The following is a 66,578-nucleotide window of genomic DNA, read 5'->3' as shown; positions in this document are numbered from 1 at the left end:
ATCTATGCATCTGCACACCAAGATCCCTCTGTTCCTCCACACTGCCAAGAATCCTATCCTTAATCCTGTACTCAGCTTTCAAATTCGACCTTCCAAAATGCATCACCTCACATTTATCCAGGTTGAACTCCATCTGCCACCTCTCAGCCCATCTCTGCATCCTGTCAATGTCCCGCTGCAGCCTACAACAGCCCTCTATACTGTCAAAAACACCTCCAACCTTCATGTCATCTACAAACTTGCTGACCCATCCTTCAATCCCCTCATCCAAGTCATTAATAAAAATTACAAACAGTGGAGGCCCAAGGACAGAGCCCTGTGGAACACCACTCACCACTGGCTTACAGGCAGAATATTTTCCTTCTACTACCAATCGCTGTCTTCTGTTGGCCAGTCAATTCTGTATCCAGACAGCTAAGTTCCCCTGTATCCCACTCCTCCTGACCTTCTGAATGAGCCTACCATGGGGAACCTTATCAAATGCCTTGCTGAAGTCCATATACACCACATCCACAGCTCGAACCTCATCAACTTTTCCAGTCACATCGTCAAAGAACTCGATAAGGTTTGTGAGGCATGACCTGCCCCTCACAAAGCCGTGTTGACTGCATTTAATCAAGCCATGCTCTTCCAGATGGTCATAAATCCTATCCCTCAGAATCCTTTCTAACACCTTGCAGACGACAGACGTGAGACTTACTGGTCTGTAATTGCCGGGGATTTCCCTATTTCCTTTCTTGAAGAGAGGAATTACATTTGCCTCTCTCTCGTCCTCAGGTACGACTCCAGTGGAGAGCGAGGATGCAAAGATCTTCGCAAGTGGCGAAGCAATTGCATTTCTCGTTTCCCAAAACAGCTGAGGACAAATCTGGTCCGGGCCTGGCGACTTGTCATTCTTAATGTTTGACAAAATTTTCAGCACATCAGCTTCCTCTATCTCTATCCATTCCAGCATGCACACCTGCTCTTCAAAGGTTTCATTCACTACAAAGTTTGTTTCTTTCTTAAAGACAGAAGCAAAAATCTCATTTAGGGCTTCCCCTACCTCCTCAGACTCCACACACAAGTTCCCTATGCTATCCCTGATCGGCCCTACTCTTTCTTTGACCATTCTCTTATTCCTCACATAAGTGTAAAATGCCTTTGTGTTCTTCCTAATCCGTTCTGCCAAGCCTTTCTCGTGCCCCCTCCTGGCTCTCCTCAGACCATTTTTGAGCTCCTTCCTCGCCTGCCTGTAATCCTCTAGAGCTGAGCTTGACCCTAGCTTCCTCCACCTTATGTAAGCTACCTTCTTCCTTTTGATGAGAAGCTCCACCGCTCTTGTCATCCAAGGTTCCTTTATCTTACCCCTTCTTGCCTGTCTCAGAGGGACATATTTATTCATCACTCGCAACAACTGTTCCTTAAACAGTCTCCACATGTCTATAGTGCCTTTACCATGGAACAATTGCTCCCTGTCCATGCTTCGTCACTCATGTCTAATCGCATCATAGTTTCCTCTTCCCCAATTAACTATCCTCCCATTTTGCCTAATCCTCTCCTTCTCCAAAGCTATGTAGAATGTGAGGCAGTTATGGTCACTATCACCAAAATGCTCTCCCACCACAAGATCTGATACCTGCTTTGTACACTCAGAATTAGATTAGGTTGCCTACAGTGTGGAAACAGGCCCTTCGGCCCAACAAGTCCACACTGCCTCTTTGACCTTCCCACCCAGACCCATCCCCCTGAACACTGCAGGCAATTTGGCATGGCCAATCCGCCTAGCCTGCACACCTTTGGACTGTGGGATGAAAATGGAGCACCCAGAGAAAACCCACACAGGCACAGGAAGAATGTGCAAACTCCGCACAGACAGTTACCCCAGTCAGGAATCGAACGCAGGTCCTTCGCGCTGTGAGGCTGCAGTGCTAACCACTGAGCCGCCATGCTGTCCCTGTCCTGTTAATTATCCAGCAAATGTTTGGCTGTTCACCTCAAACAAGGTACTGATATACCCAATCAGCCCACACTTGAAAACTCTTAATACACGACACAACGTTAGATGTGATTCCAGAAATGAACGACATTTGTTGGATAGTCCTGAGTGTGCAAATAATTACGTTGACAACCAATTTAAAATTGTTGGTTGCCATGTAGTGTCCTGCACATATATTAATGCACAGAATCCCATTAATTGCAGGCAGAAAAACACATGACCACATACACTGTTAACAAAGTGTGGAGCTGGATGAACACAGCAGGCCCAGCAGCATCTTAGGAGCACAAAAGCTGACGTTTCGGGCCTAGACCCTTCATCTCTAGGCCCAAAACATCAGCTTTTGTGCTCCTAAGATGCTGCTTGGCCTGCTGTGTTCATCCAGCTCCACACTTTGTTATCTTGAATTCTCCAGCATCTGCAGTTCCCATTATCTCTCCACACACATTATGCCTGTTTCAGATGACAGCCATTGTCTGGTTCATTTCTCAGGGCCATGCCTTGACCAATCAGAGTCAGCTGGCCTTGCTTAAAACTTGAACAAAACTTGGCAGTTAACTGTCAGTTGTCATTTACTGATGCCATGGCAAAGGCGCTCTCAATCTGAATCCACTTGTCAACCAATCAGCACTGTCCTTTCATCGAGTATAAATGTTATTTTCCCTTTGGTTTTTCTTGCAAATTGTTTGGAGGGGACAGTATACGAACTTCTGACAAGATGCGTCTATATTCAGCAATAAGAACAAAATACGAGAGTCTGAGCTATATTTGCTTTTATTCTTTCGCGCCCATTTGAGTGTCAGTAGTAAGGCGGCCCTTTGCTTTCCCTTTCCCTGAAAACCATTGTCGCAATTTACCATAGAAACCAGATGAAATTTGACATTTATTGCAAAAGGAGTGGAGTATGAAAGTAAGGAGGTGTTGCTACAGCTGTTCAAGGCCTCACTGAGACCGTATCTGGAGGATTGTGTATAAGTTTGGCCCCCTTACTTGAAGAGGGATGTAGTTGTTTTGGAGGCAGTTCAGAGGAAGTTCACAGACTGATTCCAAAGATGAGGGGTTTGTCTTGCAAGGAAAGATAGAACAGTTTAGGACGATACTGTCTGGAGTTCAGAAGAATGAGAGGAGATCTAACTGAGGTCTACAAGACATTACATAGGATGAGCTAAGTAGACTTCGAAAGAAAACAGAAATTGCTGGAAAATCTCAGTAGGCCTGGCAGTAGCCACAGGGGGAAATTAGACTTCAGCTTTCGTGTCCAGTGAGCCTTCTTCAGAACTGATGGTTGCTCTGAAAAGGTTGACTTTAATGCAGAAGATGGGGTGGGGGAAGAGAGTAAGGTGTAAATGATAGGTAGAGATAGAGCCCAAAGAGAGAGAAGAGCAGTTGCACAGACAACAGAGTGGGTAATGATCAATGTAGGAGAATGGATAGCTACTAGTGGGGAATATTAGTGGCTGACAATGGGCTGTGTGTTATAGCAGACCATGTGATAACAAAGTCTGGCATGTGGTGGAAGTGTGGGAGATGTGTCAGACCCAGAGGTGCTGGGGAATTCTTGGTTGAGGAGGAAGGTGGACATTTCAGAATCCCCCTTGTCAAAGCGGGCATCATCAAAGCAGATGCGAAAGAGATGGAGGAACTGGGACAATGGAATAGGGTCTTTACAGGAAGGACGGTGAGAGGATGTATAGTTGAGGTAACTGTGGGAGTCAGTGGATTTGTAGTGGATATTGGTGGGCAGTCTATTCCTAGAAATGGAAGCAGAGATGTTGAGGAAGGGAAGGGAGGAGTCAGAGATGGACCAAGCGAAGGGAGGTGGAAATTGGAAGTGAAATTGATAAACGTTTCCAATTCCTGACAAGAGAGGGAACCAGCACTGATGGTGTCATCTATATGTGGGTAGGCGCTGGAATAGGATTGGAAAAAGGAATGTTCATGTGCCCCACAAAATGACAGGCATAACTGGGGCACATGTGGGCACCCATAGCCACCCCTCTGACCAGAAGGAAGAGAGAGGAGATAAAGGAGAAGTTGTTCAGGGTGAGGACGAGCTTGGCCAATTGGAGGAGGGTGATGGTGGATGAGGATGGATCAGAGCCCTGAAGTGGAGGGCCCTGAGACAATCCTGGTGCAGGATGGAAGTCTAAAGTGATTGTGTGCCCATGTAAACAGAAGGCGGCTGGAGGCTGCAGACTGGAAATTGTGAAACTGAACTAAAGTGCCAGAGGAATTGTGGATGTATTTGGGAAGGGACTGGACAAGGGGAGAAAATCCGAGTCAAGATAGGAAGACAGGAGTTCTGTGGGGCAGGAGGAGGCAGAAAGAATGGGTCTGCCCTGGGAAGTCCTGTTTGTGGGCTTTGGGAAGGAGGTAGAAGGGGGCTGTGTGGGGCTGGGAGATTATGAGCTTGGAGGCAATGGTGTGTGGCGGGATTGAGGGGGCGATCGCCGGATGAAATGAGGTCAGTGACCGTGGTGGACTCAATGCCCTGATGTCCTGTGGTGGGGTCATGGTCCAAGGGGAGATAGCAGGAAGTGTCAGAGAGCTGGTGTTCAGCCTCTGCAATGTAGAGGTCAGTATGCCATACTACAACAGAATCAACCTTGTAAGCAAGTTTAACTACAGGGTTGGGTCTGAGAGCACAGAGTACAGTCAGTTCATGGGGAGACAGGTTGGAACGGGTGGAGGGGTCAGGGTGGAGAAATCAAGGCAACCGATGCCACACTGACATTTCTCAATGAACAGATCGAATGCAGAGAGAGGGATCCAGGTGGAGGGAGAGTGTTGGAGGCGGACAAAGAGATCTGTGAGATAGGGAGAGGACTCTTGTCCAAAGAAATAGCCATGGAGGTGAAGGTGATAGCAAAAGGGTTCAATGTCATATTGCGCCCGAAATTCATTTTCCTCAGCTGACTGTTATCCACTCCTTGGCCTGTCCAATTGTTCTTCTGTCTCTTTGGGATCTGTCTCCACCTGTCATTTACTCCTTATCACCCTCCCTCCCCTCCTTATCTTCTGTATAAAAAATAACTTCTTCCTACCTACCATCAGTTCTGAAGTAGGCTCACTGGATCTGAAATGTTAACTCTGATTTCTCTCCATGGATGCTGCCAGGCCCGCTGAGCTTTTACAACAACTTCTGTTCTTGTTTCTGATTTCCACTATCTGCAGTGCTTTTGCTCTTTTATTTTGAGAGTGTGTTACTTCATGCTGGGAGATCTACAATGAAAGGTCATAGTTTTGGGGTAAGGAGTAGCATATTTAGAACACAGGATAAATTACTTCTCTCAAAACATCTTGAATCTGTGAAGTTCACTATTCCAGAGTGTGGTGGATCGTGTGACATTGAATAAATTTAAGGAGAAGGTAGACAGACTTCTAATTGGTAACAGGTTGAAGGGTTACGGAGCGCAAGCAGGAAAGTGGAGTTGAAGCCAAGGTGAGATCAGCCACAAAGATATAAAATGACAAAGCAAGCTCGAGGGGCTGAATGGCCTACTCCTGCTCCTAGTTCTTATAAGAATAGAGGTTTGGTGAAAATGGAAGATTTTTAAGGAACGTGTTAAAGAACAAGAAGAGGTAGTGGCAGTTCGGGGAGTTTCAGAGAGGCATTCCAGGGTGCAGTCAATTGTCCCCTGTGACTTAATTTGTTATGATCAGGATGTAGTCACATGAGTCTGTGTGAGAGTGTGATGTTTGTGTAGGAGGCTCTGTGCATTTAATCACAGCAAGGCAGTTATTGTCCTTCAGAAGAGATTGACCAGAACATGGTTCTGGGTGTTATTAATATTAATATTAAAAATTAATATTCAAATATTAATTCTAGCTTTACTGTCCCATTATTGTTGTCAACCAGTACTCTTGAACAACAGTTATTCATGAACGTTATAAATCTTTTATTAACAAATTTTCTCCAAACAAAGAGCCTTGTAATGACAGGGTGTTCAATACAACACAGTGACACCAGCCACAGGATAACCATTACCCATGGCCAACAAAGTACTGATAAAATTATTACAAATACACATTCCTCTTAGGAAGGCACACACGTGAAATCCCTATTGCTGATTGCTTCAAGATTTTTTTAAAAGTTACGTTCAAAAATAGTTCTTTTTTTAAAAAAAGTTATGATAAAATCCTTTGCACAAGAGGTGTAACCCTTTACAAGCTGTGTTAAATCAATCTAAAGAGTTAAGACATTTAAAATGCAACTAAACATGCTAATGGCTTTGAACAAAATTCATTAAAGTATATTCCAGATGAGATAGGCCTGAGTGTTTCCAAAGTTACAGAATGAAAATGCCCAAAGCTCTTTGAATTTCCCCATAAAGGCAGCTCCTGATTGGAAGGCAGTTAAAGCAAGTTGAGGAAACTGCAAATTGTAACCCCCATTGCAAAAAAAGTTTTATTAAAGTTCTCCTCTTCTGCTTTTTCTTTTACAGTATTGGAATGTTTCATCAATTGGGCAGTGGATGTACAAAAAGGCCATAAATATAAGATAATCATTTAAAACCGACTGAATCTTCTGTAGAAACTCCCCTGCTCAGAATATGTGGATCACACTATGGCACGGTGACTTTGAGGGGAGTAGTATAGGTATGAGAGGGAATAAGAATCTGGGAGAAAATGAAAGAGAATTTGGATGAAGTGGAGGAAGCTCAAATGGAATAGAAAGGATGGGCTGAATGGCCTATTTCAATGCTGTTAAGTTCAATGCAATCTGGCGTTGTTCACCATCAGTGCAGCAGCGAAGGAGGCTCTGATATCTCCCAGGACAGCCTTCTGAGACTGAAAGTCAGATGAAAGAAAGACTTGCCACACCATCACTCCCTCTACCATCCCAGGTCGCCCCCACCAATAATCTGCAGTTCACTGACATTGCCTTGAACTAAACCAGGCGGTTCTGTGTGGGCAATGTAACACAGCATTATTGTAATGCAAGCCAAAATCAAGGAATCTGAAAGTTTACCCTGTGAATGTCTCTCACTTTTACAGTAGTGATTTAGTCCTTATGAATGTGTGTTGCAATACAATGGTGATGGCCTAGTGGTATTATTGTTGAGACAAATCCCTGCTAAGACTGAGATAGACAGGTTCTTGATTATCAAGGGGATCAAGGGTTAGGGGGAGAAAGCAGGAGAATGGAGTTGAGGAACTTATCAGCTGTGACTGAATGGTGGAGCAGACACGATGGACCAAATGGCCTAATTTCCCCTCTTACGTCTTATGGCCTTATGTGTAGATGGTGGAATTTGAATTCAATAAAAATCTGCAATGAAGAGTCTAATAATGGCATGAAACAGTTGTTGATTGTTGGGAAACCCATCTGGTTCACTAATGTCCTTCAGGGAAGGAAACTGCTCTCCTCACCTGGTCTGGCTGATATGTGACTCCAGACCCACAGCAATGAGGTTCTTCATTATCCATCCCTAATTGCGCAGAGGGCAATGTATGCTAGCCTAGGCAGGGACATTCATACTACGAGTGAAAACAAAGTGTTTGTTGTTAGTTAGTTATGAAAACAGGAAGGTGGACAGAACTAGGATACAGACCAACCACAAAGCTCTTGCTGTGTACTGGTAATGTCCCTACCTTGGGGTCGGGAGGCCTGGATGCAAATCCCACCAGCTCCAAAGGTGTGTAATGCATCCCCGTGGGAGAATCCAGGAGCCTAGGGCATCACCTCAGAGGGAAGGGTTCCCTCCTTTAAAACAGAGCTGAGGAGGAATTTATTCCCTCAGAGGGGAGTGAATCTGTGAAATTCTTTACTGGAGAGAGCTGTGAGGCTGTGTCATTAATAATAAGACAGATTTTTTTATTCAGGAAGGGAATCGGGGGCTAGAAAAGGCAGGAAAGTGGAGTTGAAGATTGTCAGATCAGTCATGATCTCATTGACTGGCGGAGCAGATGGGCTGAATGGCCTACCGTTGCTCCCCAATCTGAATAGGTTAGGTCAATTTTAAAAAAATGTACGTGGTCTAGTTGAACAGTAGAATGACCTAAATGACCTCCTCTTGTTCTGATGCTTTTGTGTTATACACACTAATGATCCAGTTAGTTTTCATAGCTTTGTTCCTCATCCCATTCGGTAAACTCCCCTACCCGAATAAAAACACAAATCACATCTCTCTCTCACTTGTTTCAATATTCTCCAGTCTTCCTATACGGATCTGATCCGTAAAGTTCGGCCAGCATTTGAAACCGGGGTCCCCAGTCATTGAGAAAGTCGTAATCCTGTTCAGAGTCGATGGAGGAGATGTCAAGGGAGCTCAGTGAATCGGCGACTGAGTCCGCACCTTCGTAGCCGTAGACGTGGAGCGTGTCGTAGGGCAGACCATCTCTGTCGCCGTCTGCTTCATCCTTCTTCATCCTGACCACTGAGCCCATGTCGTTGTTGGGCTTCCTGATGGGGGCATAAACGGGGCTGCAGTTCATGGTCTGGGCTGGCTGGGGGCCGTTTACACGCAGGGAGTTGAGCACCGTGATGTCGAAGCTGTGGGTGTCCATCTCTCCACCTCCTTCTTCATCGTACCTCACCAACTGCTCCCGGATTTCACCCGGAGGCTTCACCAGCCCGACAAAAGCATTCTTCTTCTGCATCTTGTGATAGACTATCGGCACTACCAGCACTGAAGGGAAAGGAGGAACAAAGTCAGTCATTTTCCAAGAGGAGGAAGTATGCTACAACTGTGCTGTATGTAACTGGGTGGTCTTGCCCCTTTAAGGGATTGGGAGCGGGGGATGCGGATCCAGCAGAGGCCCACTGTGAACCTGAGAGGACAGAAAATAAAGTATTTCCCGTACAAATTTACCCTCTCTCTGCCACGTGTTGTATTGCTTGCTCCCGTGAACCACAAACACAATAACAGGCCCTTGCATTTATATGGCACCTTTAGTAAGCTTACCTGCGTTGCAGCACTTAACTTGAGCTTTCATAAGTTAGCCAAAATAAACATCTGCCCTGATGAAAAGTTTGTGCTAAGATAACAAGCTGGTAATTAGAAAGCTCACTGGTTTTAATATGCATCTGTGCGCTAAAGAATGTGCATTTGGATTAAATGTTGTAACTTAATCCTAATAGACTAAACTGTCACAGTAAGTCCGAAAGGCTGGGGTCTTAGCTTAAAACAGATCAGGACATTATATGTTAATGGGACCATTTAGCAGCGAAGCAAAGAGTGCTTTGTCCACAGAACTGTGTTCTGTAAGTATTATATGGTTGACTGGATGATGTAAAACAGCAGAACAAGCTAAGGTTGAGGTCAAAGTTTGGTAAAACCAAGAGGGAAGCCTCTTTCCAGAGAAAACAAACAGGTCCAAGTGAGTCAATGATCAAACTGGCTGTGGTTTATAATGTTTTCCAGTGACCAAACTGCTGGAGACTGGACAGTGTGAGAGTATGACCACACAGCCTGTCTTTAAGGACAAAGGATATAAGACAGCCTGCCTCAGAGCAATTGTTAGCTCGGGGGCACGTGCTTAGTGACTGGAGATTGAGACAGAGCAGACCAATCACATGTTTTGGTCTAATCCTTGGATACATCCACATAAACCAGATCAATGTAAGTATTGAATGAGCAAACTCATTACTTTTGCAGTATTGACATGTAGTTTGCTTTAAGAAAGAACATTGGATGTATATAAAACAAATGTGTAATGTACACTGTTGTTAGAGCTGCTTTGAGTTATTGATATTTGGGGCCAATCTGAAAAGCCGGGAATTGAGGGAACAGAAGCATTCAAAGATTACCAAGTAAGATTAAGTAGGTATTGATGGACGGAGTATGGTAGCATAATGCTTATGACACTGGGGAGACTATTTCAAAGGTCTGGACAAACGCTCATGAGTTTTTAGACATGAGTTCAAATACCACCGCGAGGCTGGAGAATTTGAATTTAATTTACTTCAAGGGATGTGGAAGGAATGAATCAGGCCCAGTTATGTTGGATCACAAAGATACTGGGTGTCCCTGAATTATGAATGCTGGTGCTTACAAACATTGTCTCATACAGAGCTGACAGACAAATGTTTCCTATACTAACAAACGGCAGTAAAAAAATTCCACAGCTTTACTCAGAGAAGAAATTCCTCCTCATCTCTGTCTTAAACATGAGACCCCTTATTCTGAGATTATGCCCTCTGGTCTTAGACTTTCTTACAGGGGAAACAACCTTTCCATATCTTCCCTGTCAAGTACCCTATCAATCCTGTATGTTTGAATAAGGTGGCCTCTCATTCCTTTAAACTCCAATGAATTCAGGCCCAACTTGGGTGGCAGGGTTGCTGAGTGGTTAGCACTGTTGCCTCCCAGTGCCAGGGGCCTGGTTTCGATTCCAACTTTGGGTGACTGTGTGGAGTTTGCACATTCTCCCTGTGACTGTGTGTGTTTCCTCCCGGTGGTCTGGTTTCTTCCCACAGTCCAAAGATGTGCAGGTTATGTGGATTGGCCAGGTTAAATTGCCTATAGTGTGCAGCCTGGGCAACAATGGGCACTCTGCAGTCTTTCTCCATTTAAATAATATGCAACTCCTCTATTCTTCCCACCAGAGAGTATAATCTCACAGTTTCCCTGCATTTCTATTCTATCTGCCAAATTCATGCCCATTCACTTGTTAGCCATGGGAAATGTGGGTACAGAGTGGGGAACTAGGTCTGGGTGGCAGGTTCTTCGGAGGTTCAGCATAGACTTAATAGGCCAAGTGGTCTCTTTTTGCACTGTAGGGATTCTAACTTACTCAACCTCTCTTCATAAGAAAATCCCCCCAAACCTGGGATCAATCCAGTGAAATTTTTCTGGGTTGCCTCCAACACCATTATATCTTTTCTTGGATAAAGAGACAAAATTATTCACAGTATTCTATCTCATACCTCGTATAATTTTATATTTCATTTTCTTTGCAACATTCCATCTGCCTTCCCTATTACCTGCTGAACTTGGACGCTAGCTTTTTCTAATTCATGGACGCAAGGATTCCCAAGTCCCTGTGTTCTGTAGCTTTCTGCAGTCTTTCTCTATTTAAATAATACTCAGCTTCTCTATCCTTCCCACCAAAGAGCATAATCTCACATTTTCCCATATTGTATTCCATCTGCCAAGTTTTTCCCATTTGCTTAACCTGTCCGTATCCATGTGCAGATTCTTTGTGTCGTGCTCACTACTTCTATCATCAACCTATCATCAATCTGAAATTTTTAAAAATCCACTCCAATGATGTCCTTTAGGGACAGAAATCTGCTGCCCTTATCTGTGTTAACTCATGTGACTCCAAGCTGTTGAATGGAAACAGTTGAGCAAGCCAGTCTGTTCAAGGGCATTAGGACGTTCGTGAACCAGACAGGTATGCCAACACAGTACACGCAGTCTCTAGTTTGCAAACGTGTTTCACTTTGCAGTCCATTTGTAAGTCAATTTGTATGCAGGTTGGTATACAATGTGGGACAATATAAAGAAAAAAAAAATCTATTATTTAAAATTAAGAAACACAGTCTGGTGGGGTAAGATTTGAACACACATTACCAGAGCCTCAAGCTACCTGCTCGGAGAGGATCAGTAATAAATTGTAGACCTGTGCAGAAAGGCCGAGTTGGGTTTTTGTGGGTTTCGATGCTGTGTGAATTTCTGAGCCTCAACTGAATTTAATGGCAGGATTCGGAATCAGCAACAGCCACCAGCCCCTGCATGTAATGGAGGGAACACTGGGATAACACAGTGTGTGGAGCTGGAGGAACACAGCAGGCCAGGCAGCATCAAAGGAGCAGGAAAGCTGACGTTTCAGGTCGGGACCCTCCTTCAGAAATGGGGCAGGGGGAAGAGGGCTCTGAAATAAATAGAGAGAGCAGAGGTGGGGCTGGGGAAGGTAGGTGGGTTGGTGATAGGTAAGTGCAGGCAGGCAATGATGGGGATTGCTCAGTGAGGTGGGAGGAGCAGATAGGTGGGAGAGAAGATGGACAGGTCAAGGAGGCGGGGATGAGAGGGAGGGTCTGGTTATGAGTTCCTCTAGCTCCACACTGTGTTATCTCAGACTCCGGCATCGGCAGTTTTTGCTATCTCCCGGAGGGAATGCTGCACTGTCAGAGGTGCTAGGAAACCTTAAACCAAGGCACCAACTATCTTCAATGGATGTAAAATGTCAATTTGAAATTAGGCCAGCAGAGTTCTGTTTATTGTCTGAGACAATATTTGCCCCTCAACTGGCAAGACAAAAGAAGAGGTTGCGATTTATTATTTTTTATTATCATTTATTATTTTATTTATTTATTTATTATTATTTTATCTATTTATGTCATTTATTATCACACTGCTGGTTGTAAGACATTGCTGTGTGCAAATGGACTGTTGTGTTTTCCACATTACAATAGCCTCAAGAAAAGTATTTTATTAACTTTGCAGCACCTTCTGACATCCTGTGGTCGTGATAGGCGCTACACAAATGCAAATTCAGCATATCCACAATAACTCTTACCAATTTTTACAGATGTATCGCAACAAGTATCCTATCTGGATGCATCGCAGTGTGGTATGGCAATTTCTTTGCCCAAGATTGCAAGAAATTGCAGAGGGTGATGAACACAGCCCAGTCCATCACGAAAACCAGCCTTCCTTTCATTGACACTATCTACACTTCCTGCTGCCTTGAGAAAGCAGCCAACATAATCAAAGACCCCTCCCACGCTCTTCCATTGGAAAGAAGATACAACAGTTTGAAAACACGTGCAAAAGATTCAAGAACAGCTTCTTCCTCGTTGTTATCAGATTTATGAATGGACCTCTCGTATATTAGAGCTGATCTTTCTCTGCAGCTTCTCTGTAGCTGTAACACTACATTCTGCATTCTGTTCTGTCACCCTGATGTACAAGTCCCCCTTCAATGACCATCCCGTCACTTGATGGAGAGTTCTTGAGATGTATTTTGAAAATAAGAAGGGGCAGTATCAGAGAGTGGGACAAACAGCACAAAAAGACAAGTGACATTGCTGAAGACGTTGACTCACTGATAGCAGCGATGATGCAGAGGAAGACAATCAGCAGGACAGTGACGGTGACTCCTGAGGTGAGCGGAGCAAAGTGCCGGCAGTTTATTGGATTCCTGTCTCGGTCGCAGGAGCACACGTTAATCTCCAGTTTCTCGGTGCTGCGCAGGGATGGATTCCCATTGTCAGAGATGTTTATCAGCAATGAGAACTTGCTGGCCTCGTTTTGATCAAAGCCTGCCTGTTTGACAGTGATATTTGCCGTGTTATCTAGGGAGGAAAGAAGAGAGAGACAGAGTGAGTAAGAGTGAAATGGCAAAGCCAAGAAAGACAGGATGAGCTTTGTTGCTCTCCACTATCCTGTGCCATTGACCCTTCTCTCTCCTAGGAAGGCTTCATAAGAACTTAGAACATCGAACAGTACAGCACAGTACAGGCCCTTCAGCCACGATGTTGTGCTGACCTATTATCCCACTAAGATCAATCTACCCTGCGTACACTACATTTTACTATCCTCCATGTGCCTATCCAAGAGTCGCTTAAATGTCTCTAAAGTATCTGACTCCACTACCACTGCCGGCAGCACATTCCACACACCCACTGCTCTCTGTGTGAAGAACCTACCTCAGACATCTCCCCTACACCTTCCTCCAATCACCTTAAAATTATTCCCCCCTCGAAATAGCCATTTCCACCCTGGGAAAAAGTCTCTGACTATCCACTCTATCAATGCCTCTCATTATCTTGTACACCTCTATCAAGTCACTTCTCATCCCTCTTTGCTCCATCGCACAGAAGGTACTGCGTGGATTTATTAGAATGGTACCGGGGATGTGGGCTTCACTCACTTGGCCAGCATTTGTTTAGCATCCTGAACTGCCTTGAGCTGAGTGGCTTGTTGAGCTATTTCAGAGAGCAGTTAAGAGAGAATCACATTGCTGTGGGTCTGGAGTCACATATAGGTCAGACCAGACGGGAATAGCAGATCTTCTTCCCTGAAGGTCATGAATGAACCACAGAAATACAGAAGACAACCACTGAGAGCCCATTGTGTTTGCAAAACCAGATGGGTTTTTACAACAAATGATGATAATCATTACTGAGAATAGCTTTTTAATCCCAGTTCCCTAATTCGTTGCATTACTGCAGTCTATAAATCTCTGCAGGCGTGGTGGTTTTGGCCTCCTATCCTCAGAATAGAAGGCTGCTGTTGTTGGCTAATTAGCAGTCCCAATCTACTACCAAGTCTATGAGCAGAATAGCAACAAGGGAGATGAGAAGTTTTCTTTCATGTAAGAATGTGCTGCCTGCAAGGACCGTGGAACAGATTCAGTAGTAACTTTCAAATTGGTTTGGAATAATTTGGATAAATACCTGCAAAAGACATTTTTGTAGGGTTTGGGGAAAGCATGGAGCTGCAGTGGTGGAATTAATTAGCTCCTCTAGAAACTCAGCACAGATGTGCTGTTCAAATAGCTTTATCCTGATCTCCTATTAGCTTCAGGGACTCACTCAATAATGCTTTCTGACTCTCTAATTGCAACAAGGTTCTTTGCTTCTGACTGGACACAGCACACAGTGGACTGCAAAAGTCCACATTTGCAGGTACCATTTTGATCTTTTAACAATTCAGGTTCAGAACAGAGAGGCCTTGATCAGATCAGCCATGATCTTGTTGAATGGGAAAGCTGTTTCAAGGGACTGCATGGCCTACTCCTGTTCTGAATCTGTGTGATGACCTGTGTGCTAATGATGTGACACTGCCATTTAGTTTCTGTGGTTGATTGTTTGGTTAGCTGTGCACATAACTGAATCTGTTAGCACCCACACAGATTCTACAACAGCAGAAACTATAGCTGCAGAACCTATAGATGTTAGTTGGCAGAATGACCTGGGCTGCAGAGGAGACATTGAAAGCGTGCTCAGTGTATCTAATCTAACCCTGTATCATTTTAACATATTGTTCAATTATCTGTTGTAGTGAGTAGAGGTGGCTGACTTGTTTTAAAAATGAAGGGTCTCCTATTACCCAGGATCACAGAAGTGTCCTGAGACTGAAGGAGACCATTCAGCCCATCATACTTGTACCAGCTCTTCAAAGGAGCATTATTCACCAAATGCCTGTCCTTTCCCACATATCCTTGCACTTCTTAAAAATTAGAATAACCATCCCATGCCCCTCTTGAATGCCACAATTGAAGCCACCTCCACCACATTTCCTGGCAGTGCATTCCATACCCTAATAACTCACCGAGTGAAGAAGATTTTTCTATGTCATTTTCAGATCACTTTAAACTGATGCCCTCTCTTTCTTTTTCCTTTCACAAGCGGAAACAGCTTCTCCCTATCTACTCTATGCAGCACGCTCTCGATTTTGAAAACGTCTGTCAAATTTCCTGTCAATCTCCTTCTCTCCAAGGAGAACAGTCCCAAATTCCTTAATCTATCTCCTCACCACTGAAGTTCCTCAATCCTGGAACCATTCCAGTAAACTGCTTCTGCACTTTCCCCAATATGTTCACATCTTTCTCATAATGTGGCACTAGAACTGTACACAATACTCCAGGTGATGCTGAAACTGCCCTATAAATCTGTTTAAGCTAGTAGTGAGGAGGAATCCTTTGTCTCGGAGGGTCATGAATATTTCAAACTGTCTTCCCCAGACAGAGGTGTACATTTTGGAATATAAGAACTGGATGAGGCCATTGAACCTGCTTTACCAATCTGATTCATGGCTGATTATCTCCTCAGCCCCACTTATCTGTGTTATCAGCACATTCCCTAATGTTATTCAAAAACCTATTGATATCTATCTTAAACCTGCTCAACGTCTGAGCTTCCACAGCCCTTTAAGGTAGAGAATTCCAAAGACTAACCTCCCTCTGAGTGATAATTTCTCCTCATCTCAATAGTGGATGTCCTGCCCCTTATCCTGAAGTCATGCCCCTGGTTCTCAAGTCATAAGCACAGAAGCCGATCCCTTGGTTCAACTTGTCTGTGCTGATTAGATATTCTAAATTAATTGAGTCCCTTCTGCCAGCATTTGGCCTATATCCCTCTAAACCATTCCTATTCATATACGCATCCAGATGCCTTTTAAATGTTGTAATTGTACCAGCCTCCACCACTTCCTCTGGCAGCTCTTACATACACGCACCACCCTCTGCGTGAAAACATTGCCCCTCAGCTCCCTTTTAATTCTTTCCCCTCTCATCTTAAACCTATACCCTCCAGTTTTGGACTCCCCTACCCTAGGAAAAAGTCCTTGGCTCTTCACCCTATCCGTGCCCCTCATGATTTTATAAACCTCTGTCAGGTCACCCCTCAGGCTGTGACGCTCCAGGGAAAATACCCCCAGCCTATTCAGCGACCAGCCAAGCGATAACTTCAGACACAGTCAGTGAGTATTAGAAATATAAAAGTAGATGGAATTTTGATCAACAAAGGGCTCAGAAGTTTATGGGGAGCTGGGAATGTAGAGTGGAGGCCACAACCTGATCAGCCATGACTTTGTCAAAAGGCAGAACAGCTCGAATGGCTGAATGGCCTCCTCCAGCTCCTAATTCAGGCATGATCTCTCACTGGCTCGGCGGCATTCACTTTCATTTATATAGCAGCATCTTTAGTGTAGTGGAATATTGAGGTGCTTCTCAGAACATTATAAAACAAATGGATTGAACAAACAAAAAAAACCCATCAATTGAAAAAGCATGCATGAGGATTGTGGGAAGTTGAAGGTGATGGTGAGGGTAGGGTGACGAAGGTCATGGCCAGATGTGTAGGTTTAAACAAGTGTCTTAAAGGCAGAGAAAAGAATAGTAATGTTTGGGGTTGAAAGATACCAGAATTTAGGTTTTAGGTCTCAAAACTATCCAGGACAAAGTATTCTGCTGGATTGGCACCCAACTCACTAATTCGTACATAAGAGATAATGGGAACTGCAGATGCTGGAGAATCCAAGAATATAAAGCGTGAAGCTGGATGAACACAGCAGGCCAAGCAGCATCTCAGGAGCACAAAAGCTGACGTTTCGGGCCTAGACCCTACTCTCATCAGAGAAGGGTCTAGGCCCAAAACGTGAGCTTTTGTGCTCCTGAGATGCTGCTTGGCCTGCTGTGTTCATCCAGCTTCACATTTTATTATCACTAATTCATACATCCACTTTCTCCACCGACACTCAGTAGCAGCAATGAGTACAATCAACAAGATAGACTGAAGTAACTCACCAAGGGTCTTTGGATAGCATCTCACCAATAAGAGACAATCTAACCACCGCCTCTCCATTCAACGGTGTTACTATCATTGCATCCCTGACTATCAACATACTGGGGGTTACCATTGACCAGAAACTCAACTGGACTCACCACATTAACAAAGGAGCAGGCCAGAGGCTCGGAATATCGTGGTAAGTAACACACCTCCTATCTCCTGTCCACCATCTACAAGGCACAAGTCAGGAGTGTGATGGAATACTCCCCACTTGCCTGGATGAGAACAGCCCTATCAACACTCAAGAAGCTTAACACCATCCAGGACAAAGCAGCCGCTTGATTGGCACCACTCCCTCCACCACCGACACTCAGGAGCAGCAGTGTGTACTATCTACAAGATGCACTTCAGAAATTCACCAAAGATCTTCAGACAGCAGCTTCTAAACCCAAGATAACAAAGTGTGGAGCTGGATGAACACAGCAGGCCACGCAGCATCTTAGGAGCTTTTGTGACCCTAAGATGCTGCTTGGCCTGCTGTGTTCATCCAGCTCCACGCCGTGTTATCTCAGATTCTCCAGCATCTGCAGTTCCCATTATCTCTGATACAATTTTAACCTCACTGCGAGGCCTCTTCCAGGGATGCCTAACCTGAAGAAGTTACCCTCCTCAGCTTTTGTGCTCCTAAGATGCTGCTTGGCCTGCTGTGTTCATCCAGCTCCACACTTTGTTATCTCACCTTCTAAACCCACGACCACTTCCATCTCGAAGGACAAGGGCACCAGATATATGGGAACACCACCCCCTGCAAGCTCCCATCGAAGTCACTCACCATCCTGACTTGGAAATATATCATCGTTCCTTCACTGTCGCTGGGTCAAAATCCTGGAATCCCCTCCCTAATGGCATTGTGGGTCAACCCACAGCTGGTGGATTCAGTGGTTCAAGAAGACAGCTCACCCTCACCTTCAAGGGCATCTAGGGATGGGCAATAAATGCTGTCCAGCCAGCAATGCCCACGTCCCACAAATGAATATTAAAAAAAATCCGTGACCATTTACATCTAGAAGGACAAACAGCAACAGACATATGGGAACACCATCACCTCCAAGTTCCCCTCCAAGACACTCACCATCCTGACTTGGAAATATCTCACTGTTCCTTCACTGCCACTGAGTCAAAATCCTGAAATACCTGCCTAATGGCATTGTGGGTGTCCCACATGTGACAGTAACGGTTCAAGAAGGCAGCTTACCCCCTACCTTCTCAAGGGCAATGGGGGATGGGTGGCAAATGGTGGACCAGCCAGCAATGCCCACTTCCCATGAATGAGTAAAAATGGATGTTCTCTGGTTGCCAAGCCTCCTGGAAATGGAACAATTTCACCGCAACAACTCCACCAAACCTTCACAATTTGAAGACTTCCTATTAAATCTTCTTTGTAAGGATGTTCCTCAGAGGAAGCAATCCCTGCTATTCAAATCTCTCATCTCGAGTGCTTTCAGAGCTTGTAGAGACCAATCTCTAGCCTCCTTATGAGTCAGTCACTGTGTATTACCAGTGGGTTTTATTTGTGTTGAATGTTATTATACAAAGTCCTTATTTCACTTTAACAAAGATTTATTGAGAGTGAAAACTTCTATTAAAATCAGACAGCTGGAATTTTGCTACATTTTTCGACACTCATTGACTGGCATTGCATGACGTAATTTCAGGTCCCTTTTCCCTTTTATATGATTCTGGTCTATTCACTTACTGCCGTTGTCCTTGACTGAGAAATTGCTGTCCTTCTCCGCTATCCTGAAATGAAATCTGACAGCCGGAGTAATTTCATCGAGATCAACAGCAGAGATCATTTGGATAACCTAGAGTCAATCCAAATCAATGACATAAACATTATTCCCAGCATCACATGGTGTACTCATATATACTATAGACAGTGTTACAGCCTGGATCACATGGTGTACTCATATATACTATAGACAGTGTTACAGCCCGGATCACACGGTGTACTCATATATACTATAGACAGTGTTACAGCCTGGATCACACGGTGTACTCATATATACTATAGACAGTGTTACAGCCTGGATCACTTGGTGTAGTCATATATACTATAGACAGTGTTACAGCCCGGATCACACGGTGTACTCATATATACTATAGACAGTGTTACAGCCCGGATCACTTGGTGTACTCATATATATTATAGACAGTGTTATAGCCCGGATCACACGGTGTACTCATATATACTATAGACAGTGTTATAGCCCGGATCACATGGTGTGTTCATATATTTATAGACAGTGTTATAGCCAGGATTACATGGTGTACTCATATAAACTATAGACATTATAGCCTGAATCACCCGTAGTGATATTTTAAAATATGAACAGTGTTATATCCAGTATCATGTAATATGTTAATATATACAATTGACAATGTTATATCTAGCTACAGATGGTAAATTAATACATGCTATGAACAGCATTATACACATTACCATATGGTATATTAATGCATACTATAGGCATTGTTATACCCTGTATCACACGGGCTGACACAATACTCAGCATCACGTGCTGCGTCAATATATATTATTATTCAGTGTCACATGGCGTAATATATTCTATAGGCAGTGTTATACGCGGTAGTGCCTTTTGTGTTAATATGCACTGTTGGCCAAAATCCACTCACCGTTCCAACTGCATCATCTTCACAGACATGGGGATTGTAATTTTCAGCCAAAGTTGGAGCATTATCATTTTCATCTAGCACTTTAATTGTGACTTGAGTATAGGATGTGAAATCTGTAAAACGGGGAATAATTTAAGTGATTGGTAACATTAGCAAGATGGAGAGGTGTAGGGAAGGAAATGAGGTGCTCAGTTACCACAGAACTGTAGGCTTCCAATGGTGGGGTGATGGAAAGCAGAGATACCCAAGAGGTTGGATTTCGGAATGTGGCGGTCTCAGATAGTTGTAGAGCTCAAGAAGGTAATGGGTGAGGCAAGGGCAGGGATCTGGGGATATTTGAAGAGAAGAATGAGGATTTTGGAATTACAGCTCATCAGACTGGACATCAATGCAGTGCAGCACGTGTCGGGATGTGTATGAACAGGAGGTGGGGTGGGTTAGATATGAACTGGAGAGGTTTGGATAAAGTGGGATACTGGCTAGGAGAGACCTGGAACAGTTCACAGAATCCTTACAGTGTGGAAGCAGGCCATTCAGCCCATAGAGTCCACACTGACCTTCTGAAGAGCATCCCACCCAGATCCAACCCCGTAGGCCCTATCCCTGTAACCATGCATTTCCCATGGCTAAACCACAGAGTCTGCACATCCCTGGACACCACAGGTCCTGGCGCTGTGAGGCAGCAGTGTTAGCCACTGAGCTACTGTGCTGTCCCTTAAGTGATGGTGACAGTTGAGTCGAGTATGAAGGCCTTTGCAGGCAGGAGTAGAGACTTACTGCTTTTACCAGCTTCATGGCCTGCCACTGTGATGTTGTGCCATGCAACGTCTTCCCGATCCAGCTCCACTCTGGTTTTAATCATTCCGTTTTCTTTCCCAATTGTAAAAAATTCTGTCCCATCTATTAATGAGAACCTGGAGGCACAGATGTGTTTCCAAACAACACAAAATTACAATGCTGAACGCATAATACTTACTTAAATACTACAAATTATTTCAAACTTTTGAGACTAAACACATGAAATAACAACATAAAGCATCAAGAGCGTCAGACGGAATTGAATCGAAGGGTTCAGTGGGTTTATACGTAGAATAACAGGTACCCGGGAGTGACTTACAGATTGGAATCTATCAAAGGGTTTAGGGGGAGTTATCTATGCATTAGCATACTCCTGGGAATGGGTTACAGACTGGAATCTAATCAAGGGGCTCGGGTTGTTTTATATAGAGAATAACAGATACCCAGGAGTGGTTTACAGAGTGGAATCTAATCAAGGGGTTCAGGATGGTTTATATATGGAATAACAGATAGTTGGGGGGTGGGTTACAAACTGGAATCTAATCGAGGGGTGTGGGGTGGTTTAAGTTACATTCCCTACAGTGTGGAAACAGGCCCTTCAGCCCAACGAGTCCACACCACCCCTTGAAGCATCCCACCCAGACCCATCCCCCTATAACCCAAACACCCCTGAAGACAATGGGCAATTTTGCATGGCCGATCCACCTAGCCTGCACTTATTTGGTCTGTGGGAGGAAACCGGAGCACCCGGAGGAAACCCACGCAGACACGGGGAGAATGTGCAAACTGCACACAGACAGTCGCCCGAGGCTAGAATCGAACCCCGGTCCCTGGCACTGTGAGGCTGCAGTGAGCCACCGTGCCGCCCCGAACGGCCTCCTCCTGTACCGTTACGACGTGGAATAACAGATACCTGGGAGTGAATTACAGACTGGAATCTAATTGAGGGGTTCTGGGAGGCTTAAAAATTGAGTAACATATACCCACGAGTCGGTTGCAGACTTGAATCTGATCAAGAGGTTCAGGGGATTTATGGAAGGAGGGTGATGTGACCAAAAAACCTTTTCACAGAGCCAGTAGGCAGGGTCTGGAATGCACTGCCTGGGAATGTGGTGGGCGGGGGGGAGGCGATTGAATTGAGGCATTCAAGAGGCTTCTGGAATGATTATCTGGATAGAAATGGTGTGCAGGCGTCTGGGGAACAGGCAGGAGGTTGACGCTAGGGAATGAGGCTCATTTGAAGAGCCTGCGCAGGCATGATGGGCCGAACGGCCTCCTCCTGTACCGTTACAAATCCCGTGAATTTACAGCACCTTTGTTCTCTCAGGTACACTGCAATGTACGGAGTAAAACAAGTCTCATCTTCTGCCCTCTCCGCCTTTCATTCTGCTCCCAACTCACTTAAACTCATGCCAAACTAGCTTCCTGTTCAAATGGGAACTGATGGCCCTGTGTCTCCACCTGCCCCATTCTGTTTGTGACCTGCTGAGTTATCCCTGAACCTTTCCTTTCCCGAATTCCAGCGCCTGATGTATTGTTCCCGTTTTCCCCAAAGTGAAGTTCCCATGCTTATCCAAGGTGATGGACCCAGCTGGACTCCTTACCAGATGCTGTTTTTGGCCTGGTCCGGATCTTTAGCTAAAACTCTCCCGACAGAGGTGTTAGCGGGCCGGTTTTCACTGACGGTGAACGCGTAGTCAGCTCGGCTGAACACCGGAGGCTCATCCACATCCAGCACATCAATGACAACCACGGCTTTCGTCTTGTACGTCTTCCCCTTCACTAAGGTGGGGTTTTCTGCTTCCAATTCAATCCTGTGCTGTCGCTGCCTTTCAAAGTCCAGACGCTGTTCCAATGCAAAGACAGACAGCAACTAGCAGCGTTAAGCTGGTTTGGAAGTTAGCAGGAACGAACTGGCAGGACAAGGGACAAATTCGATACCCCCGAACCCTCAATACCACATCCACATTCCCAGCCCATCCAGTGTCCACACTCCCGTCCTCACCGCAACCTCCCCGACGCACTTCAACATTGAGAGACTTCTCTGTGCAGTGTGGCCTTTGCTTCTACATGATCGGTGCTTTTTGCAGGTAAGTCGCTTCTGAAACAAAAAAACAGAAGTCGCTGGAAAAGCTCAGCAGGTCTGGCAGCATCTGCGAAGCAAAAGAAAAGTCACGGTTTCTCGTGACTCTACCGCAGAACTCTTCCTCAGCTTTTCCAGCAACTTCTGCTTTTCTCCCCCTGATTTCCAGCATCCGCAGTTCCTACGTTGCTTCTGGGATCGTGTGTGTGTCTGGATGAGACGGAGTGCCTCAGTTGAGTGTGTCAGCGAGCGGTGATAGTTTCATGGTCGTCATTACTGAGACTAGCTTTCAATTCCTAAATTATTTTTGAGAAGAATTTGTTGAATTTAAGTTTCACTAATCACCCCTTTTGGGGTTTGAACTTGTACCACCAGAGTCATTAGCCTCTGCATCACTCGTCCAGTGACATAACCACTGCATCGCCTCTAACAGCACCTTCCAAATACACACTCTGTATCAGCTCGAGGGACATGAACAGCAGATACATGGGAACGTCAACAGCTTCATGTTCCTCTCCAAGCCACCCACCATCCTGACTTGGAAATACAAATTCCTTCAGCCTGGCTGGGTCAAAATCCCTCCAATTAGGGAATTCCCTCCCAAAGGGCTGTCTACGTCTATCTACAGCATGTTGGCTGCAGCATTTCAAGAAGGCAGCTCACCGCCACCTTCTGGGGAGTTCAGCAACAAATGCTGTCCTTCCCAGTGATGCCCCCATACAATGAAAAATTAAAAGACAATACAGTAAACATCAACTTACCTTCTTTATTGTTATAACACCTTCTTGCGTACGTGGGTCTGTTTTGATGTCAAACATACTGTTGCGACTGACAATTGTGTACAATATTTTTGCATTCTCTCCTTCATCCAGGTCCTTGGCTTTCACTCGATTTACTGTACTTCCAATTGTGGCATCCTCTAAAACCGAATAGTTGTATTGACCTGCAGGTAGAGTAAAACTCACATTCAGCTTGGGTAGGAGCTTACTGCAAAGATAATACTGTGCTGTATTTATGAGATTGATTCCAGGCCAATCAGGTCTGTACCTTTCAAACAGTTCCATGACATGGAAAGTTGCCACCCAGGTTGACGGGGCTGTTAAGAAGGCACACAGTGTTTTAGCCTTTATTAATAGAGGGATCGAGTTCCAGAACCAAGAGGTTATGCTGCAGCTGTACAAAACTCTGGTGCGGCCACACTTGGAGTATTGCGTACAGTTCTGGTCACCGCATTATAAGAAGGATGTGGAAGCTTTGGAAAGGGTGCAGAGGAGATTTACTAGGATGTTGCCTGGTATGGAGGGAAGGTCTTACGAGGAAAGGCTGAGGGACTTGATGCTGTTTTCGTTAGAGAGAAGAAGGTTGAGAGGTGACTTAATTGAAACATATAAAATAATCAGAGGGTTAGATAGGGTGGATAGGGAGAGCCTTTTTCCTAGGATGGCGACGGCGAGCACGGGGCGGGGGGGCATAGCTTTAAATTGAGGGGTGGAAGATAGAGGACAGTTGTCAGAGGTGGTTTCTTTACTCAGAGAGTAGTAAGGGAATGGAACACTTTGCCTGCAACGGTAGTAGATTCGCCAACTTTAGGTACATTTAAGTCGTCATTGGATGAGCATATGGACGTACATGGAACAGTGTAGGTTAGATGGGCTTGAGATCAGTATGACAGGTCGGCACAACATCGAAGGCTGAAGGGCCTGTACCGTGCTGTAATGTTCTATGTTCTATGTTCTATGTTCTAACATATCATGTCCCAGTACAAAATAGCCCACTTGACTTCAGGCACAGTCTCTCAGCAATGCAGTCAGTGATGGATGTGCATTGTACAGTAACATCAGTCAGCACAGAGCCCAGACTGTGTGTATTATAGTCTTGAAAGTAGTTAGTGCTGTAAATAAACTTCAAGATATCCATCACATAAGAACCTGACACTTTGTAGCATATATTAAAAGGGCCATCTTTTAGAAAGCTGTAAATCTGAGGATACTAATAGTGTACAAACTGATCAGTGGTTCGGGTAATTCAGATACACTCCTTTCTGAGGGGCGGCCACCGGACCTGAAATGTTAACTCTGTTTTCTCCTTCACAGATGTTCCCTCTATTAATAAAAGCTAAAACACTGTATGCCTTCTTAACAGCCCTGTCAACCTGGGTGGCAACTTTCAAGGATTTGTGTAACAGATGGAAGCTACTTTGTTTTGCCAAACTGCTATTACTCTGAGTCCTTTGTATCTCTAGCACATCCTTAACTTAGACTAAGTCTGTCTCAAAATCAGTCATTTTGTCAACTCTTTGTTTATAATATGTCATCATACGTCATACTGTGCACAGCTCCTTAGTACAGTGTTTCTTCCAAGTCTCTGTTGTAGGATTTTCACTCTGTTTTCTGCTGAATTACCTGATCATTTTCATCATCATCAGCATCATCATTATTGTGTTGACTTCCAATTATACTGTACATTCCACAGGCATTTAAAAGAAATTATGAACTTTCTGAACTTCAGCTTAAGAATTATTGTAGTATATGATTGTACTCCTTCCTTCTCTCTTATATACGATTCCCCCTTAAATGTGTCTCTATCTTTCAAATATTGGAGTAAGACCATTTGGCCTGAAATGTGGAATCTTGTTTTTTGCACAAAGGTTGGTAGAAATTTGCAATTCTACTTCCTAAAGCCTGTGCACTACAAGGAGCTAATTAGTGATTTCAAGCGAGGTTAATAGAGTTTTGTTGGATTGAATGTGTCAGGGTTTTGTAACCAAGGTATGCAAATGGCTCTGTCATACAGATCAGCTCCGATCATCTCAAATGGCAGAGCAGGCATACGGTAATGAATAGTTTACTGCTGCTTATAAGTCTCCACATTAATGAATGTGATGGGATCTTACTGTGTGGGAAGTAGGGTGCATTGTCATTGATGTCAGTCAGAGAGATGTATACTGTCACAGTTGAGCTCATTCCTCCTTGATCAAGACCCATGTCCTTGGCTTGGACGATGATCTGATAGTCTTTCTTCCTCTCCCTGTCCAGATTAGGGTTCACAACGCGTATGATTCCTATAAATAAAGAGAAGAATAACATTTGTTATTTGAGGTGCTGTTGGTGTTTGGTTGGTTTGTGATGCAGAGTGATGCCAACAGCATGGTTCAATTCCCATTACTGGCTAAGGTTACCATGAAGAACGCTCCTTCTCAATCTCTCTTCTCACCTGAGGCATGGTGGCCCTCTGATTAAATAACCACCAGTCACCTCTCTCTCTCTCTCTCTCCAATTAGAGAACAGCACTGTGGCTTAAGTAAGACTATGGTGACGCAACAACAAATGCCATTATAAGTGAGATTTATCACAGGCAAACTTTATAAAGGAAACCAGGCTTACAAAGATATCTCAGCCTTTCCACATCTCCAGGAAATGGCCCATATAATAGGTCAGGTTAAAGTGGAGTCACTGTTACACACTCCAGATCTCACATGTAATTGGTTTTAATGAAGTTGGTCGTGAGATGAATATTGACCGGGGCACTCGGGAGATTCCCCTTGCTCTGTTTCAAAGTAGTGACTGTGGAATATTTTACATGCTGCCCTGAGAGAGTGAACGGAGTATCATCTTAATGTCTCACATGAAAGGAGGTACATCTGACAGTGCAGCAGCCCTTCAGTTATACTGTAGGAGACTGAGCCTGGATTATGAACTCAAGTGAGACTCAGGAGGTATGACAAACATACGAACATGCCAACAAGGAGCAGGAATAGACCATTCATCCACTTGAGTCTGCTCTGCCATTCACTAAGATCAAAGCTTACGCCAACAAAAAGATGTCCCATTTATTCCTACTCTCTGCTTCCTATGGCTAGCCAACTTTCTGTGCATACCGATATGCTGCGCCCTACTTCATGCACTGATATTGTCTGCAATATCTAATGCATGCACTTTAATGCCTGTTAACAATGGCATAAATGATCACATTGCCTTTTTTTCTTGGTGATAAATATCAGTGAAAATATTTGGACACTGGGGATTACTCTCCCGCTCCCCTGTGAAATTTTCTGTGAATGCCTCATCCAAAGACAGAGAACAAAACTGTCAAAAAGGAAAAATTAGAATGGGAACCCCTGAAATGAATGAGGGTGCATTTGCTACTTGGTTGAATGCTAAATATGCTGATGGCCTTTTGCTACCGCTCGTTCTCCTTTCCCCTATCCAGTGCAAATGGCAGCGGCTGTTTTAGTCTGACTCTGTCCTGTGTCTCTGAAGAAGGCTGATTTCATCCCCAGCAATTCAAGTCAGTGGGATTGGAACGGATCACAGGCATTGCTTACCCGTCATCGGATCAATGGAGAAAGTCTTCTCATTGCTCAGAATCTTGTAGGTCACTTCTGTGTGTTTGCCAACGGTTGGGTCGTCCGGATCATGAGCACTAACAGTGAGAATGGAAGTTCCTGCAGCGGAGGAACAAAGGCACAAAACAGAAAAGTCACAAGTTAGTAAGTAACTCACTCATACCCTACACTGTTCCTAATATTTGGAGAGGAATGGGTTAATATTTGTTTGGTTCGGAGGAGTGCTTGGTCACTCCAGTCCCACTGCTCCATGGGTCCCATGTTACCAAAAGTTAAGCTAATGCTTTTCATTGTTTACTGTGTCTGATTGTAAAACTCTTACAATGCAAACAAACTCCAATTATCATTCTAGCTTTCTCTCATACTAGGTTTGAAAATAATCTAGAAATGCTGACAAGTTAATCACTAAAATCTATGATACACTAAAATTCACATTCCGCCTGTTTCTGTTCCAAATTCTAAAATAATTGGTATTAATGTAGATATAAATCATACAATTGCAATCAGAGATAATGGGAACTGCAGATGCTGGAGAATCCAAGATAACAAAGTGTAGGGCTGGATGAACACAGCAGGCCCAGCAGCATCTCAGGAGCACAAAAGCTGACGTTTCGGGCCTAGACCCTTCATTCTTTTTTCTGATGAAGGGTCTAGGCCTGAAACATCAGCTTTTGTGATCCTCTGATGCTGCTTGGCCTGCTGTGTTCATCCAGCCCCACACTTTGTTATCATAAATCATACACCTTACATAATGGCTTCAAATAACCATTGGCAGTTCTAAAGTAAAATTTTAGATAATTCACTGAAAGATGCTGGCTTCACAATACGACCAGATCATCACATCATCTGCAAGCTTGCTTAGAAGCAGAAAGGTGTAAAAACTATAACTGGACTGATGACAAAGAATCATAACATAGATAAAAACCAAAAGAACTGCAGATGCTGTAAATCAGAAATGAAAACAGAAGTCGCTGGAGATAGTAAGAACTGCCGATGCTGGAGTCAGAGACAACACAGTTAGAACTGGAGGAACACAGCAGGCCAGGCAGTGTCAGAGGAGCAGGAAAGTTGACGTTTCGGGTCAGGGCACGTCTTCAGAAATGGGGGAGGGGGAAGGCAGCTCAGAAATAAGTAGAGCAATGAGGGGTGGGGCTGCAGAACGAAGGTGGGATGGTGATAGGCAAGTGCAGGTAGGGAGCGGTGAGGATTGGTCAGTGACATGGGAGGAGTGGATAGGTGGGAGTGAAGATGGACTGGTTGTATCAGGTCAAGGAGGGAGGGATGAGAGGGAGGGTTGGACATGAGATAAGGCCGAGGGTGGGGAGATTTTAAAACTGGTGAATTCCATGTTTAGGCTTTTGGGCTGTAGGGTCCCAAGGCGGAATATGAGATGCTGCTCCTCCAGACTGCGGGTGGCATCATTGTGACACTGGAGGAGGCCCAGGATGGACATGTCACCCAGGGAGTGGGAGGGGGAGTTAAAATGGTTGGCAACCATGAGATGTTGTCGTTTGTTGCGTACAGAGTGCAGATGTTCTACAAAATGGTCTCCAAGTCTAGGCTTGGTCTCACCGATGTAGAGGAGGCCACATCAGAAGCAATGGATGCAGTAGACCAAGTTGATGGATCTGCAGGTGAACCTCTGTCTAATGTGGAAGTTTTGTTGTTGCCTTGAATGGTGTAGGGGCAGGTGTAGCACTTCCTGCAGCTGTAGGGAAAGCGGGTGGTGGGACAAGTGGGGAGCGTGTAGCAGACGAGGGACCCCTGGAGAGACTGGTCCCTATGAAAGGCAGATAGAGGTGGGGAGGGAAATATATCTTTGGTTGTGGGGTTGGATTGCAGGTGGCGGAATTGACGGAGAATGATACGCTGGATACGGAGGTTGGTGGGGTGATATGTGAGGACGGGCGGATTGTGCCTTCGTTTTTGTTGGGGGCAGGGGACATGAGAGCCGAGGTGTGGGGAACGAAAGAGATGCAGTTGAGAGCATTTTCGATCACCAGAGGGGGAGGCTATGGTCCTTGAGATAGGAGGACATCTGGGATGTTCGGGAGTGGAATGCCCCATTTTGGGAGCAGACATGGTGGAGGTGGAGGAACTGGGAGTAGGGTATCGCATTCTTGCAGGAAGGTGGGTGAGAGGAGGTGTAGCTGTGTGAGTTGGTGGATTTGAAGTAGATATCAGTTTCGAGGCGGTCACCAGAGATAGAGACGGAGAGGCCCAGGAAGGGGAGAGAGGTATCAGAGATGGTCCAGGTGAACTCGAGGTTGGGGTGAAAGGTGTTAGTAAAGTTGATGAACTGTTCAAGCATCTCATGGGAGCACAAGGCAGCGCCGAAATAGTCATCGATGTAGCGGAGGAAGAGGTGGGGGATGGTGTTGTCAGCAGGTCTGGTGGCATCTGTGGGGGGAAATCAGAGTTAATGTTTCAGATTGAGTGACCCTTCTTCAGAACTGATGATAGCTTGGAAAATGTCAGATAGGGTGGAGGGAAGGGTTAAGGAGTAAACAATAGGTGGGGATAGAGTCCAAAGAGAGAGAAGAGCAGTTGGATGTACAAACGAGTGAATGATGATCCTGCAAGGAGGGTGAATCGTTGTTAATGGTGACTGTTTGTATCTAACAATGGGTTGTGTGATAACAAGGCCTGGTGTGTAGGGGTTGGGGTAAGGACATGGGAGATCTCAAGCCCTCAGGTTGTTGAACTTGGCATTGAGGGGTCTTTTTTGCAGACAGAAATCATAATATAGAATTGACCTTGCTGGATGATACCAGTAATCGTCAGCCTTTCACCAGGAAAATTGTTCATGCGTAAGAGGCTCAACTTCCTTCACTACATCCTAAGTTCAAATCCAGCCTCATCTGAGATCTCAAACAAATAAGATAACAGAGACACCAACTGTCTAGATAATCCTATCATTGGCATTGAGCAAAGATATTAATACCTGGATAAAAGGAGCGGACAATACAATGAAGATACAGTCACTCAGCAAACACAACAGCTGTCAGACATCACATATGATCTTCAAAGAACAAGGAACAAAGAAAATTAAAGTGCAGGAACAGGCCCTTCAGCCCTCCAAAGCTGTGCTGATCCAGATCCTCTATCTAAACCTGTCGCCTATTTTCCAAGGATCTGCATCCCTTTACTCCCTGCCCATTCATGTGTCTATCTAGATACATCTTAAATGATGCTTTCATGCCCGCCTCTACCACCTCCGCTGGCAACGCGTTCCAGGCAACCATCACCCTCTGTGTAAAGAACTTTTCACGCATATCTCCCTTAAACATTTCCCCTCTCACCTTGAACTCATGACCCCTAGTAACTGAATCCCCCACTCTGGGAAAAAGCTTCTTACTATCCACCCTGTCTATACTTCTCATGATTTGTAGACTTCAGTCAGGTCCCCCCCATAACCTCTGTCTTTCTAATGTAAATAATCCTAATCTATTCAACCTCTCTTCATAGCTAGCACCCTCCATACCAGGCAACATCCTGGTGAACCTCCTCTGCACCCTCTCCAAAGCATCCACATCCTTTTGGTAACGTGGCGCCCAGAACTGTACAGAGAGGAGAGGCAAAAAGGCTCAGATATTACTGGAGCCCGAAGGAAAGAATCATTCCTGTGAAACTGTGATAGATTCTGCATCAACTACCTCCAGTGGTACTGGAATCTGAGTACTGAACATCGACCACCACCTGTGAGCAGGAATACTATCAACCAGGGCAGGAAGAGTGGCCAAGAGACCAGCCACGCTGAGCCTGTCATGTTAGGACTTTAGGGGAGAGATGGCGGGAATGTAAACAGTTACAAGGTCATGAGACGATCATCTGGGATTACTTTTGGAGGGAGATGCAGAGGAATAAGTTAAATGTAACTGTGAAGAAGATAGTGAGATAAACATGGGGCCTGGAAAAAAACGTCAATCTGGGAGGATGGAGTAAAATATGTTTCTCAGACAGCAGGTCTTGGCTGTGATTGTTGTGAAAAACATTGTTCATTACATCCTGTTTTAAAGTCTCTCACAGAGAGAGAGACATTTCGATCATTCAAAACTCACAGAACAACCCCAAGCCTATATTAACAAAGAACTTCCAATGTTTTTGTGTAACATTTCTCTCTTCCCCATTTTTATGAAAGCATTAACCTATTTATAAGAAAGAGGTTGATATCCTCCTCAGAGGGAAAAGGAATGCCACAGGAAACTTATGCATTAGTCCTTCAGTATCCCAGACAACCTCAGTCTGCTGCTTGCAGTCAATGCTGTTGTCTGTGACCTGGTTTTTCGGTTTCTTAGTTAGTACATACAAGAAGCTGCAGCTAAAACCAATGTTGTAATGCAAATATCTAAGAACATTGATAAAAATGACAATCACTCATATTCATGCTAAGCACTAAGGGATTGCAATTCTGTAGGGGGGCAATGAATGGAGTGCCACAGGAGACAACTGATGGAGCCAGGACCTGGCTAACATTAATGACAGGCTGCGAAATAGCCTCCACCCCACACGATAGAGGGACAGGGGAATTCACATGCTCACAGCAGACACTGGCATCTGTGAGGGAGCTTTAGGAGTAGGTATTCATATCCCATCCCACACTGCCACTGACCTTGGCAAGTTTAATGGGGACAGTGTAGAAGTGAGATTTCCTTTGTATCCATCCTCATGCTGTAACTGCCTGGGGAGATTTTGATGGGTTAGTGTACAGGGAGCTTTACTCTGTATCTCACCCCGTGCTGTCTCTGTCCTGGGAGTGTTTGACGGGGGACAGTGTCGAGGGAGTTTACTCTGGATCTAACTCAGTGCTGTCCCTGTCCTTGGAGTGTTTGAAGGGGGCGGGGGACAGTGTAGACAGAGCTTTACTCTGTAACTAACTCCATGCTGTCCCTCTGTATCAAACCCCAATCTATTCCCTGTGCTGGGAGCGTTTGATGTGGGGACAGTGTGGAGAGAGCTTTACTCTGTATCTAACCCCGTGCTATCCCTGTCCTGGGAGTGTTTAATGGGGACAGTGTAGACAAAGCTTTATTTGTATCTGACCTCATGCTGTCCCTGTCCTCGGAATGTTTGACAGGGACAGTGTAGAGGGAGCTTTACTCTGTGTCTAACCTGTGTTGTCCCTGTCCTTGAAGGGTTTGATGGCAGACAGTGCAGAAAAAGCTTTATTCTGTAGCTAACCCCGTGCTGTACCTGTATGGGGAATGTTTTGTTGAGATGTAGAGCGGGGTTTATGGTATATCTGACCTCTGTTTAACTCAATGTTGACTCAAGTTGCTTTGTTCTTACCTGTGCTGGACATCTCAGGAACAGTTCCATTAAATGGATCTTTTGTAAATATTGGTGCATTGTCATTCAGGTCCAGAACATTAATAGTAAAGTTTGTCGAAGGACCCACTTGCTTCTTAGACTTTATGTCCATCACAAATCCTTCTAGTTTGTAACGATCCTTCTTTTCTCGATCCAACTCTCTGAACACGATAATGTTTCCAGTGTCGGGATTCACCTTAAATATCGTGCCTACGCCCTCACCACGTAGCTCATATTTCGTTTTTCCCAACTCGTGTCTTCCTGATTCTATCTGGAAAGTAAAATAGACATATTTCACCATTAAACATGCAAATATTCAGGATTCTATTCCCCAGTTGTGAGATGTCAGCATCCAGCACAAGGGAAATCCCATTGACAATACACACCCACCCAATCACACAGCAGCCCCTCCCCCATGCTCAATGGTGGCTCTCAATCTGACATGTTGCAATGTTAAAATTAGCACCATTGTTTGTAAATTCCTCCCTAGAGAGAGAGAGAGAGAGAGGGCAACATGAAGAGTGCAGTTAACATTTTGCTCCTGTAACTTAAGAATCACAAGCAGATTGGTCCATGTGTATTATGGATTCACAAGCCTATAAAAAGATGTTAAATTGGGCCTATTTCTATACAGAGGCAAAGAGGTATGATATTTAGCACTTCAATGCTGTAACATTTGATGAGCACATGGCTGATCTGGTCATCAAAACTGCATTTTCCTCTCTGTAACCTTCAATGTTCTTGTCTACCAAATATCCAACCCAGCCAGGAGTGGATTCAAAGACCCAGCCTTCACTGGAGAAGAGAATTCTTACGAGATCAAAAATGGCCACTTATCTCTGCCTTAAACAGAAGGCCCCTTATACTTAAACAGCATCCTTTAGTTTTAGTCCCTCCCCCATGGAGAGATGTCCTTTCGGCATCCCTCCTATCCAGCACCTCAGAATCTGTTATATTGCAGTTAGATCATCTCTTATTTTTGCAAACGCTAAAGGATACGGGGCGAACTGGCATGGTGGCTCAGTGATCAGCACTGCTGCCTCACAGTGCCAGAGACCTGGGTTTGTTTCTAGCCATGGGTGTCTGTGTGGATTTTGCAACCTGCTCCTCGTGTGGGTATCTGCTGGGTGCTCCAGTTTCGTCCTGCAGTCCAAAGATGTCCAGCTTATGTCAATTTACCATGCTAAATTGCCTGTGGTGTCTAAATTGTTTGGATTAGCCACAGGAAATGCAGCGTTACAGGGAAAGGGTAGGGGATTGTGTCTGGGTGGGATGCTCTTTGGAGGAATGGTGTGGACTTGTTGGGCCAAATGGTTGGTTTCCACTGTCGGGATTCTAAGCATTTCTGTGTGAGATAATCTCTTCATCCCAGGAATGAGTTAAGTGAGCACTCTTGGAACTGTTTTTAAAACAATTATACCATATTTTTTAAATGAGGAGATATAAACTGTATGAAGTATTCCAGTAGAAATACAGCAAAATGCCCTTACATCTATGTCCCAATCACCTTGTAATAAACACTAACATTCTATTTGTCTTCCCATTCACTTGATGAACCTACAATTCATAAATCAACAATACCCAGATTCCTCTGCGCTGTTGATTTATGCAATATCTGTCTATTTAGGTAGTATTCTTTTCTTCTTATCAAAGTGGGCAAGTTCACATTTTCCCACATTATGCTTTATCTGCCAAACTTTTGTCCATGCATTTGACCCAACAATATTCTGCTGCAGACTCTCTACCTCCTCTTGACGAGTCTTGGTGATCTTGGTATGCTTAGCAACCAAACATCCAGTCTCTTCATCCAACTCATTAGTCAAAGGCCCAGATTTCGCCGTCCACTCCATTCTTTTTGTTAAGTTGCTTTTGTTGTTGGTATGTAAATCAATTTCAATATTTTGCAGTTTCCATTGTCTTTGCCAGCTGTGTCTTTGTTGCTAACTCTTTCACGGCTGGATCACAGGATCCTATCTATAGGTTCCACCCCAGGAGCAAAACAATCAAGCTGTCACTCCAGGGCAATGCTGAGGGAGTGCTGCACTATCAGGGGTGCCGTCATTTGGATGAGATGTAAATCTGCTTGTCTTGGTGGATGTTTAAAATCCCGAAGGACTATTTCGTCAAAGAGCAGGGGAGTTCTTTGGTGTCCTGGTGAAAAGTTCTCTGTCAAACAAATATCACAGACAAAAAAGAAATTCCCTGGTCATTGCAGCTTGTGGGAGCTTACTGAGTGCAAATTGAGTGCTGTATTTCCTGCATTTCTACAGTGAGTACTGTTCAGAAAGTACATCATTGTGTTTAAAGCACTTTGGAACATCTGGACATAGTGAAAGTGCTGTATAAATGTAAGTTCTTTCTTTTCCTGGTTTCCCTTTAGTGTGTTAACTCTCTAGTTTGAGTTTTATGAGATATCACCACTGTAGAAACTGTACCATCTGATTGCCTTCCAAGTGCATTCCTTGTTCTAGAAGTATGTGAATGCCCCTTGATCCTCAAACCGCTCACCCCACACCCCCACATATTCCCAGTCCCTATCTCTAGATCCCAGGATTTAACTGTATTTTTCTACAAGTTGTATGTTCCCAAATGCTGCTTGTCCCCACAGTGGTCTGGGGACTCGGACTCTTCATTCCAACTGTGGACCCTGAGACCCCATTCCCCCACCGTGTGGCCAATCTCATGATTCCCTCCTGCTGTTTTCATGTTCCGAGATCATTCCCAAGACTGAGGAGTCACTGCCTCAATGAAACTTCTTGACACTGCTGTTTTGTTCAGAGAAAAGACATTCCTGAACAGAAAACCCAACATCAAACAGGATTGCCAGCTGGAATGGAACTGGGGATTGTCCCTGTGAATTGCCACACTGTGAGATTTGGTTATATTCAGGATGCCCAATGCATCAACATTCATCTCAAGTCTTTTACACCTGAAGTCATATCAAAACCTCTTAACGACTAGCGAAGTAATTACTTGAGCTGTTAAAGCATTGAAGGAAATTTGTTAGCTTAATTGTCCGTGCAGACACTTTGCAATGCAATGTGATACTAATGCTGTGACTTCAGTTCCCACAGTTGGCTGATGTTAGTGTGGGGTTTCTCTTGCTCGACCTATCCTCTTGGCTGAGATGTGGTGACCTTTGAGTACAAGAGTTAGGACATGATTTTGATGTTGTACAGGACATTGGTGAGGTCTCCTCTGGAGTATAATGTCCAGTTCTGGTCTTCTTTTTAAAGGAAGGATATTATTAAGCTGGAGAGGGCTTAGGAATGATTTACCAGGATGTTGCTGATCATGGAGGGTTTGAGTTATAGGAGAAGCTGGATGGGCTGGGACTTTTTTCACTGAGGTGTAGGAGGCTGAGGGTGACCTTCTAGAGATTTATAACATCATGAGAGGCATAGATAAGCTGAATGGCAGGTGTATTTTCCCTAGGGTGGGCGAGTTCAAAACTAGGGGGTATATTTTTAAGGTGTGAGGAGAAAGATTTAAAATGGACATGAAGTGCAATTTTTTACACAGAGAGTGGATCATGTGCGGAATGAGCTTCCAGAGAGAGTAGTAGATGTGGGCACAGTTACAACATTTAAAAGACATCGAGATAAATACATGTATAAGAAATATTTGGAGGGGTATATGCCAAGTGCAGGCAGGTGGGACTTGTTTAGTTCAGGATGGTGGTCAGCATGGACTGGTTCGACCAAAGTGTTAGACTCTGTTACTCTTTGACCCTCAGGTTAAATCATCCCCAGTCCTCCCTCTCTTATGAAAGAGCAGCGCTACGATCCGGTAACTCAATCATGACTTTACCTTTATCCTACAGAAAACGTAGAATCCAATTTGTACACAGCATCTTCCCCAAAAAAAGAGCAATTTGAGAAGAGCCAGACAGTCCATTTCTGGTTAATTAGTCCAGAGATAAATCTTGACTCTGGACACAAGATAAACTTGCTCATTGTTTTTTGAATCATAAACATGGGACACTTTACCTGGGGGAGAAAGCATTATTGTCCCATTTGACAGGCATCACTTCCAGTGGTGAAGAGGAAGGAATCTTACCTTTCCGATTTGCCTGGGTTCAGTTGCACCCTCCCAGCTAGCGAGCTGGTTCCAGATCCAGTCTGATTTTGGGTCACTGCTGTTGACTTTGAGGCTTAGCCCTGATTGTACTGCCCAACCAATACTGTAGATCAGTAGCCACAGGGGAAACATTGTCCCGAACATCTCAATGACCTGTAACACAAAATAAAGGATATTTCATCCTCTTGGTTTGATAAGAACTACCTTTGTTCCACCGTCTCATTAGAGAGAAATGACTGGTGGCAACTTAATCTGAGTCTCGCTACGCCACAGACAAGGGACATTCATGATTAGGTCAGCTGCTATAGGACCTGAGCCACACCATTGTTGTCACTTCTCTCTGTGTGCCAGTCATCTAATCTAATAAACCCAGCACATTTTAGGTGACATTATGACTTTTTCAATGCTCTCATGGATGACCTCTCATCCTCCCTCCACTCACTGTAAACTGGGGCCCCTCCAATGACCCATTGCCCGCGCCCCAACTCCCAACAAAGCACATTGCTGCTACATTGCTGGGATCGGACCAATGACAGGAGTCAAAGTCGCTGTTGTAAAATTTTCATCTCTGATGTCAAACCCTCCATGGCCTCACCTCTCTCCATCACTGTAACTCCTCCAACCTCACAATCCTCTGAGGCTATGAAACTCATCCAATTTGGTGAAAGCAGAGACAACAAATCATTTCAGTTGGAAATTTGTGGGCACTCGAGGGAAATAATCTTGCAGGGCTACTGGATGACAGCTGGCAGAATGGGGAATGATCAGATTGTTCCACAGAGAGACGATTATGATGCAGTGATCCAAATGGACTCCTTCTGTGCTGTTATACCCCTCTGGGTTGGATTATCTGGGAATTGCCACTGTGGCTGATTTGTTTAATAGGAAAAGGGAGCTCTGAGGTATTTCTGAGAGGCGGCTCCTCAGAAACAGATACTGTTAAAGGTTAAGTGTGATGTTAGGGCCCTGGGTGCCGTGGGTGTCAGAGGGGTAGGGGGGATAAGGTGCCAGGTAAGTAGGGTGCCAAATGGGGAGGATGCCAGGTAAGTAAGATGCCAGCTGGGAGCGTGCCATGGAGTCATTAAACAATACTGTTTCGAAGCAGACCCTTTGGTTTAACTCGTCCATGCCAAACAAGATTTCCCCAGGGAAGGAGAGGCCAAAACTAAGGGGCATATTTCTAAGGTGAGAGGAGAAGGATTTAAACGGGACCTGAGGGGTAACACTTTCACACAGAAGGTGGTGCATGTGTGGAATGAACAAGTGGAGGAAGTGGTGGAGGCTGGTACAGTTACAACATTTAAAAAGCATCTGGATGGGTACATGAATAGGAAGGGTTTAGAGGGATGTGGGCCAAATGCTGGCAAATGGGACTAGATTAGTTTGGGGAAACCTCGCCGGCATGGACTAGTTGGGCTGGAGGGTCTGTTTCCATGCTGTATGAATCTATGATGTGGTGTTTTGAGTAGATCAGCCAAGGGGGTGGGATTTGTGTCTGGCTGAGGGCAGGTTTGGTCGGGTTGGTGAGGGGAGGGATGGTGGGTGTGCTTCCAGAGTGTGTGGGTGCTCTGGGGAAGGTTTGGCTGGGTAAGGGTGGGGCAAGTGGTATGGTGGGATATTGTACTGGGAGTTGGGAGAACGGGTTGTATCAGGTCTGGTGCAGCATTGCCTCTAATTTTTCTGACATGCTGAATGTGACAGCGACGTCTGGAACTGGAAGTCAGTGCCGTAATCAGTGTGTTGATTCTGATCACTGTGTGTAGAACATTAGAGCAGTCGCGCATACACAGCTATCGCAGCTTATGTTGGTCTGGTCAGCAAGGGGCTTAGGATCAGGCTTGGCGCCGTTGCCCCTTGGGGGTGTGTCAGGCCCCCGGAGCTGTCAGGTGAGGATCTCGGGGAGGTGTAGTCGGTGTGTGTGTGTGTGTGTGTGTGTGTGTGTGTGTGTGTGTGTGTGTGTGTGTGTGTGTGTGTGTGTGTGTGTGTGTGTGTGTGTGTGTGTGTCACTGTCTTATTTCATCAGAACCATTCAAATGTCTCTCCTTTTCAGTGAGGATTTTAGGAGGGATCACAAGCAGAGAGGAATTGCCCCTCAGAAGATCCAGTTTCCCTGGCAATTCCTCTGGAGTCTGCTACAATGGGGTTCTGCAGGGTCCCCCTGCACACCTCCCATCTACACTGGAATAATAACTCTCTGCCCAACATAAACACTGCGTCAATGGCCTTTATGAATCATCTTCCAAAAATCTTCTGGGCAGCTCCTTTTAGATCAGTGCAATGTGTCATGTAAAATACTCTTCATCTCATCTCTCTGATTCTTTTGAGATGTTTTAATGTGGATGGATTAAGTTGTAATGCCAGCACTTTTCGTTACGCTTCATTCCCCTCTTTCCTTCCTACAGCAGAGTAAACCACATCTTTGGAACTAGGATCATATGAATCCACAGCATTCACAATTATTGCCTCTTGTATTAACTTTATTGTGATGAGGCAACTTGAAAACTGCATTCGGAGCTTTAAATAGGTTCTGTTCCTCGAACACACCCTTCCTGTCATTTAACTGGCTGGTATGTTGCTTATCAAGCAATGCTTCCCATTGGAATTGTTTGCACGTTTGATGGAAGAGCTCTGTCCTTTCCTATTGAAATGCTAAAGTAAAGAATTGATATTCTCCTTGTAAGGTCTGGCTCCTTAAATGGGAATTTATTGCTGGGAAGAATAAAATCTGTTGAGAGAAGAAGGTTTTACTTATCGTGTCTCCTTCAGAAAAGTTTCAAAGAATTTTACTTCTGACTGATAAATTCCCTGTTGACTTCTGCATAACCAGTTAATGAATATATGTTGTTTTTATGGACAAAAATATAATTTCACAGATGCAATGTCAAACTATCACACAGCTGTCGGTTTATAGAATCATAGAATCCCTACATTTTGGAAGCAGGCCATTTGGCCCATTAAACCCACACTGATCCTCCTAAGAGCATCCCAATCAGATCCACCCCCTACCTTATCTCTGTAAGCTTGCATTTAGCATGGCTAATCCACCCAGCCTGCACATCTTTGGTTCAAGATCCACTCCAGACAACTGAGGTCAAAATCTCAGCTGGCATTTAGTGCAGTGTAGGGAGACAGCTGCACTGTCTGAACAGCCACTGTTCAGATGATGTCCAGATTGTAAGCAGGTAATTCCTGCTCTCGTTTTGAATTGCGGTACTTCTAGGTTCAATGGAACAACGATGAAGTGAAATACATGCTGGAGGCCAAGCCACCCTCTCCTGAAGGCCCTTTCCTCATTGACGGAAAGGTCAGATTTTTTTTTTTAACTCAACCACTGGACCGGGAACAAGTAGCAGAGGTGAACTATAGAATGATCGGATCCTAGAGCACACTACGAGCCCATTTGGCCCATTGCGTCTCTGCTGATCGTTTGATAGCCTGGCACCCTAGCTCTTTCCCCACAGCCCTGTCTCTGATGAATCAGTTTACACTTCCTTTTCAGGTAGCATGTTCCAGTCACCAGAACTCACGACCAAAATGAAAATTGCAATGGCATTGACATTTGTGTTCTCTCGTTACTGATCAAGCTACCAGTGAAAACACTTTGACCCAGGCCATTCGATCACACCTGGCTTAGGGTTCTGGTCATCACAATTACATTTCTCCTTGGCTGTTTCTGTCAAATAGCTGAGGTTAAAAGGTTAATGGAAAAGGAAGTGAAGGGAGAGGAATTTGTTTCACTTCTCCACTGGACAGTAAAGAATGCATAACATTTCAATGAAGAGGAGCAAGGAAAGTCTGGCCACATTTCTTCCTCAACAAAGAAATATTATCTATTTATTTATCAGAATACGAAGGTTTTGGATAGATCTGTAGCTCGGGTTGTGGGTGTTGAGGCTGGTTGGCTCGCCGAGCTGGTTGGCTGTTTTGCAGACGTTTCGTGACCTAACTTGGCAACTGCTCACCCGAGCCAAGGACCCGCTCCCCGCCATGGACAGGACCAATGTCATCTACAAAATTCCCTGCAGAGACTGTGAGAAACACTCCATTGGACAAACAGGAAGGATACTAACAACAAGAGTACGTGAACACCAACTGGCTACAAAAAGACACGACCAGTACTCACTCATCTCAATCCATGTGGACATGGAGAACGATGACTTCAACTGGGACAATATCAAGATCCTGGAACAAGCAAGAAGAGACAAGCACGAGTATTCCTGGAAGCCTGGCACTCCACGAAGCAGGCTATTAATAAACACATTGAACTCGACCCCATATACATTCCACTACGGGGGAAAACCGGAAGTGAGGCAATCCATCGCATCGGACACAAGAGGTGAAAAACCAGGCGGGAAAACACACCGACGCTTCATCGGAGGCTGCACTGATGATGACCCAGCATGGTAATGAAATGTCTGCAAAACAACAAGCCAGCTCAGCGGCCAACCAACCTCAGCTTATCAGAGTACTGTCATGGAAAGTTGCACTGTGTAAATTAGCTGCTGTGAAAACAAGGTATAGAGATGGATGAACACAGCAGGCCAAGCAGCATCAGAGGAGCAGGAAAGCTGACGTTTCGGGCCTAGACCCTTCTTCAGAAATCTGAAGAATCTGCTTGGCCTGCTGTGTTCATCCAGCTCTACACCTTGTTATCTCAGATTCTCCAGCACATGCAGTTCCTGCTATCTCCGAAACAAAATTAGCTGCTGTGTTCATTTCACTATGACAACGATTAGGCTGCAAAAAAAAACCCTATTGTGCATGGATTGGATTAGATTAGATTCCCTACAGTGTGGAAACAGGGCCTTTGGCCCAACAAGTCCACACTGACCCTTGGACCATTGCACCCAGAACCATCCCCCTATAACCCACACACCCCTGAACACTATGGGCAATTTAGCATGGCTGAATTACCTAGCTTGCACATCTTTGGACTGTGGGAGCAAAAGCAGAGCACCCGGAAGAAACCCACGCAGACACGGGGAGAATGTGCAAACTCCACACAGACAGTCACCTGAGGCTGGAATCAAACCCGGGTCCCTGGTGCTGTGAGGCTGCAGTGTTAACCACTGAGCCACCGTGCTGCCCCATGGATTGATTGAGAAGTTGTGTGATTATGAAAGGTGAGTTGTTTTAAGTGTATAGATTCTTCATTTGATGTTTGAATGAAATAACTTCACTGAAAAGCAAACTTAACGTCCAACATGATTAATGTTTCCTTTTTCATTTCAACGCCAACAGCTCAGTTGAGTGGCAGTGAAAAATTGACGCAGAAGAAGATGCAAGGCAGATAACAAATTTCCTCTTGTCTCCAAGCTGAAAGCAACTTCTTCAGCTCACTGATGTTAATTTGTGACATTGATGCAAAACGAGTGCTGCATTCTCAAAACACCAATGGGCTTTTCATGATAAATCTGAATGAGAGAGAAAATGAAAGGATGGAGGCATCTCTGAATGTTAATTGTCTTTATCAACAGATACTGCTACTTCCAGCATTTTCTGCTTTTATGGTAAGTGATTCATGTTCTAGTGAAGATAATTGAGGTCTTGAAGATTATGAAAGGGCTCGACAGGATACAAATTGAGAGGATGCTCAAACTTGTGGGAGAGATTAAAACTAGTTCCTATACGTGCAAGATAAACTCTAATAATTTCAATAAAGGGCTCAGTGGATAACTTCCTATCTCATTGTATTTATTCCTGGGTTGTGGATGTCACTGATGAGACAAGTATTTATTGCTTACAGGGCAGTCAGTCACATTGCTGTTGGTCTAAACTCACATGGAGAACAGGGCATGTGAAGATGACAGATTGTCATCTTGATCCTGATGGGTTTTTCCAACAGCCATCAATGGTTACATGATTACCATTAGGCTGTCCTTTTAATCCAGATTGTTATTGAATTCAAATTTTACCATTTGGCAGGATTCAAGCCCATGTCCCCAGAACATTACCTGGGTCTCTGGATTAACAGCCCAACAATAACACCACAAGGACATTGCCTCCCCTTAGCTGACTACCTTTCTGCCGTCTCACCTACTAATTGACTTGAGTCTACTTGACCAACCATTGCTGACCCCGACCAGCTGAATAACCCCCAACTAGGCCTGACTACTCCTCCTACCTTGACCACCCCCTAAACTGATTGCCCATCCTGACCTGAGGTACCCCCCTAACTTGGACTAGTAGGATCGAAGGATCTGTTTACATGCTCTACATCTCTATGACGCTTGACCCACTTAGCCACTCACTCACCTGCCACCTTCTGCACTTACCTCACCAACGTATCCTTCCTACTACACACAGACACAATCACCAATTTGATAATATTCCCACCAGATCCCTCGGCAACTAGCCCTAAGAGAGGAGGAATGCGGTTTTCCCTGCACAGACCCTGCAGCACTGCAATGGAGCTCTTCGATGAATGTCGAACTTTTGGGAAAACTGGGCTTGCAAGACACAGTGAGAAATGTAGAGCAATGTAACATGTGGATAGGTTCATGTGCGCCTCCAGCAATAATTGGAGGTGAGTATTCTGTGCAGAATTATTCATGTACTGAGGGAAGTGAATATACTTCCAAGGGATTTCAATCCGTCTGGGTACGGGCTCTCAGACATGATGGGCTATTTAGATTTGGAGGTTCAGCAGAATCTCGACAGATTCTTGCCTCACTGACTCTCTAGATATTTCCAATTAACCAGCTCAGACATGTAATAACATGCATAGAACATAGAACAGTCCAGCACAGTGATGGACCTTTCAGCCCACAGTGCTGTGCTGAACATGAAGCCAAATTAAACTAATCCCCTCTGCCTGTCCTTGGTCCATATCCCTCCATTCCTTGTATATTCACGTGCTTCTCTAAAAGTCCCTTAAATGCTCCTATCATACCTACCTCCACCACTGTCCCCTGGCAGCATGTTCCAGACTCCTACCATACTCTGTGTAAAAAACCCGTCCCTCACATCTCCTTTGAACTCTTCCCTCTCTCACCTTAAATGCATGGCCCCAAGAATTAGGCAGTTCAACTCTGAGAAGAAGATTCTGACCATCAACCGATCTATGCATCTCAAATTTATTGGCTTCTATCGAGTTTCCCCTCATCCTCTGCTACTCCAGAGAAAACGACCTGCGTTGTTTTAGCCTCTCCATATAGCTCATACCCTCTAATCTAGGCAGCATCCTGGTAAACCTCTTCCGCACCCTCTCCAAAGCCTCCACATCTTTCCTGTAATGTGGTGACCAGAATTGAACTCTGTGGCCTAATCAACATCGTATAAAAGATATCAGATATGATAGGGTACTGTGTTCATCCAGCTCTACACCTTGTTATCAACATCACATAAAGTTGCAACATGACATCCTGACTCTGGTACTCAATTCCCAAACCCATACAGGCAAGATGCCATATGCCCTCTTTCCCACCCTATCTACTTGCATGGCCACTTTCAGGCCACGTCTGGAACAAGTGAGATTTGAACCCAGGTCTCTTGGCTCAGAGGTAGGGACGTACCAACAATAGCCCCTTCCCAACTTTGCAGAATGCTAATGTGGCTGACATTCAATTAATCAGAACACGCTCCGAATTTGATTTCAGTGACACTCAGCGCTAACGTGCTTTTGTACCAGGATAATAGGAAGACCTCCCCAAAACCTCAGTTTAGTGTCTCACGCAAATCTGTTTCTCAGTCACAAATTAGTGATAGCACTTAGAGCACAGTGAAGAAAGAAAAGAAAAACAGAACCTGCATTTGTTCAACAGCGTTTATTATCCCAAAACTGAGCAAAGCACTTGATAGTGGAGTAACTCAAGTGTCGAAAATGAATTTAAATGCAGAAAGATCCCATAAACAGCTATCAGATCATGACCAAATATCCTGTTTTTCTCATGATATTGGATAAGGGGTTGGCATGCTGGCCAAGCCAGCATTTATTGCCCGTCCCTAATTGCCCAGAGGGCATTTGAGAATCAACCTCATTACTGTGACCCAGACCAGGTAAAGATGGCAGAAAGCCATCTTCTGTGAATTATTTCCCAAGCTGCAGGCATAATTGTGTTTTACATTTTCAAGAATGCCCAACAACAGGCGTTAATCACCAGTTTCAATCCTGGTCTGTGAGTGTGAGTTGGCATGAGGGTTACAGCTAAGAAAATTCCTATCCACCCCTGCACTGCAGGTGGAAAGAAAAGGCACTCCCTCACTGTGTGAGCTGCATCTGGTCACCATGGCAAGAAACAGGATGACAGATGTTATACTGTACTGCAAAAGCAAGAATCTCAAAATCAATTGCATACATACCAATGTCTGTTTCAGCAGTCTCACTCAAAGTAACGGCTGCAATGTCCCACTGTCTACTGTTCACAGCACCCTGAGACTGATCTGTATATATTTTTTCATCTTTTACTTTTATTTGGGCTCACCTGTTATTCTTAATCTATGTGTACCGTGTTCTGGTATTAATCCTTCTTGTGTTCAGTAACTCATCAACTCAGTCTTTTAATAGATTAAGAAAGCCTTGTTAAACTGGTTCATTTTAAACATAAATTTGTTTGTTTGGGGAGAAAGACAGCCAAAGGAAAGGCATCTTTTGTAAATTAATATTGTTATGACCAACTGAGGGGAATGTGGTGAGTAAAGAAGGTGACATTCCTTCTCATCACGGAAAGTCTCAGTTTGGGGGGGGATGGTATCTCATCTGGATCTGTAATTATTGGGGAACTTGACAGATGTCATTTGCACAATGACATGCGTTTCAATGCCATATTCAAAGAAGTAAAAGGAGCAAAGTGCTCCAAAGCAGCTCGAACATAGAAGACATTTGACCTTGCGCCATAGAGGAGGCACATTGGGCACACAGACATAGTAAGAACTGTCGATGCTGGAGTCAGAGATAAATGGAGCTGGAGGAGCACAGCAGGCCAGGCAGCATCGGGACTGGGGGCGAGGGGGGCAGGAAGGGTAATGTTTCAAAGGATCCTGACTCAAAATGGCAACTTTCCTGCCCCTCTGACGCTGCCTGGCCTGTTATGTTCCTCCAGCTCCACGCTGTATTGTTATTGGGCACACACTTGTTCAAACTGGTGGGATTTAAGGATTGTATTGAAGGAGGAGGGGGAATGACTTAAGAAGCGAATTCTAGACCTTAGGTCCCTGGAAACAGGAGGCACCTCTGTCAATGGTGGATCAAAAAGATTGAGCAATAGGCAGAGGAGGATATCAGAACTATAGATGGAGGTGGGGCTGTCAAACATTATAGAGATTGATAGAATGTAGGGCCATCCAGACAATTGAACGCAAGGGTGTAAATTTTAAAAAGGGATGTTGTTGTATGGGAACCAAGATAGACTAGTGAGCCAAGGCTTTGTGGGCAAATGGATTTTGGATGAGTTAAAATTTACAAAATTTACGGAAGGTGGGTGGCTGCCTAGAAGAGTATTGGATATGAACAAAAGCTGGAAGTAATGAAAACAATAATTAAGGATTTAAGCTGTAGATGAACTAAAGCATAAAGAAATGAAATGATGTCCTCTCTGCTCTTTTCCTTCAGTGAAACGAGAATTGAATAATGGTAGCTTCTACTGAACGTCAATGTACTGGAATCGCAGTCAGTCGATGAACATCTTGGAAGGAACTGGTGTGAAAAATCTTTGTTATTTAAACCAAGGTGCTAATCTGTCTATTTCTCAACAGGTTAGCAACTTCATCAAACCATTGGCAAGCATTTCAAGTATTTCCTGCAATGTGTGATCGCACTGGTTACTCATTCAGTGAATACGATGCCAACCCCACCCCCCAGAGATGTATGCAGAAGAATCATTGCTTATTTCATTTGCAGAGCATCATCATAATGTGCTTGTGAAGTCTAAAGGCCATGTTTTGCCTTCAATAAAATGCCTGGACAAATAAATTGCCCACAATATATAACATTGAAACTGACTGCCCAGGAGAATCATACCAGTGCTGTCTCTACGAAAGAGCTATCAATGTAGCCACAGTGATTGTATGTAAGTTAATACACTGGGCTCTATCCTGTGCACACTATTTCAACCCAACTGCACCTATTTCAACTCAACAAAATCGATGACATCTGTTTGCTCATTCATTACTTAGGGCAATGCCCTGACTAATCAGAGTCAACTTGCCTGGTTTAAAGTTGAAACAAATTTTGCCATTTAGCTGTCAATTAGCACCAACGAGAGCATTCTCCATGGAAACGTTCTACCAGTTAGAGTTAAATTGCAATCAACAAGCACTGTTCTCTCATGCGGTACAAATTTGTTTTGTTTTTAATTGGTATTCTTGCGAAATGTCCTGATAAGTGCAAGATGAAAGGCTGTCATAAAATGTGTCCTTTTTTGAGCAATACTCGAGTTCTGTACGACCAAATGAAATTCTCCTCTGGCTTCTCTTCTAACTTTCAGCCAGACAGACTTCAGGTTCTAAAATTAAAATAATTTGATTTAACAGTTAGAGCAGCCTCTCATTGAGTCCTTTCTTTATTTTGTCTTCCTGAAGCGGTGTGGTGGGTGTGTGGAATGCGCTGCTGGCAGTGATAGTGGAGTCAGAAACTTTAGAGAGTTTTAAGGGATTCTTGGATAGACACATGGAGGATAGTAACATGTAAGGTAAGCAAGATAGATTGATCTTAGTAGGATAATAGGTCGGCACAACATCGTGGGCCGAAGAGCCTGTACTGTGCTGTACTGTTTGATGTTCTATACTTAATTTATTGATTTGTGTTAGACTGGGTGATGCCAAAAGAAGTTTCTGAATCCGTGGTCTCTGTCACCCAGACGCATAGGGTCAGCAAGCACATAGGAACGCTCCTACCTCCAAGTGCCCCTCCAGGTCATACACCATCCTGACCCAGACATATGTCAACTTTTCCTCCATCATCCCTGGGTCAAAGCTCTGGAACTCTCTCCCTAACTGCACTGTAAGAGCATGAACACTCCATGGCCTGCAAGCAGTTCAAGAGGGCCCACAGTCCTCGCCCCCCTCCCCCTCCCTCCCGAGGGCAATAGATGACGAACTGTAAAAACCACACCCCAGAGAATGAAAGTAATAAAATTAGACTTCCTTCATTTCCCGCTATCGGTAACCTCTGTTGGGCCTTTGGTTGTTCGGTAGCAATTGTCCGACCAGCTTGTGAAACCATGACAGAGAAGGGCATTCTATGTCAACCACTTAGTTGGAGACAGGAGACGCATAGAGAGTAGTCAGTATAAACGTTATAGATTCAGTTCCTACAGAAGAACATTGGTGAACCAATTGAGGCTTTCTGATGTTCTGCAGTTTTCATAGTCATTACTTTTGTACAATGTAAGCATCATTGAGATAAACACTGCTGACAAGTTCCAAAGTATTAGGGAGTTCACAGTGAGAGTAGGAACTGCCAATGCTGGAGAATCTGAGATAACACAGTGTGGAGCTGGAGGAACACTCAGAGGAGCAGGAAAGCTGATGTTTCGGGTCGAGACCCTTCTTCAGAAATTGGGGAGGGTAAGGGGATTCTGACATAAATAGGGAGAGAGGGGGAGGCGGATAGAAGATGGATAAAGGAGCAGATAGGTTGAGAGGAGACAGACAGGTCAAAGAGGCTGGGTTAGGGCTAGTGAAGGTGAGTGTAGATGGGGGGTTAGGGAGGCGATAGGTCGGTCCAAGGAGGATGGACAGGTCAAAGAGGCGGGTTGAGGGTAGTGGGTAGGAGATGGGGGTGGGGCTTGAGGTGGAAGGAATAGTGAGGGAGGTGGGACTATCTGGGCTGATTTTGGGATGCAGTCGGGGAGGGGAGATTTTGCAGCTTGTGAAGTACACATTGATACCCTTGGGCTGTAGGGTTTCCAAGTGAAATATGAGATGCTGCTCCTGCAGCTTTCAGGTGGAGTCATTGTGGCAATGCAGGAGGCCCAGGATGGACATGTCGTCTGAGGAGTCAGGGGTGGGGATGAAATTGAAATGGTTTGCGACTGGGAGGTGTAGTTGCTTGTTGCGAACTGAGTGTAGGTGTTCTGCAAAGCGGTCCCCAAGCCTCCACTTGGTATCCCTGACATAGAGGAGGCCACAACGGGAACAGCGGATACAGTATACCACATTAACAGACTTGCAGGTGAACATCTGCTTGATGTGAAAGGTCTTCTCAGGGCTTGGGATGGGGGTGAGGGAGGAGGTGTAGAGGCAGGTGTAGCACTTCCTGCGGTTGCAGGGAAAAGTGCCAGGTGTGGTGGGGCTGGAGGGGAGTGTGGAGCAGACGAGGGAGTCCTGGAGAGAGTCACCCCTCCGGAAAGCAGATAATGGTGGGGAGGGAAAAATGTCTTTGGTAGTGGGGTCAGATAGCAGATGGCGGAAGTGTCGGAGGATGATGCATTGGATTTGGAGATTCGTGGGGTGTTACTTGAGGACGAGGGGGATTCTGTTTTGGTTATTATTGCAGGTAGGGAGTGTGGAGGATGAGTTGCGGGAAATGCGGGAGACATGGTCAAGGGCATTTTCGATCACTGTGGAGGGGAAGTTGCGGTCCTTGAAAAACGAGGACATCTGGGATGTTCGGGAGTGGAATGCCTCATCTTGGGACCAGATGCAGTGGAGGTGAAGGAATTGGGAATAGGGGACGGCCTTTTTACAGGAAGGTGGTGGAGGTGTATTCGAGGTTGTCGTGGGATTCGGTGGGCTTAAAATGGATATCAGTTTCCAGGTGGATGCCAGAGAAAGGGAAATATTAGGGAGTTTATAGTCATCAGGACAGGCACAAGAATACCAAACCTCAAAGAGAACATCAGTTTACAATTCATTTGAGAAAAAGCATGCTGATTGGTTGGCACCTGGATTCTGATTGGTTGAGTTGTTGCCATGGTAAATGCCCTGGTGTATTCTGCATGATGACTTATCAGAGTTGACTCGCTTTTGTTGAATTCACACTAAAATGTTGGAGGATAGCTGATCCCAGGATTGGGAAGGTGGAGGGTGGTGGTTGGAAGAGCGAAGTCCAGCAGATATTGAACAGACAGAGAAAGTTTGAAAACAAAGAGTAGGTTTAAGAAAGAACACTGGAAGAAAAGCATTTGAGAGGGCCTTTCCTTAAGGTGGGGCGAATGGGATACAGGGGCAAGTTACAAAATGTGGTGCCATCAAAAGTGAAAAAGAATGAACACAAGCAGTTTGGTTGTTAGAGATGGAGGAAGTTTGCAGGAAACTGAAAGTGGGGTTAAAAATTTAAATAAACTTCTGAGACCCTCCACTGCGTGAGAGATTGGGAAAGAGGCTGAGAAAGGTGGCACTAACACACAAACCCAGCGCTATCCGTCTCCAGCACATCCCCACTCATCCTCACATGTTGCCTAACTCTTTCAACAGAAGTGAATGTCTGCTTCAGGGCTCAGCAGAGCGACTCCCAAATATGCAGGCTGTGAGCCAGCGACCTGAGCAAGCACAGGTTGGGGGATTGCAGGGCACACAGACATAATTGTGTGGCACAGTGGCTTTGTGGTTCGCACTGCTGCATCACAGCACCAGGGACTGTGTTTGATTCCACCCTCGGGTAACTGTCTGTGTGGAGTTTGCACGTTCTTCCAGTGTCTGCGTGGGTTGCCTCTGGATGCTCCGGTTTCCTCCCACAGTCCCAAGCTGTGCAGGTGAGGTGGATTGGCCATGCTAAAAATTGCCCATCATGTGCAGGCAAGGTGCGTTGGCGATGGGAAATACAGGGTTAGGGCAGGGGAATGGGCCTGGGTGAAATGCTTTTCAGAGGGTCACTGTGGACTTATTGGGCTGAATGGCCTGTGTCTTCACTGCAGGCATCCAATTAATTATTCAGTCTACACTCAGAACAGGATAGTTCCTGCAACTCTGCTGAAGTGTCAGATATTGCTGATTTACTACAGAATTGAATATGCTTGATTTTTGTTTAAATTGCATCATTCTTTCATCTGTACCTCCCTGCCAGCCTCCCTCTTTCTCAATATATTTGCCCGTAATCTCTACCTTTCTATTCCTTTAGTGTTCTTTCTTTCACATATATCTGATGAGGACACCCCCTGCTGCCTATTAGGTATGTCCTCCCTCAGTGATGAATCCATATTCCTCCATGTTGAACAACACTTAGAGAGAGCACTGAGGCTGACAAGGGCACAAAATATCCTCTGGGTGGGGGATTTCAATGTCCACCACCAACAGTGGCTCGGCAGCGGTACTACTGATCCAGCTGGTCGGGACCTAAAGGACGTAGCTGCTAGACTGGGTCTGCGGCAGGTGGTGAGGGAACCAACAAGAGGGAAAAACATACTTGACCTCATCCTTTCCAATCTGCCAGCTGCATCTGTCCATGTCAGTACTAGCAGGAGTGATCACTGCACAATCCTTTTGGAGATGGAATCCGACTTTCACATTGAGAATAACCTGCATTATACTGTGTGGCTCTATCACCGTGCTCAATGGGACAGACTTCACACAGATCTAGCAACTCAAGGCTGAGCATCCATGAGGCAAAAGGCCATGCCAGGAGCAGCACCAGGCATGTCTAAAATATTGTGTCAGTCTGGTGGTGACCAAACAGGACCACTCGCACGCCAAACAGCGAAAGCAGGAAGCGATAGACAGAGCTGAGCAATCCCACAGCCAATGGATCAGATCTAAGCTCTGCAGTCCTGCCACATCCAGTGGTGAATGGCGGCGGACAATTAAACAACTCACTGGAGGAGGAGGCTCCACAAATATCCCCATCCTCAATGATGGACGAGCCCAGCACATCAGTGCAAAAGAAAAGGCTGAAACATTCGCAGCAATCTTCAGCCAGAAGTGCCGAGTGGATGATCCATCTTGGCCTCCTTCAGTGGTCCCCACTGTCACAGATACCAGTCGTCAGCCAATTCCATTCACTCCACGTGATCTCAAGAAATGGTTTGAGACACTGGATACTGTAAAGGCTACAGGCCCTGACAACATCCCAGCAATGGAACTGAAGGCTTGTGCTCCAGAACTTACCGCTCCCCCAGCCAAGCTGTTCCAGTACAATTATAACATGGTATCTACCCGGCAATGTGGAAAATTGCCCAAGCATGTTCTGTACACAAAGAGCAGGGCACATCCTACTGGCCAATTACTGCCCCATCAGTCTCCTCTCGAACACCAGTAAAGTGATGGAAGGTGTCAGTAACAGTGCTATCCAGCAGCACCTGCTCAGCAATAACCTGCTCAGCGACACCCAGTTTGGGTTCCACCAGGGCCACTCAGCTCCTGACCTCATTACAGCCTTGGTTCAAACATGGACAAAAGAGCTGAATTCCAGAGTGAGGCGAGACTGACAGCCCTTGATATCAAGGCTGCATTTAACCAAGTGTGGAATCAGGGAGCACTAACAAAACTGGAATCAGTGGGTATCAAGATGTTGAACTCTCTGGTGGTTACAGCCATATCTGCCACAGAGGAAGATGGTTGCGGTTTTTTTCCCTTTATTTATTCATGGGATGAGGGGGCCACTGACTAGGCAGCATTTATTTCCCATCCCTAATTGCCCAGAGGGCAGTTAAGAGTCGACTACATTGCTGTGGGTGTGGGGTCACATGTAGGCCAGACCAGGTTAGGATGGCAGTTTCCTTCCCCAAAGGGCATTAGTGAACCAGATGGGTTTTCCTGACAGTTGGCAATGGCTTCATGGTCATCATTTAGGATTTTACTTCCAGATATTTAGTGAATTCAAATACCACTAGCTGCTGTGGTGGGATTTGAACCCAGGTCCCCAGAACATTAGCTGGGTCCCTGGATTAATAGTCCAGCGATAATACCACTAGGCCATCGCCTCCCCTTATTGTTGGAGGTCAGCTGCAGGACACCTCTGCAGGAGTTCCACAGCATACTGTCCTCGGCCAAACATCCTCAGCTGCTTCATCAAAGACCTTCTCTCCATCATAAGGGAAGTGGGGATGTTCGCTGATGATTGCACAATGTTCAGCACCATTCATGGCCTCTTGAATATTGACTTAGTCCATGTTCTAATGCAGCTAGATTTGGACAATATCCAGGCTTGGGGTGACAAATGGCAAGCAACATTAGTGCCACACAAATGACATCCAACAGTGTTACCATCATTGAGTCCCCCACTGTCAATTTCCTGGGGATTACTGTTGACCAGAAACTCAACTGGACTCATCACATTAACACAGTGGTTGCTAGAACAGGCCAGAGACTAGGAATACTATGTTGTGCAACTTACCTCCTCACAATCCAAAAGCCTGTCCACCATGGACAAGGTACAAGTCAGGAGTGTGATTGAATACTTGCCTGGATAGATGCAGCTCCAACAACGCTCAAGAAATTTGATACCAACCAGGACAAAGCATCCACTCCCTCCATCACTGACCCTCAGTAGCAGCAGTGTGTGCTATCTACAAGATGCCCTGCAAAAATTCATCAAAGATCCTCAGACAGCACCTTCTAAACCCACGACCACTTCCATCTAGAAGGACAAGGGCAGCAGATACACGGGAACACCAATATCACCAGCCTCCCCTTACTCACCATCCTGACTTGGAAATATGTTGCCATTTCTTCAGCATTGTTGAATCAAAACCCTGGAATTCCCTCCTTAAGGGCTTTGTGGGCCAATCTACTGCACACGGCCTATAGCGGTTCAAGAAGGCAGCTCATCCTCATATTCTTAAAGGCAACGAGGGACATGCAAAAAGTGCTGGCCGAGGCAGTGCTCCCCCACATCCATTGAGTGAATAATGCAAAAATAGCAGTGAGTTGTTTTGAGAAAGTAATTCAGGGTTTGAGTGGCTGTTACAGCTTATGAAATTTGACACTTTGACACTCACAATCATAGCATGAATCACCCAGGTAATAAGCATGAACAATTTACTGTTGATGTAAATGTAGCATGTGTTAGTGCATATGTTATATTACTGGTGTAATCTAGCACTGCAGCAATTTGAGAATATCTTCTTACGTGTTGAAATCTGGAATCATTTAAAGCCGGCATGATTATTGTTAAAACTCAATTGGATCTCAAGTGTCCTTGAGAGAAAGAACTCACTGTTTCAGATTTGGTGCCTCACAGTCACATCCAAACTAATACAAGTGATTGTTTCATTTCATCAGAAAGTTAAGCAAGGTCGGGCACTGAACATGGATGTCACCAGAAATTATTTAAATCACATTTGTTCTGCTAGTCTGTGTTTATTTGATGCTTACAAACCTAAACTGGGAAATAGGAGGTCAATTCAATTTCACCAGTGCTGAGGCAATTGAATGACCGGTGACAATATGTATCCAACAAATTTATTTTGTGCAGGTGGCATTCTGGTTTGCTTGTCAGCAGTCACCTCCAATGCTCAACCTATCTCCAAAACTCCAGTTGGAAATTCTCACAATAATGATAGAGCGTCTTACAGCCTCCACCAAGTACTAGACCTGGAACAGAGTCATAAAAGAAAGCTACTGGGGAGGAGAGGGAATAGGAGAAGAACAAAGAACAAAACAAAACAAAGAAAATTACAGCACAGGAACTGGCCATTTGGCCCTCCAAGCCTGCGCCGATCCAGATCCTTGATCTAAACCGGTCGCCTATTTTCCAAGGATCTGTGTCCCTCTGCTCCCTGTCCATTCATGTATCTGTCTAGATACATCTTAAATGATGCTATGGTGCCTGCGTCTACCACCTTGGCTGGCAACACGTTTCAGGCACCCACCACCTTCTGCGTAAAGAACTTTCCATGCGTATCTCCCTTAAACTTTTCCCCTCTCACCTTGAAATCATGACCCCGAGTAAATGAGATAACAAAGTGTGGAGCTGGATGAACACAGCAGGCCAAGCAGCATCAGAGGAGCACAAAAGCTGACGTTTCGGGCCTAGACTATCAAACCAACCAAACACACCATAATGTCGACCTCTAATGCAATTCTTCCACTGTCGCTGGGTCATAATCCTGGAAGTCTCTCTCTCAGGGCATTGTGGGTCTATCTACAGCACATGGACTGCAGCAGTTCAAGAAGGCAGCTCACGCGCACCTTCTCATGATATGGATAATTAATGTTGGGCTAGCCAGCAATGCCCACAACTCTGAATTTTCTTTTGAAAAACTACAAATGAAACTTATTATTTATATATTGGGAAATTAAACTTTTACTCTGCAGTCAGAGGGTCTAGGCCCGAAACGTCAGCTTTTGTGCTCCTGAGATGCTGCTTGGCCTGCTGTGTTCATCCAGCCCCACACTTTATTATCTCGAATTCTCCAGCATCTGCAGTTCCCATTATCTCTGATACAATTTTAACCCCTAGTAATTGAATCCCCCACTCTGGGAAAAAGCTTCTTGCTATCCACCCTGTCTATACCCGTCATGATTTTGTAGACCTCAGTCTGGCCCCCCTCAACCTCCATCTTTCTAATGTAAATAATCCTAATCTATTCAACCTCTCTTCATCGCTAGCACACTCCATACCAGGCAACATCCTGGTGAACCTCCTCTGCACCCTCCCCAAAGCATCCACATCCTTTTGGTAATGTGGCGACCAGAACTGTACTCAGTATTCCAAATGTGGTCGAACCAAAGTCCTATACAAGAGTCGACAAAGTAGGAGCAGTATGAACCTGGGTTATGATTAGACAGCCTGAGCTGTAGGGTTGCAATTCAGGCTGGATTTGACTGACAAATGGCATTTTCCCTGACTGCAGAGTAAAGATTTAATTTCCCAATAAACTTCATTTGTAGTTTTTCAAAGAAATACTCACAGAGTTGTGGGCATTGCTGGCTAGCCCAGCATTAATTATCCATACAATGAGAAGGTGGGGGGTGAGCTGCCTTCTTGAACTGCTGCAGTCCATGTGCTGTGGGTAGACCCACGCCCATGAGGGAGAATATTCCAGGATTATGACCCAGCGACAGTGGAAGGATTGCATTAGAGGTCGACATTACGGTGTGTTTGGTTGGTGTGTTAGTGGTGTTCCTTTGTAGTGGCTGGCCTTGTCCGTTCAGATGGTCGAAGGTGATGTCAATTGTGAATTTCTGCAGTGCACCTTGTGGATGATACACACTACTGTTCCTGAACATTGGTGGTGGCAAGAGTAGATGCTGAAGGTGATGGTGTCAGTGCTAATCAGAGGGGAAACTTTGTCTTGGATAGTGTTGTTGGAGCTGCAATTGTCCAGGTAGTATTCCATCACTCTCCTGACTTGTGCCTTGCAGATGATGAACAGGGTTTGGGGACTTGGGAGGTGAGTTATTCAATGCAAGATTCCTAGAATTTCCCATACAGTTATAGTAAATTACATTATAGAGGACTCTGAAGCAAGATGGACTGTTTAGATCTTAAGCTAAGACCATCACTTCCTTTTTATTTGCCAGATGTGGACATTTCTGTGAGAATTCAACATGAAAGAACAGATCCTCAGAATCAGAGTCAAATACTTTTGGAAGAAATTCAGAAGAGGCCTTTCTCTCATGGAGTTTTCAAGCAAATTGAGATAGTGTAGGGAGATGGGCTTAGATTAGTTCACAGTTCGGCGCAACATCGAGGGCCGAAGGGCCTGTTCCGCGCTGTATTGTTCTATGTTCTATGTTCTAATTTGTTGCTTTCTGTCCACCAATGTGGCATGCTGGGATATGAGGAATGGCCACAGGAGTTGGGATTGATTTCCACTGGCTGGTCCTGGCCTGGGCCACTGGTCCCATTCCCCTTGGCTCCAAGGAAACTCCTCTCCCACCACCCCCAACAGCCCCAAGCCCCGGTAAGTTGCACCCTCTTATAGCACTCCTGACCCAGGCCCCGGACCTGACCTGTCCTGTGAGGGGACGTGGTGACGTGGACGGTGAGAACCTGGTGTAAAAAAAAGAGGCTTCCTCGAGAGACACTCACTGTGTGACACCTTAGCATGGTTTGGACTGGCATGTCCCTGCATTCCTCCTCTCAGTGTCAACATCGAGAGAGTGGGAGGGACATCGCCTTCAGTGGCTAATAATTTACAACTTGAGGCCTAGACTAGGGTGGGCCATCTTGAACTTCACCCACAAAATATCCAGTTAGGCCAGTGTCAGGTAGACAGGCTCTCTGGGGAGTTTTGTGACTTCCCCACCATCACCTACAACTGGGCTAATGGGGTTTATATTTCTGCCCCTGGGTTGGGACTCAAGCACAAAGCCACTTGAGTGGGAAACAGGATGGTTACTCACTTTATCAGTTACACCTCCCTGTGCAGTCTGCTCACCGAGCATCCTGTTTTAATCAGCAATTTATATTGATTGCTCCCCTCCTGTTTCTCGAGTTCTGACTTGCTTCCCACCTACAGAATCCCTTAAGCTAGCTTTTAGAAGTCACAAGGTAGGGTCACATTGAAGACAAAAGAACACGTGTCCCCAGACTGTGAGATTATGAATCCACCGTAACTTTCCGAATGTAAAAGCAAATGAGTTAGAGTTTCAGCTGCTGTGCTTCTTTCTGTGATGTGATGCTGTTTTAATTCCTGCTTATACAATGTATAGTCCTGCATTAATCATGTAGTGCTCCAATTCTGTTTGGATTTGTCTCTCACGCTTTTTCAAAGATACTCTGTTCTGGGCAGAACCATAGCTTCACCCAGCACTGAATGAGGCCATTCAGCCAAATCGCTACTACTCTTTTGAGGAGCTGAATGTTCCGTGTTCTTTTGCCCACAGACACCGATTTCTTCCCTTTCCAAATATTAGCCCAAATCCATTTTGAATGTTACTGCTGGATTTATGGCACCATTTTAGGCAGTACACGTACAGATGCAACGCATTAAAAAAAATTCTTGACTCTTCTCATGGAGACAAGCGAATCAGAGAACTTTCAGGACTACTGGTGAATTCAGGTAAAATAAAGAGCTCCCTGGCAATACCAGTGTGGTCATAATGGGCTGAATGGCCTGCTCTGATCAACGAGCTTCATTCCATTCCTAATATCACTGTGGGTGCCCTTATATCTCAATGCAACGGTTCACCATCACTTTCTCCAGGATAGTAAAGGATGGAAAACAAATGCTGGCCTAGCCAGGGATGCTTGCATCCCATGCATAAATCATAGAATTGCTACTGTGCTGAAGGAGGCCATTCAGTCCATTGTCCTGTGCCGGTTCTATTCCATGGTGCTTTCCTCTTGCATTTTCCTTAGACCCCTGCACGGCATTTCTATCCAAATAACCCGCTGGAATGCCGAAATAAATAAATAAACATACTCCCAGATATTCTAATTCACTTGAAGATTATGATGGAATCTGGTCCCAATATTATCTTTAGCAGCTCGTCCCAGACCACAATGATCCACAGACTAAAAAATTAGCTGCTACACCTGCTTCTTTTGCAAAACGCTGTTGAATTTCTGTTGACTCCACATCGAGTGTTCTGCCAGAGGAAGTGTTGATTCTGTTTGTTACAATCAGTCAAACCCCTTGGGTATCAGGCTTTGCTACTTGAAGGTTTTACATCATGCTTGCATCAAACTGGATCAGACTTGAACAGTAGTTTGCAATAGATCACTCAGACATGGGAAAAGCAGAAAGAATAACACCAGCTTCAACCACAAGCAATTCTTAGGGGATTTAACAAAGTAAGATGTCCCAAGGTGCACCCTCCCTCTCAAGAAGGTCAGGAAAGTGACGTCCTTTCATTGAACCACAGAATCCCTACATTGTGGAAGCAGGTCATGCAGCCCATTGAGACCACACAGACCCTCTAAACAGCATCCCACCCAGACCCACCTGATCCTATCCCAATAGCCCTGCATTTGCCATTGCTAATCCCCCTAGCATACACATCCCTGGGAACAATGGGTAAATTAGCATGCCAGGTCCATCAAATCTGCAATTCTTTGCGACTGTGGGAAGTAACCGGAGCACCCGAAGGAATCCCACACAGACGTGGGGAGAATGTGCAAACTCCACACTATCACTTGAGGTTGGAATTGAACCCAGGTCCCTGGCATGGTGAGGCAGCAGTGCTAACCACTGAGCCACCATGCCAACTCTCTGTGGTGAGCATGGCTCTCAGCACCTACCTAAATGATCTGATTATAGTTCGTCCGTTTCCCAGGACTACAAGGGGTTAAATACAGAGTAAATCTCCCTCAACACTGTCCTAATGAACATGCTCAGTACAGGGACAGCATGGGGTTAGATACAGAGTAAATCACCCTCTACACTGTCCTCTATCAAAAACTCTCAGGACAGGGGACTGCACAGGGTTAGATACAGAGTAAAGTTCCCTCTACACTGTCCTCATCAAACACTCACAGAACAGGAACAGCACAGGAATAGATACAGAGTAAAACTCTCTCTTCGCTAATCTATCAAACACTTCTGGAACAGGGGACAGCATGAGGTTAGATAGTAAAGCTCCCTCTACATTGGCCCCAATCAAATACTCCCAGACCAGGGACAGCACAGGGTTAGATACAGAATAAAGTTCCCTCTACACTCTCCCCTTCAATAACTCTGAGGACAGGGGACAGCATGGGGTTAGCTACAGGGTAAATCTCCCTCTACGCTGATACCCCATCAAACACTCCCAGGGCAGGAACAGCATGGGCTTAGATACAGAGTAAAGTTCCCTCTATACTCTCCCCCTCAAACAGTCTCAGGACAGGGAACAGCACAGGATTAGATACAGAGTAAAGTTTCCCCTATACTCTCCCCAACATACGCTCTAGGACAGGAGGCAGAATGGGGCTAGATACAGAGTAAAACTTTTTCTACACTGTCCCCATCAAAAGCTCCCAGGACAGGAACAGCACAGGGTTAGATACCAGTAAAGTTCCTTCTTCAGTGTTCCAGGTCAGCTACCACATTTTTTACCTCGTACAATTTTGATTCTCAGCCGTGGAAATACTTGAAATCACTGTCACTCTGCCATAACTCACTGACAGTTCCAGTTGTTGATAACTGTACCGCCCCTCCAATTACTTACTGAATCAAATTCACTCACCACTTTTCAAATTACGCCAGTCCCCTGCAGTCCTGTTTACATCCAAAAGTAAGGAATATTCAGAGACACACGGATATAGCGCAGATTATAATGCTAGCTTGCAGAGTTGACTTGTCTGGTTGTGATGTTCAGTGTGTTGTCCCAGCCTTCCAGAGCGAATTGTTCCTCAGTTCCTACTCCTGGGACCCAGCCTGTTTGCCATTCAGTCATTTCCTGACATTGTCCAACACTTTTGTGATATCAGGGCTGAGGGCTGAGAGTGTCGGAAACCAGATAAATTGAACATAATTATCCCAAAGTAGCTACTTGCTTTTCAGAGACATAAATGGTGATTAAATAATTGCGTTGTATGACATGTAATGGATTTTGGGAATTGCCTGCAGTGTGAACTGGTCGCACAGTGGGCGTACTTAATCCAATTCAAATAAATGATCACTCTCATCGGTTTACTTCATACATTTTCAGTTTCTCTTTTAAACAGAAAAAGGGCTCACTGAAGTGGACAAAGTGGGAGCAAGCTTAATTTCAAAGGAAGCACGTTCTTCACCCTCACCAGTTAGACCCCTTTGACCTGTAGCAATGTCCCTAAATTCGAACCAGTAATTGTCCCCAAGTGAATCCCTGATACCTACAGCATTCTGCTTTGAAACAAAATGATCTGAAATGAAAACAGAGATAGGAGCAGCTCTTTTATGAATTAAAAAAAAATGTTGTTGAGGACATTATCTGGTTAAAATAAAGTTGAATAGTATTGACTTAAGAATGAGCAACAGTGTAATCTCGAAAGGGAAAATTGACCCAATGAACCTGGATATTTTTTGATAAATTAACCCTAATTTCTAGTCCTATCCACCCTGTTCCAAAAACATGTACAATTGTCTCTTGAACCCTTTTAACAGTCTCGTTCAATGACCCTCGCTGATAATTTAGTCCATAACCTCATTATCCTTTCATATCTCCCATCTTGACTTCCCTTCTTACTTCTCACTTCCTTATTTTATTTTTCATCATGTCCTGGACAGTTCAATGCACCACTGCACACAGCAATTTGTATCCACTAAATGTTTCGTTCATTTTTGTACTCTTCATGGAGACATGGGCCATTTCTTGCCTATTGCTTTATTGTATTTGAGAAGATGCTGGTGTGTTTTCCCCTTATGCATAGCACTGTACCAAGAAGGTGCTGTCAAGGCGCTGCTAGGTACTGGTTTCCAGGTGAATGAACTGCTCTGAAGGTACAGCCAATATAAGGAGTTCAGGTCTGAGTTTTTGTGAACAAAATGCTGCAGATGCAGGAAATCTGAAACAAATATAGAGAAGGCTGGAGAAACTCAGAACCCTGGCAGCATCCTTGGAAGAGAAACGTAGTTAACGTTTTGGGCCTGGTATGACTCCTCTTTGGAAGTTCTGGGCTCTGAAAAAGTCATAGCTTTAATTCTGCTTTCTCTCCACATATGCAGCCAAACCTGGCGAGTTTCTCCAGCATTCTCTGTATGTGTTTGAGCTTGACGTAGAGATTTGGAGCAAACAGCTTCAATGTCAATACACCTACAGCCCAGAGATAGTTCAGACTGGATTCTCAATACGCACCAGCTGCAGTAATAGCTGGAAGCACAAAATAAAGCAGGAAGCTTGGAGGTGGAGCTGTTCTCAAGGGATTGTTGGCCTTGTCTTTGTAGCTGATGGAAGATGTGTGTTCTTACTGTGCAGGAAGCCTTGGGAAATAGCAGCAGCTGCAGTGATGGAGAGAGTGCCTGTTTAAGATGATGGATTTCAACAATGTGACACAATTGTTATTAAAAATACAGAGTGGACAATAGGACTGAGCTCCTGTTGATGAAGTAGTGTTACACTCGTGCTGGCTCAGCTGAAAGGAATCTGAAATTGTGAATTGGCAATAATTCCAAAAGCAACATGGATGTTGCAACTGACGTTCATGTCCCCCTGGGGCGCCTTGCATAATCAGGAGTTCATATCTGCTCAGGTCAGGATCAGTTCCTGGAACAGACAGCTGAAGAGAGAGGATGTCAGTGTGAACTTCTACCACTTAGCCGGGAGTTTAATGAAAATACAGAGATCGTTACATTCAGCTGAAAGAAAGAGAACTTTACCGCACTCCTCAACAGCTTGTTGAATGAGATCACTTTGAGCCAAACAGAATGAAGGGGTCCCAAGTGCAACATCTCAGTCTCCCGGGGTCAGAATGGGGTTGTCCAGCCCGGGTTCTCTCAGAAGTTTGTGGGCATAATTCCCACCCCAGGGATTTCAGCATGCTATCTGGTCCGGACCTTGCTGTATCAGTGAAGAAACGTGAGAAATCGGAGCAGGAACAGTCCAGGAGGGAGTGCTGCGCTGTTGGATTTGCATGGGGCATTAAACCTGAGGCCCCCTTGGCAAGCAATGGCAATGTGCTTTTGTGATGAAGGAGCTTCCTCTTGCAGGAATTTAGAAACATCTTAAAAAAGGAAAAGTAGAGAATGGGAGAGGTTAAATGATGGAATTCCAGACCGAGTTAATGGATACCACTGATGGTATGATGACAAATGTGTGGTGCTCAAGAGGCCAAGATTGGAGGAGAAAGGAATATCTTGGGGTGGTGCTGTCTGGGGAGATCACAGCGATAAGGGTGGGGAGGTGGGGATAGATATGGACCAAAAGCAGGTTTGAAAATTTAAAACTGCTGGATCAGGAGCTGATATATGTCAGCAAGCGCAGACTTCAGTCAAATGGTACTCACTGAGGACCTTTCCTTAAAAATTCCACACACGCCCAATCTTCTTCAAAAGGTCCTAATCTTCTCAGTCTCTAATTGGTCCATTTATTTTAAGTACATCCCTCCCTTCCATGTCTTGTTGTAGATCTAATTCTGAGATGCTTCTGTTTTCACAAATGAGGACATGAATAACGCACCAGAAATCATGGGGAACACAGGGTTTGGTGAGAGGGAGGGACTGAAGCAAATCTGTATTAGTAGAGAAATGGTGTGGGAGAAATTGATGAGACTTAGGGCTGATAAGTCCCCAGTGCCTTTTAATCTACATCCCAGACTACTTAAGCCAATGGCACGAGCTATAACGGATACATTGGTTGTCATCTGGCAAGATTCTTTTGACTCTTGTACAGTTCCTATTGATTGGAGATTATTTAACATAACGACACTATTTAAAAAGAGAGGTGCAGAGAATTATGGACAAGTGAGCCTGACATTGGTAGTGGGGAAGATATTGCAGAACATTATCAGGGTTTTATAGCAGAGCGCTTAGAAAGCAGTGGTGGAATCAGACACAGTCAGCAGAGAATCACAAAAGGGAAAGCAGGCTTGACAAATCTACTGGAACTATTTGAGGATGTAACCAGTAGGGTTGATCAGTGGGAGCCAGTGAATGTAGTTCATTTGGACTTTCAGAAAGCTTTTGGCAATGTCCCACATGAGAGATTATTGTGTAAAATTAAAGCTCATGGAATTGGGGGCAGTGTGATGAGATGGATAGAAAATTGGTTAGTAGACAGGAAGCAAAGAATAGGAATAAGTAGGTCTTTTTTGAGTGGCAGGCAGTGATTAGTGAGGTACCACAGGGATCAGTACCAGAGATCTGGCTATTCACAACATATGTTAATGTTTCAGATGAGGGTGCGAAATGCAAAACTCCAAGTTTGCAGATGACACGAAGCTGGTTGGGAGGGTGAGCTGTGATGAGGATGCAGGGATGTTGCAGTGTGATTTTGATAGGCTGAGTGAGTGGGCAAATGCATTGTAGAAGCACCATCAGGTGGATAAATGTGAGGTTATTCACTCTGAGAGCTAAACTAGGAGGGCAGATTATTATTCGAATGGCTGTAAATTGTAAGAGGCAAATGTTAAATGAGACCTGGGTCCCTGTGCACCACCCGCTGGAAGTAAACACATAGGAGCAGCAGGTGATAAAGAATGTAGACTGTATCAATAAATGTGGAGCTGGAAAGACACAGCAGGTCAGGTAACATCCCAGAAGCAGGGAAGTCAATGTTTTGGGCCAAAACCCTTTGTCAGGACATGGGAGGGGGAGGGGAACCAGAAATAGATAGAGGGAGGTGGGTGGGGACAGAGCAAAAGCAGGTGAGACAGAGATAGGTGGATACATGTAGGGGGTTATTGTGGGTGGTCAGCTGGAAGGGTAGTGCAGGACCATGAGTCAGAAGATGTACAGGGTTGTGGGAGGAGAGATTTTGAAGCTGGTGAAGTTAATACTCAAGGCTGTAAGATCCCAACGTGAAATATCAAGTGTTGCTCCTCCAGTTTATGTTTGGCTTCACTCTGACAGTGGAGGAGGCCAGGGACGGACATGTCACCAGCGTAGTGGGGAGGGGATGTTAAAGTGGATAGCAACTGGAAGGTCGGGTTGGTTGGTGTGTGTGGCAATGTTGCTGACCACATGACAGCCAGTGACCAAGTCATTATTTCTACTTCCACCCATGTGACCCTTCCTGTACACACACCCACTCCACCAGCTGCAGTCTCCCAGCTCCCAGCTTAACACTCAGCCCTGTCCCCAGGGCCCTGCTGGGTATTCATCATTCCCCTCCCTGAGACTTCCCGCTCAGTGAGGCTGAATGGTCAGTCCTCTGCAAACGGCTCACCTTCATTCCCCTGTGCCCACATGTGAATAACTAATAGATGTCGAGCTGTTTATCCATTGCCTCTCCCTCCGCGCCTGTTTCTTTGAACAGGAATCCAACCCACCCTCTGATGACACCTTCTTCCACCTCCAGCAAGCTCCATCCTCCTACATACCCTCTGCCGGCCTCCTACCCTCCCTGAACCTCTTCCTCTCCAACTGCTGCCATGACATCAATTGCTTGGACCTCTCCACGCCTCTCACTCACTCCGACCTCTCACCATTGGAAAACACGGCCCTCTGCTCCCAACACTCCAACCCCAACCTCACCACTGAAACCACCCACAAGGGCAGGGGGTGGGCACAGAGATAGTACAGCAAACTGACCCCTACATTGCTGAGGCCAAATGCCAACTCTCTGACACCTCCTCCTCCTACTGTTCCCTCGATCATGATGCCACCTCTGATCATCAAGGCACAGCCTCCAACCTGATAGTTCACCAACCCTGCACTGTCCATTTCTATCTCCTCCCTAATATCCATAAACGTAACTGCCCCATCGACCCATTGTCTCTGTTTGCTCCTGCCTCACCGAGCCTATCGCCTCCTACCACGATTCTGTTCTTTCCCCTTTGGTCCAGGAACTCCCCACCTACATTTGGGACACAATCCACACCCTCCACCTTTTCCAAAACTTTCAATTCTCAACCCCCAATGCCTCATCTTCACCATGGACATTCAGCCCCTGTACACCGGTATTCCACACAACAATGGCCTAAAAACACTTTGCTTCTTCCTCTCCCATAAGCACACCCACTCCCCCTCCATGACACTCTCAATCACTTGGTGGAACTGGTTCTCACTCTCAACAATTTTTCCTTTGATTCCTCCCACTTCCAACAAACCAAAGGGGTGGCTCTGGGCAACTGCATGGGCCCAAGCTTGGCCTGCCTCTTCGTAGGATTCATGGTACAGTCCCTCTTCAACAACTCCCCATCTCTTTCTCCGTTATGTTAGTGACTGTTTCGGTGCTACCTTGTGCTCTCACGAGGAGATTGAAAATGCATCAAGTTCGCCAACACCTTCCACCATGCACTCAAATTCACCTGGACCATTTCTGACACCTCCCTTCCCTTGCTGGTCCTCTCTGTCTCCATCTCCAGTAACTGACTCAACACTGATATCCACTTCAAACACACTAACTCCCACAATTACCTCGACCACACCTCCTCTCACCCATTCTCCTGCAAAATTGTTATCCCATTCTCCCAATTCCTCTGCCTCCACTGCTTCTGGTGCCAGGATGAGGCATTCTACTCTAGGATTTCCCAAATATCCTCCTACTTTAGGGACCATAGTTTCCCCTCCTCTGTTACTGAGGATCCCCTCAATCGCAACTCCGCCATTTCCCATGGTGGAAGAATAATTAAAGTGTCAAGAGCAATTAGATGTAGAATGTAGCTAAAACTTAGTATTAGAGGTTGAAATGGTGGGAAAATAGGTCAAGTAAGAGATATGTGACAAATTGCTGCCTATCTGTAGAAAGCTCAGAATTGCTGATTCAATATTGACCTATAGCTTAAGACACGTTCTGCTAAAAGATAACATATCAGCGACTACAAGTTGTGGATCCATTACGTACGATATTTCGTATGGCCTGCCTTAAGGGGATGTGATAAACTATTTGGGCCGATCTGCTTGTAACAACTGTCACAATCTATAACAGCGCGCATCAGTATTGCAGGAACAAAAACAAAGTTGCTGGAAAAGTTCAGCAGGTCTGGCAGCGTCTGTGGAGGGAAAAAACAGAGTTAACGTTTCGGGTCCGGTGACCCTTCTTCAGAACTGAGTTCTGTGGGGCATGAGCAGGCTGAAACAATGGGTCCTGTTTGTGGACTTTTGGCAGGAGGTAGAAACTAGCTCTGTGGGGTTGGGGGACTATTAGCTTGGAAGTGGAGGTGGAGAGTTCACCAAATGAAATGAGATCTGTAACTGTAGTGATACAATGGCCTGATGTGCCATGGTGGGGCCATGGTTCGGGGGGAAGGTAGGAGGAGATATCTGAGAGCTGGTGTTCAGCCTCTGCTAGATAGAGGTCAATATGCCAGACAATAACAGCACCACCCTTTATTGGCAGGCTTGATGACAAAGTCAGGGTCTGATACGAGTGTACAGAGTTCAGTCAGTTCAGAGGGAGATAGGTTGGATTTGTTGAGGGGGCAGTGAAATTGAGGTGACTAATGTCACGTCGACAGCTCTCAGTGAAAAGATTGAGTGCAGGTAAAAGCCCAGAGGGGAGGGACCCAGGTGGAGGGAGAGTGTTGGAGTTGGGCAACAGGGTCTGTGGGATGGAGAGAAGACTCTTGTCCAAAGAAGTGAGCACGGAGGTGAAGATGGCAGCAGAATAGTTCAGCGTCATGTCGTGCCCGAAATTTGTTAATGTGGGGACACAGAGGGATAAAGCTGAGGCCTTTGCTGAGTACAGAACGTTCAGCATTGGAGAGTGGAAGATTAGGACGGATGGTGAACACCTGACAGGAAATGGGGGGATTGGGGAAGGGGATAGAGTCAGAGGG

General features: G+C 45.1%; 1 protein-coding gene across 2 annotated transcripts; it reads right to left on the bottom strand.

Moving 5' to 3' along the window:
- Positions 1-5,878: 5,878 nt before the first annotated feature.
- LOC125459760 (cadherin-5-like) lies at positions 5,879-59,571 on the bottom strand. Of its 2 annotated transcripts, none has more exons than XM_048546574.2 (12): positions 59,408-59,571; positions 36,455-36,628; positions 32,375-32,666; positions 27,065-27,184; positions 25,634-25,801; positions 23,502-23,683; positions 22,262-22,503; positions 20,637-20,773; positions 19,860-19,972; positions 18,919-19,027; positions 12,975-13,223; positions 5,879-8,610 (listed from the first exon to the last, which is right to left on the bottom strand). In XM_048546574.2, exons 2-12 carry the CDS (start codon positions 36,617-36,619, stop codon positions 8,123-8,125), a joined length of 2,265 nt encoding a protein of 754 aa, XP_048402531.1. In that variant the 5' UTR covers positions 36,620-36,628; positions 59,408-59,571; the 3' UTR covers positions 5,879-8,122. The 2 variants fall into 2 exon arrangements, with proteins under 2 accessions (XP_048402531.1, XP_048402532.1); XM_048546575.2 differs by having other exon boundaries at positions 20,646-20,773.
- Positions 59,572-66,578: the final 7,007 nt, after the last annotated feature.

The sequence above is a fragment of the Stegostoma tigrinum genome, chromosome 16 (assembly GCF_030684315.1).
Source record: "Stegostoma tigrinum isolate sSteTig4 chromosome 16, sSteTig4.hap1, whole genome shotgun sequence".
Classification (NCBI taxonomy): Eukaryota; Metazoa; Chordata; class Chondrichthyes; order Orectolobiformes; family Stegostomatidae; genus Stegostoma; species Stegostoma tigrinum.
The sequence above is the reverse complement of the archived record's forward strand: the minus strand, read 5'-3'. Positions and strand labels throughout refer to the sequence as shown.

What these genes read in the sequence shown, in the direction of transcription:
- LOC125459760 (XM_048546574.2), bottom strand. Translation starts at nt 36,619, where the DNA reads ATGTTCGGGACAATGTTTCCCCTGTGGCTACTGATCTACAGTATTGGT. An exon ending in AACCCAGGCAAATCGGAAAG is followed by an intron (nt 32,667 to 36,454) that starts GTAAGATTCCTT and finishes TTTACTTTCCAG; the next exon opens with ATAGAATCAGGAAGACACGA. An exon ending in CTCCATTGATCCGATGACGG is followed by an intron (nt 25,802 to 27,064) that starts GTAAGCAATGCC and finishes CTTTATTTATAG; the next exon opens with GAATCATACGCGTTGTGAAC.